The following is a 72,089-nucleotide window of genomic DNA, read 5'->3' as shown; positions in this document are numbered from 1 at the left end:
AGTTCTAACTGTTGCTTCCTGACCTGCATACAAATTTCTCAAGAGGCAGGTCAGGTGGTCTGGTCTTCCCATCTCTTTCAGAATTTTCCACAGTTTATTTTGATCCACACAGTCAAAGGCTTTGGCATAGTCAATGAAGCAGAAATAGATGTTTTTCTGGAACTCTCTTGCTTTTTTGATGATCCAGTGGATGTTGGCAATTTGATCTCTGGTTCTTCTGCCTTTTCTAAAACCAGCTTGAACATGTGGAAGTTCACGGTTCATGTATTGCTAACGCCTGGCTTGGAGAATTTTGAGCATTACTTGACTAGCATGTGAGATGAGTGCAATTGTGTGGTAATTTGAGCATTCTTTGGCATTGCCTTTCTTTGGGATTGGAATGAAAACTGACCTTTTCCAGTCCTGTGGCCACTGCTGAGTTTTCCAAATTTGCTGACATATTGGGTACAGCACTTTCATAGCATCATCTTTCAGGATGTGAAATAGCTCAACTGGAATTCCATCACCTCCACTAGCTTTGTTCGTAGTGATACTTCTTAAGGCCCACTTGACTTCACATTCCAGGATGTCTGGCTCTAGGTGAGTGATGACAGCATCGTGATTATCTTGGTCGTGAAGCTCTTTTTTTGTACAGTTCTTCTGTGTATTCTTGCCACCTCTTCTTAATATCTTCTGCTTTTACACTTTAGTGTTATTTAATATCCAAAGTGAACTTCATGGAGGTCAATAGGCTTCCTAGCCCTGAAATCTATCATAACACTTCCTAGATAGTCTCGGGGAAGAACAAATAGATTAATGGAGGAAGACTGAACACATTCTGAAGTCTCCACTGAAAGGTACAATGATTCAAAGAATAAATAAAAATTGGGGTTTTTTTCTCCCTCCAGTTTGTGGATTTTGCTTTTCAGACCAAGCCATGGTGACATTTTTGAGCATTACTTTGTTGATGCCTCATTGCTACTATTTGAATTTATATTGGGCAGAAATGTCAAGATAAAATCAGGCAGGAAAAGAAAAACAAGAGTAGAGAACAAACAGTTGGCAATAGGTATCTGATTTAAAGATTTGAAGGTGACCTCCAATCTGCCTTTTATGTAATTAGGACTTATTTCTGCTCTTATGTGGCCTGTCATCTTAAGTTTCTTGCTTTGGCAGAGTCTAATAGGCAAGAGGACAAAGGATTGTCTTCTGGGTATCCAGTTAGGTTACATTGTCAAGATGCTACTGTTATCTTTTATCTGAAGTAAATATGAAAGCTAATTTAAGGAAATAAACACATAGATTTTTCATTTGGAAATATTTCTAATTTCAAATATTTTAGGAAACGTATTTTTAAAAAAGGAAACCAAGGTGTTGTTAATAATGAAAGTTAACCCCTGAACTCTATACCTGGTTGTTGAGATAATAGATGCTTCATAAGGGTTTTCTACCTGGTCTGATCTTGTAAACAATTCACTGAAATATTAATAGATATTAAGGACAGGAAAGAAGGGGGAAAGAAAAGAAGTTTCCAAGTGCCCTCTGGCAAATGAGAATGGCTCGCTTGTACTTTGATGAGAAATAAGTCCAGCACCTATCAGGGAAAGGGTCACTTCAGAGACACAGAGAGTATGCAGCTGGTAAGATAGACTGATGGATGGGCAGAAAAAAAGTAATTCTTGTTTAGTTATTAAGTCATGTCTGACTCTTGTGGCCTCATGGACTGTAGCCCACCAGGCTCCTCTGTCCATGGGACTCTCCAGGCAAGAATACTGGAGTATGTTGCCATTTCTTTTTCAGAGGATCTTCCCGACCTAAGGATTGAACCCATGTCTTCTGCATTGGCAGGTGGATTTTTAAACGCTGAGCACCAGGGAATCCCAGAGAAAAGGTAGACAAGTCAGAAATATAATCCTTCAAGGAACCATCATCACCTGCTCCATAAAAAGCTGGGATTGAAACAGAGGATTGTTCTCTGGCAGGATCTCCCCTCCAGAATTAGAAATGAGCAGATGGTGAATGCTGGAGTCCCCTTTGGAGACAAGAACTTGAAACATAAATTGAGGGATGAGGAAGCTGGCAATTCCTGTCATGGGTAGTGAAAGGGGAATAAAAGTTTAACATAGATAACATGATATTTTTTACTGGATACTCCCATACTTTAAAGCTGCATTTTTTGACATTGTCTTGGCTGGGAAATTTATGAAGAAAAATAAAATCAGATCAGATCAGTCGCTCAGTCATGTCCGACTCTTTGCGACCCCATGAATCGCAGCACGCCAGGCCTCCCTGTCCATCACCAAGTCCCGGAGTTCACTCAGACTCACTGTCCATCGAGTCAGTGATGGCATCCAGCCATCTCATCCTCTGTCGTCCCCTTCTCCTCTTGCCCCCAATCTCTCCCAGCATCAGAGTCTTTTCCAATGAGTCAACTCTTCGCATGAGGTGGCCAAAGTACTGGAGTTTCAACTTTAGCATCATTCCTTCCAAAGAAATCCCAGGGCTGATCTCCTTCAGAATGGACTGGTTGGATCTCCTTGCAGTCCAAGGGACTCTTAAGAGTCTTCTCCAGTTCTATTTCCAGTTTTTTAAGGAATCTCCACACTGTTCTCCATAGTGGCTGTATTAGTTTGCATTCCTACCAACAGTGTAAGAGGGTTCCCTTTTCTCTACATCCTCTTCAGCATTTATTGTTTGTAGACTTTTGGATCGCAGCCATTCTGACTGGCCTGAAATGGTACCTCATAGTGGTTTTGATTTGCATTTCTCTGATAATGAGTGATGTTGAGCATCTTTTCATGTGTTTGTTAGCCATCTGTATGTCTTCTTTGGAGAAATGTCTATTTAGTCTTTTGGACTCTGTGGGAGAGGGAGAGGGTGGGATGATTTGGGAGAATGGCATTGAAATATGTATAATATCATATATGAAACGAGTCGCCAGTCCAGGTTCCATGCACGATACTGGATGCTTGGGGCTGGTGCACTGGGACGACCCAGAGGGATGGTATGGGGTGGGGGAGGAGGGAGGAGGGTTCAGGATGGGGAACACATATATACCTGTGGCAGATTCATTTTGATATATGGCAAAACCAATACAATAATGTAAAGTTAAATAAAATTAAATTAAAAAAAAAAAAGAGTCTTCTCCAACACCACAGTTCAAAAGCATCAATTCTTCGGTGCTCAGCCTTCTTCACAGTCCAACTCTCACATCTATACATGACTACAGGAAAAACCATAGCCTTGACTAGACAAACCTTTGTTGGCAAATAAAATAGTTTTGCCTATTTTTCTGAGAAATATTTGGCATTCTCAGAAGATTACTGTAATTTGAAGAGCTTATGCCTTATCTAAAAGCATTCCTAACAATAAGCATAGACATCACTTTGTTGACAAAGATCTGTCTAATCAAAGCTATGGTTTTTCCAGTATGTATGAATATGAGGGTTGGACCATAATGAAAGCTGAGTGCTGAAGAATAGATGTTTTCAAACTGTGGTGCTGGAGAAGACTCTTGAGAGTCCCTTGGACAGCAAGGAGATCAAACTAGTCAATACTAAAGGAAATCAACCCTGAATATTCATTGGAAGGACTGATGCTAAAGCTGAAGCTGCAATACTTTGGCCACTTGATGCAAAGAGCAGACTCATTAGAAAAGACCCTGATACTGGGAAAGATTGAAGGCAGGAGGAGAAGGGGATGACAGAGGATGAGATGGTTGTGTGGCGTCCCCAACTCAATGGACATGAGTTTAAGCAAACTTTGGGAGATGGTGAAGGACAGGGGAGCCTGGCCTGCTGCTGTCCATGGGGTCACAGAGAGTCAGACATGGCTGAGTGACTGAACCACAACAGCAAAGAACAAGGCTTGCCGCTCCTTTTTCCATTTTCCATTTTCCTTTGTCTTAGCAGTCATGAAAGAGAAAAGAGTCCCCTAGATTTTCATCTCTACTCTCCCCTCACCAAGTTCTCCTGATAGAGAATTTGTTAGTGGATGGAAGGGACCAGGTGGTCATGGCCAGAATGGGGTGGTCTGAGAGCCGTGGCCAGTTTACCTGGGACTTAGTGAGGATGGTGGGAAATACTTGGTCCCTGGGGCCCACCTGCTCTCAGTTTCTTTTGGACTCAGAGTGAGCTCTTGCAAAAAAAAATGGTGATGTAGAGACAGATTCAGTATGACTGGACTGGAGCACTAGCAGGTGGTGGACTTTGGAAAATTTGACAAGGAAAACAGAAGCATGGAATCTATATGTCCAACCCCAGTCTTGCTTCCTGGGGCCTGATTTGTCCCAGCTCGCCAAGGCTCTTGATCTTGCTCCTCCTCCTCCCCTTCCACCTTACCTACCCCTGAGATCTCCACCTGACTTGACACCTGCTGCCAAATTTAAGGCAGGAAGAATTTTGCAGTGTAAGCCCCCCTCTGTTTGGAGTAAGTATTCATCCAGGAGATGCTTCAGTATGGAACCACTCTCTCAAATCACTTGACTCCAGCACAGTGTTCCAAGTTAAATCTTTTCTCCCCTCTGATGCTCAAAGTCATTGATTCACATCCTTTTCCACTCAATTTGCTTAGATTCTAAATACCATTGTTTAAATTATCTGGTGTTTCAGTTCAGTTCAGTTCAGTCACTCAGTCGTGTCCGACTCTTTGCGACTCCATGAGTCGCAGCACGCCAGGCCTCCCTGTCCATCACCAACTTCCGGAGTTCACTCAGACTAACGTCCATCAAGTCAGTGATGCCATCCAGCCATCTCATTCTCTGTCGTCCCTTCTCCTCTTGCCCCCAATCCCTCCCAGCATCAGAGTCTTTTCCAATGAGTCAACTCTTCGCATGAGGTAGCCAAAGTACTGGAGCTTCAGCTTTAGCATCATTCCTTCCAAAGAAATCCCAGGACTGATCTCCTTCAGAATGGACTGGTTGGATCTCCTTGCAGTCCAAGGGACTCTCAAGAGTCTTCTCCAACACCATAGTTGAAGTCAGCACTCAGCTTTCTTCACAGTCCAACTCTCACATCCATACGTGACTACTGGAAAAACCATAGCCTTGACTAGATGGACCTTTGTTGGCAAAGTAATGTCGCTGCTTTTCAATATGCTATCTAGGTTGGTCATAACTTTCCTTCCAAGGAGGAAACGTCTTTTAATTTCATGGCCGCAGTCACCATCTGCAGTGATTTTGGAGCCCAAAAAAATAAAGTCTGACACTGTTTCCACTGTTTCCCCATCTATTTCCCATGAAGTGATGGGACCAGATGCCATGATCTTCGTTTTCTGAATGATGAGCTTTAAGCCAACTTTTTCACTCTCCTCTTTTACTTTCATCAAGAGGCTTTTTAGTTCCTCTTCACTTTCTGCCATAGGTGTGGTGTCATCTGCATATCTGAGGTTATGGATATTTCTCCTGGCAATCTTGATTCCAGCTTGTGCTTCTTCCAGCCCAGCGTTTCTCATGATGGACTCTGCATATAAGTTAAATAAGCAGGGTGACAATATACAGCTGTGACGTACTCCTTTTCCTATTTGGAACCAGTCTGTTGTTCCATGTCCAGTTCTAACTGTTGCTTCCAGACCTGCATACAGGTTTCTCAAGAGGCAGGTCAGGTGGTCTGGTATTCTCATCTCTTTCAGAGTTTTCCACAGTTTATTGTGATCCACACAGTCAAAGGCTATGGCATAGTCAATAAAGCAGAAATAGATGTTTTTCTGGAACTCTCTTGCTTTTTTCCATGATCCAGTGGATGTTGGCAATTTGATCTCTGGTTCCTCTGCCTTTTCTAAAACCAGCTTGAACATCTGGAAGTTCACTGTTCATGTATTGCTGAAGCCTGGCTTGGAGAATTTTGAGCATTACTTTACTGTGTGTGAGATGAGTGCAATTGTGTGGTAGTTTGAGCCTTCTTTGGCATTGCCTTTCTTTGGGATCGGAATGAAAACTGACCTTTTCCAGTCCTGTGGCCACTGCTGAGTTTTCCAAATTTGCTGGCATATTGAGTGCAGCACTTTCACAGCATTATCTAGTTTTCATCAAAAAAAAAAAAAAGAAAAACAATTAAGAGAATAATTTCATAAGGAAAACAATGTGAGAGACAGTCACCCTCTTCCCTAGACACTCAAAGCTCTGTCAGTGGAGTAAGTTCAGTCCTGGGCAGGCTATCCACTTAAACCTAATTCCTACACTCTTTCACATGAATACCTTCCCTAAGAATCATTATAACACTTCAATCTTGTCTTTATTTATGCCCTACTTATCCCTAAAAATAATGAATTTGTTCACACAAAAAATGACAAATAGAAAAAATTAACAAAATGGAAATGAAAATAAAGAACCCATGGATTACAAGCAACTGGGCAGATTTTTAAAACCCCTACCATCACTGAAAAGGAATATAATACCTAGCTTGAAATTTCCTGGCAGTCAAGACAAAGGAAGAAATATCTGGAAGGAAGAATACCAATTAATCGTGCGATAACACTTAGCTTTCTATCAAACTGAAAGAAACTTTTTATGTGGGCATTGTCCAAGAGGCAGAGCATGTTTCAGTGGATAATGTTCAGCACTAGAGTTTTAGAGACAGCGAAGAATAGGTTCTCACAAAGCCATTTCTGTAGTAACCTTTGGTAAAAGTACTACAGGGGGCACAGAGAAAAGAGCAGTTGTTTTGCCAGGGGTGGAAGCAGAGGAACTTTTGCCAAGGAGAATGCAACATTGGCATTGAGGGTGATGTTACCAGGTAGAAACAAAAGAATGGGGATTTTCTGAAAGCAAAGGCATACAGTCTATAAAGTTCTGAAAATCATTTGTATGTTCCATGAAGCATCAAAAGCCTAGTAGTGTTGGGACACATAAGGAACCTAAAGATATAGGGAAATATAGGATCAGGACACATATCTTGGGTCACCTGCCTTTGGTGGATATGGTATGTTTGCATGGACAATGCGCCAGTGGTGTCTGGATCTTCCAGCTCAATAAATGATTCCTTTATTGTTCCTAAGCCTTTGCTCAAGTCATAAGTCAGACCTGCAATGCTGCCCATGGAGAGCAGAAGATGTGGGTGAGTTTCTGTACACAGGTTCAGTGTAGCTGGTGGGAGGCAGAGGCTTTTTTGTTTGTATACCACAGCCTTTCAAACAAACTCCAGGTTTTCTTGGGTCTATCAAAAGGCTGATGGGGAGGGGGAGGGGGTCATCTGTTAATGAAACAAGGTTTCCTGTGGCCACAGGTAGTTAAAGGGAGTCAATCCTCAGTGGACCATAGAGATACCCAGGGACAGCATGACTCAAGGTACAATTTGTCTCAAAGTCATGTGCCTCTTAAGAGTCTGGAGACCAAGGATAAGAAGTTGGGGAGCACTTGGTTTGAAAGTCAGGCGATTGTGTTCCATGCGGAACATAGTTAGACCACCTTGAGTTAACGACTCCATGAGACTTACTAACAGGATGGAGACACAGCTCTATGTCTCCATCAGTGGGAAAGGGTCTACATTTATCTGGATCTGGATCTAGATCTCCTATGTCGTTCTGGATTTGCACAGAAATTATTAAGCATTTGAAAATCACATAGTAGACGAAACAGCAGATAGTTATTAAGCCTTCAAAATAGCACTTGCATCTAATTTTCCAGAAGCAAGGAATGGTGCAAGCTTGTGAGCCTAGTCAGGAGCGTGCCTGTGTGTGTCACCTCAGTCGTGTCGGACTCTTTGTGACCCCACAGACTGTAGCCCGATGGGCTCCCCATCCATGGGATTCTCCAGGCAAGAATACTGGAGGGGGTTGCCATGCCCTTCTCCAGGGGATCTTCCTGACCCAGGGATCCAACCTGCATCTCTTATGTCTCCTGCATTGGCAGGCAGGTTCTTTACCACTAGTGCCGCCTGGGAAGTCTAGCCACAAAGAAGGCAAACACATCACTCCCACGAAAATATTCTTGTGTTATGCTGAGCTTTAATCCTACTTTCCTTTTGAGGTTTTTCATTTTCAATGGGAAAATCTGGGGCTGGGTTTGAAAATTCTCTAACAGCATACAATCATCATCTAAAAAGGCTTGGCATTGTGACTTGTGAGTGACAGTTCTGACTATTTCTCCAAGGTAAAATTCCCACAAATCACTTATTGATGAATCCATTGCCCTGGATGGCAGTTACCATTATAAGATGTTACCAAGAGATATGCTAATTCCTCTCCAGATCATTACTGCTTTATGTACATTGCTAATCATGAGAGGGAGAGCTGTGTTCATTTCTAAGGTAAAAATAATCCGAAAGCTAGACGTATAATAATCCTTGCCCTGTAAATTCCATTCTAAGAGTCACTTGTGCTCAGGATAATACAGTTTGAAGATATATTCTAACCTGTCAAAGAAAGTCCCAAACCGCATGCATAAATATGAACTAGATATGATGAGCTGTTTCCTAAATATAAGTCAGGCATCTTTTGAAGCAGAGTGAACACCTTTGGTTCCCTGATGTTTGAATACATTGCAGCCTTAATTTAATGACTAGCATTTGAATAACCTGAAGAAATGACTGTAACCTCCAAGTTTATCTAAAGGATTGAGCAAAGCTTTGCAATAGGAAAACTCAGTCTGGTTGAAAATATCTGTCATTATAAAGAGTAACTCATACTTACTGCTATTTCTATTTGCTAAAATGAATGCAAATGTCTTTGTCTGTCTTTCAGCATACCTGGACTGAGGAAGTGGCTCTCTGCATCTTATTACTCAAGATGGTTTTCTTCAAAATTCTTCTTCATTATTCAGCATTGCTAAGAACTAAAACATGGCAACCAAGAAGCTCATTTCACAAAAAAATAAAAAAAGACTTACTTAGGATGGGAACTGTGAACCATTAACATATTAACATAATTTAGTTGGCAGTAGATTAGTGATTATTTTCACCAGTGGATTCTCAATCATTTTATGGTTTTTACTACCTTCTAAAGAGTTTTTTTCTCTGTGAAGGTGTCTTCAGAGAAGGGGTGCTTCTCAAAGACAGAGAAATTCCTTAGTCATCTGTATGTATTCTTGTCTCTACTTTCTCTGAACGACTTAATGTCTGGCAATGTAACAAGCAAATAATGCTCAATAGATGGTTATTGAACAAAATAATTAATAATTAAATATAAAATAGAGCTAGTTGATTCCAAAATTCAGGGGTGGAACTACAAGAGGGCTTTTTTCTTTTCATCATGGAAAAAAAATCACCTTTATTTTACATTCTTTTCATTGAAGCAAAATTATCCCCAGTATAAGGTTAGCAGTCATGAAAAGGAATGGATTATGATAAAGACCCCGTTTCAGCCATAGGTGGTCCATTCTATCACTCTCCAACTCTTCTGTGGTTCCTAAATATCTCTATTGCACACCATCACTTCCTTTGAAGATTTCCAAGAGAGCAAGAACTCTATTCAGTAGGTTGCTTTGTACTTTAATCTGTAAGCTTTGCCTCTGGAAGTTTTACTTTTCTTACACAGAAAATCACAGCCATTTTAAAAATCACAGAGACACAGCCAACAAGGGCTTTGATCATGATTACTTTTCCTACGATTGTTACAATGAAAGGAAATACAAAAATTTCACTGGGGCATTTCAGTGCGCATCCCATAGTCCAAGGTATCCAAGGTGAGCTTGGCATTGGCTGCCTTGTTGGTACCTGAACTATTTTGGCACATTTTTCAGTGAACTTCCTCTGCTGTTAAAACACCAGTCACACATTGCTTGCCCAACTGTGGTAGAACAAGACACATTTGTAGGTAGGATGGTTTCAATCTGGAAGTGCCAAAAAACTCAACATGTTTAAACAATGAGGAAATATGTTGGCACTGGCTGGAATACAGAAGTCCACAGATAGGGTAACTTGAGAAATAGTATAATTTAGTGGATCCAATTTCTTTGGCCTTAGGGTTTTGTCTCTGAATATTCTGTATGTTGTTAAATGCCCCATCCTTGAGATGAAATCAAAGTGGCTGCATCACTTCTGGACCTTAAATCTATGCAGGGTAATTTGTTGTTGTTCAGTCTCTCAGTCATGTCTGACTCTTTGTGACTCCATGGACTGCAGCACACTTGGTTTCCCTGTCCTTCACCATCTCCCGGAGCTTGCTCAAACTCATGTCCATTGAGTCAGTGATGCCATTCAACCATTGTGTCCTCTGTCACTCTCTTCTCCTCCTGCTCTCAATCTTTCCCAGCATCAGGGTCTTTTCCAGTGAATCAGCTCTTCACATCAAGTGACCAAATTATTGGAGCTTCAGCTTCAGCATCAGTCCTTCCAATGAATATTCAAGGTTGATTTCCTTTAAGATTGATTAGGGTTGATCTCCTTGCAGTCCAAGGGACTCTCAAGAGTCTTCTCCAACACCACAGTTCAAAAGCATCAATTCTCCAGCTCTCAGACTTCTTTATAGTCCAACTTTCACATCCATACATGACTACTGGAAAAACCATAGCTTTGACTAGAGGGACCTTTGTTGGCAAAGTGATGTGTCTGCTTTTTAATATCTGTCTAGGTTTGCCATAACTTTTCTTCCAAGGAGCAAGCATCTTTTAATTTCATGGCTTCATTCACTGTCTGCAGTGATTTTGGGGCCCAAGAAAATAGTCTGTCGTTGTTTCCATTATTCCCCATCTATTTGCCATGAAGTGATGGGGACTGCTCTATTACCACTTTGCCAACAGTATGAAAAGGCAGAGTAGTAATAGAGGAACAAAAATCTGTCTTTCCTGTGTTCTCTCTTAAGATAGAAAAGATATTTTCCAGAAGCTTTGCAAACATCATCTCACTGTCACATGTCCAATCTTGAACCAATCTCTTACTCAGGAATTATGCCATCACACTCTGAAACTGACATCATCCCCTGAGTCACATGACTTCTATACAAAGTAGGGGCATGAAACAGGCATCAAGGAGAAAACTATCATTGTCAACCACATCATCATTGTGCCAGGACTATATATAACAACTGTTAAGATAACTCTGAAGCTTTTAGCTAAAGATGACATTTCTTTCTTTAGAAACTTTTCCAAAATAACAAAAAGGATATGAGTATGGGGGCAACAATCCCATATCACATACTATGAAATATCTTCAAAATATTATAAAATCAGGATCAAAATAAATAAGGAGCTTGAGAGATAACACAGACTTTCTCAGGTCACTGGCAAAATACATATGAACTAAAAATGTGTCACTTTGGAAAGCCTCATCCAAGGATTTTGTAATCACAAGAGCAAGATTTGGAAGCTAGGGATTGACTACCAAAAAAGCAGGTAATATGATTGACAGAGATCAAGAGATGTAAGAGCCAAAGTGCCCAGGTGAGGGGATCCAATATACACATGAAACAGAACATATAACACAGGCAAAAGCACTCAAGTACAATAGAAGAAAATTCTTCTGGAGAAATTGACAGAATTGAATCTACAGGTTGAAAGAAAAACCTCAACCCAGAAAAAATAATACAGAATAATCAATACCAAGTTGTACCCTGATAAGATTACTAATTTTCATGAATAACAACATATGTATACCTATGGCTGATTCATGTTGATATATGGCAGAAACCAACACAACATTGTAAAGCAATTATCTTAAAATAAAATAAATTATCCTCCAATTAAAAATAAATAAATTTTTAAAATTACAAAAAGAACAACAAAACTAATGTTAAATTTATCCCAAGTAGAAAAATAAGTTTCCAGAAGCAGCAATAATCCAGTTGATGGAAATTACCTGGTGGTCTAGTGGTAAAGACTCCTTGATTTCACTGCAGGGGACATGGTTTCGATCCAGGTTGGGGAATAAAGATTCTGCATGATGTGCAGCATGGTCAAAAATAAATAAATATTTAAATCATCATCTGATCTGTAAAAATCCTCTAAATAATTAAGAAATAATCCACTTGACCCCAGAGGCTTATCTTCAGTAACAATGTGTCATAAATAGCAAACCAGCATCTGCAAACTTCAAAGGGAGATAAAGGATATTTAAGAATTGAAGGAGGTTAAGAGGAAATGGGGATTTTCTTTGGATTGAATGTGGTCAGGAAGCAGGAAGTAGGAGTAATTTGAGAACTGGGTACCTAATAATTGTTAAAAGTGAGAAAAAATGAAGCAAAGCTAACATCGTGATTGGTTACGTGTTGACAATCACTCATGCTTTACAGAATAAGGGGATGTTTGATCATTTTTGTGATTTGGACAATGTTCATGTTTTTGTCTGAAGATGGTTTTCTATGAAGTTGTTTATACTGAATGCCATAGCCTAGTTGTAAATATCAGGCCAGCTCCTGGGGTTTGGGAGCTGCCACCTCCCACTCTATTGTCTGTAGTTGAAAGTTGTGTTGTGAATATGAATATTGTATAATGTCTTGGAAATTCTGGTATTCCTTAGAAACTTGTAAGTAAAATCACTAACTTACAAATCTGACTCTAAGATTTTATTATGCTGTATGTCTGCTGTTCTAACTTGGTGAGTGTGGGATTTGTGCTGCCCTAGTTACAAAAATTGTAATAGTAGTAATAATGACAGCTACCATTTATTGTGTCTAATATGTGCCAGACAGCATATTAAGTGATCTATACTTGAGTCTCTTTTACTTCTCTTAAAACCCAGTGAGTTAGGTCTAATTATAGATAATTATAAGCTTGGAAAGTGTACGTAACTTCCCCAAGGTCACACAAAAAATAAGTGGCAGAAACACAATACCTTTCCATGTCTCTCTAACCTCAAATCCCATGTCATTTCTGTTGATAAATGTTAATAAGGTTTCAGAAGCCTGCTATTTTCTATTATCAAAACAGAACAGGAAATGCTAAAGGCAACAGCAGCAGCAGTGGAAATAATAATATAGGAAGTAAATTTTTGTAAAACACTTTGAGACAGCCTCCTTCCCCAAGATAAATTTTTTAAATCTCAAATTTATTGGAATACCTGATATTTCCATAATGACTTTCTTTCATTATCTTTTTCTTTCAGCTGATCCCAAATAATTGCTTTAGAATAACTTCTTTTCTAGATTTCTTGTCCCACTGGTGGGTAAAATTTAGGAAATAAATTTCTCCCAAGCACAGTGAGGAACCCATCCACAGATGATCACAAAGAAGATCCTGACCTCCATAACTCAGACAGCCTTCCTCTGCCAGACCCTTTTGGTAATGGACGGAGAAACTGGGATATCAAGACAAAATAATGTGATGTTTTTGGCTGACAATTCTTTTAGAAGATTTTTCTTTTTTGAGTTGTCCTTAAACTAGAGCATTGCATGAAAGATGCCATCAGCTCAGTAACATTTCCCAAGAATTAGGTCACCAAGAAGTTTTATCTTTTATAAAAGTTTACCCACATGCCCTTGAAGGGTCATGACTGCTAAGTGATGGATTCGTGGTTAAAACTGCCACAATTTCTCATACTATCTCCCCTGCATTATATGTCTCTTTCTCACACTACTTTCCCGGGTTGATCATGTCTGATTGTCCTCTAGGATGTTGACAAAACGGCAAAGGATAGAAAGGGGTTTAGGAGTTACAATAAAAGGAGAAGGGCTTCCCAGGTGGCTCAGTTGTAAAGAATCTGCTTGCCTATGCAAGAGACACAGGAGAGGTGAGTTCAATCCCTGGGTCAGGAAGCTCCCCTTGAGGAGAGCATGGCAACACACTCCAGTATTCTTGCCTGGAGAATCCCACAGGCAGAGGAGCCTGACCGGCTACAGTCCATGCAGTCTCAAATAGTCGGACATGACTGAGCATGCATGTACCCTGCACTATAAACAGGGAACATGGTTTTGGAGACCCCAGCCTTGCTGGTGTCTGTTTTGACCTCAGGGAAACCCATCATTTCCAGGAGAAGGTGCTCTAGCCTGCAGAAAAGGAGATGATTGACTCCAGACAATGCCTGACTGAGCATTTTGGTTTGAACAAAGCAGAATAAAGAAAAAGAATGGGAAATGAGCTGCTCAAGGCACTGGGTGACCCAATCAATGGGAACAAATAATTATTTTAATTTATTTAATTGATGAATAGAATTAATATTTATGTGTAAAATTATTACAGAGGGGAAAGTTTTGGGGCTTTTTTATTTTTTTGGTCAAATGTTTAATGCAGCTGTCTCCTATCCCTCTGAGTGCCCACGATGGCATTCCTTTCTGGGGCTTGGACAGCCATAGCTCCATTCCCAATCCACTGGACAGCAGAAGTCCAGCCCTTTACAAGGCTTCCCTGACTGATTATTTCTAGAACCTACAAGGAATGCTTGCAAGTTCTACACATCTGTCCTGGCTATATCTTACCACAGATCTATCCCTCAATTCTCCACAGCATGATTTCAACCAGACAATCATGTTTAAGCCCAATCTTAATGCTGATAAAGAGCTTCCCAGGTGGTACTAGTGGTAAAGAAACTGCCTGCCAGTGCAAGAGACATGAGAGACTTTGGTTCGATCCCTGGGTCAGGAAGATCTCCTGGAGTAGGAAATGGCAACCCACTCCAGTAGTCTTGCCTGGGAAATTCCACAGACAGAGGAGCCTGATGGGCTATGATCTGTGGGGTTGCAGAGTCAGACATGACTGAGCACACACACATACCCTCCAGGGGTCTATATTATGACCCTCTAGGAATCTTTGTTGGTGTCTCTCTCCTTAGGCCATGATCTCTCTCCAAGTGTCAATGCCAACCTGATCCTTTTTCACCCAATCCAGAGGCTTCCTCTCACTCCCAGGCTCAGAGCAGTGTCTGCTGGGATATAACTCCTCTTCTAAAGAGAGACTTATCACTGGGGTATGCAACTCAGCTCCCTGATTTTTACCACTCAAAAAAAATTTTTTTTTGCTCATCTATTTTGCTCATAGAGCTAAAATAGATATTTTCTAATACAAAAAAAGGACAATTTTCTCTTAAAGTTGAACTCATATCTCTGTCTCTAGTAGAAGTTTCAGACTTTTATCCCCATTCCTGTCAAAGAATATCCAATCTCAGGTATAGCAAGCACCCTGTAAAATGAGGCACAGGAAATATATTGTCAACATTACCATAAAGGTTATCATCTCCATTGTTAAGACAAAAGTCAGCTGATATTATCAAATTTTCTAAAAAGCAAAAATTAAATGTTGATGGCTGTATTTTCCCTAGTATTTTCCTTTCTGGAAAGAAATCTTTGTGAAAGATCATTTGGACCAGAATAATATAGTATTCCTGACATAGAATGGAATTATATCAATAAGTTAATAAATAACTTAATAACATGAGGATGCTTTTTTTTTTCCTAGTGAAAAAAAATTGAAGCACACTTTCAGCCATCTTTAATCACATAGTGGAAGGCTCTTGTGTGCTCCCATGCGCGCTGCAGGAGAACTGGGACCCGGTCGTGTCTTCTCGGTGAAGTCAGCACCACCCAAAGCCATGGTCCTGTGTTTAAAATTCTTACTCAAAATCTTCTTTCATTACCCAGCCTCTTCTGACCCCTCCATTTTCCAGAAGCCTTTACATTATTAGGGCTTCCCAGGTGATTCAGGGGTAAAGAATCCTTCTGCCAATGCCCAGGAGACATGGGCTTGATCCCTGGGTTGGGCTGATCCCCTGGAGGAGGGCACGGCAACCCACTCCAGTATTCTTGTCTGGAAAATCCCATGGACAGAGGAGCCTGGCAGGCTACATCCACGGGATTGCTAAGTCAGTCACAACTGAGCACACATGCATGCACTTTACATTATTCAATGATTATCTCTGTACCTCATGTTTCTTTTACTTCTTTATGGAACGAGGTTGGAATTCGGTTTTGCCAATTTCATTCGGTGTGGTGTGCTTGTAATTGATGTCAGTGGCTTCTTGACCATCTTCTTGGCCATTCTCCTAAGTTCTATTTCCCTTGTTGAGAGGGTCACTTCTTTTGAGTCATGTGACTCCTTTCACACACTCTGTCCTTTCACTGCGGGGTTTTGCATCCTGACCTAGTCCCTGGCCAACAAGATGACAGCCTCCTGACTATTCACATGTAATTCCTTTCCTCTTTTTTCTGAAATCCTCCTGCCTTCATCCCACTCCCATGGCCACTTTAACTTCCTGGTCTTACATTTTATGATAGCTAAAAGAGTCAATGTATCTGTCTGAAATTTGTCTCTAACAATTTATCATCTGGAGTCATGACCTTTAGCCTTTTGAAGTGATGGAAAACTCCATTTGTGTTAAAATACTACAGCACGGCTTCTGTGAGGTCTCACCCAATTTCTAACCTAAAGGTACATTGGCTGCATAATCTCATTGGTTTTCATGGGTTTGCCTATTAAATTTTGTCTTCCTTTTTTGAAACATCACCCTGATTCATGTCCAGATTGTCTGCTTATCTTATTGCCATCTTTAATGTAGCATTCCCATAAAGTAGTAGGAAGGGAGCTGGGCTTGAGATCAGCAAAACCAGAGTGAAAAATATATTCCTTAACACTCACATAGTATTAGGTAAGTTCTTTAACCTCCTCTAAGCCTTAGCTTTCTCATCTTTAAAAGCAAACTAATACCAACCTCACCTAGTACTTGTAAGAATTGGATGAGATCATGAGTCTGGGTGTAAACTCCTCAGGTCTGTTGATTAGCACTCTACTCACATGAAAAGAGCAAGGTTAGCTAAATGATGCTGAAGCACTTTTAGGTAAAACTTGAATACAATCAGATATTTGCTGTCCCATTATCCTCCCATCCATTGTTTGGAAAGCCTCTAATACCTTGCTTATTTGAGTGTAATAGCTCTAGAGTTTCTGTGAAAGCAGAAATTAGGGGCAGCATACTAGTATGAGGGGGCAGATAAGGGGAGCTACATTTGCATATCTCAGAAGTCTTCTACTATTCATAGCGCAGAACTGATGACACTGTGAGGTTTACGAGAACCTAAAAGTTCCACTGGCTCCCCCACCTCCAACCTATACCAAGTCTTGCCCTGGTTCTGCCACTGGTTGGGTAGAAAAGAGAGAAGGAGCCATCTCTACTTTGTAAAGACAGTCATTAAACAGACCATCCCATGGAGCCTTTGGATATGGCAGCCAAAAGAATGCATTATGTTTGCTCTTGCTGAGTGTGTAGGAAAGCTTCCCCTGTGAATACAGGGAAATTGATAAGCACACAAAGAATTTTGAGTAAGACCATTTCCCATTTTAAGCCTCATTATGAGAATATTCCACTCTAGAGAGTAGCAGTACACTCAGTCTTTCAGTTCTTTTGGAGTTTGTAATGCTCTTCCTACCAAAAAGTGTTAATATACCATTCAGAATAAATTCTCCTCTCTCAGCTTGCGTCATAAATTCCAATCATGGTGAGATCTGAAAGACCTCATCGTCCCTGTAATTTTTGAGAATGATCGTTTTTACATACTCACTGTGTACCAAGTACTAGCTAGGTTAGGTACATAGCCACAAAGATTATATAATGCAGCTGGAGTCATCAAAAGCTTATACTTTAGGTGGACTGCTAAGAAAAACGTAAAAGAAGAAATAAAGAGCATAAATTCAATGTAAGCAGATCAGTACAGAGGATTAGAGGCAGTAGAGTTCCTTGTGGGGTTGGTGGTTGCAGCACAGCACGCTAATTCTTCCTCCCATCCCCCTAACACTCTTGGCACCTCCCACAGTATTTGAGAGGCCTTCTTCCATTAAAAATGCAATTCTCAACTTTAGCTGGGATCAGACTCCCAGCCTCGCTTGCAGCTAAGTGCAGTCATGTGACTAAGGGCATCCAATAAGATGTGAGTGGTAAATGGTGTGTGCAACTTCCAAGTCACACTCTTCAAAAGAAGCTGCTTTATCCCCAGTTTTCTCTTTTGCCTTAACTGTGGTCTGAAATTGTGCCTTTTGCTCCTACTGAAGCTCTCACCATGTAAATGAATAAAGCAACAGGATGGATGATCTCTGAATCACCTCATAAACAAGACTCACCAAGTCATCCCAGACTGCCTGCCAGCCTCCAGATTATTATATAGGAGAGGAAAATAAATCTCTTATTTGAGTTGTTAAATGCTTTAGTCCCTTTATAATGGTAGCTTAACCTGTACTGAGTAAAAGAGAAGCTTCATGATGGAATGGTTTGAAGGGTGGCTTAGATCTAGATTAAAGGAAAGTGAAAATGAGAGATGCGAGGAAGAAAGAAAATGAGAATTCCCCCTTGAAGCAGAAAAATAAGAACAAAGAGGTGGATATTGACATGCTTGGAGAGGGGTTGATGGATTGATCTTGTTGAAGCTAAAGATGCACATAAAGGAGGAATAAAAGACAGAGTTTAAATTTAGTTTTGAGTCCGACTGTGTAAGCACTTGAATAAGTGAAGTAAAATTCTTCACATGGAAAAAGGGATCAATGTGTTATTAGAAAATCTGTCTGAAGGGTACTGAATGGCCAGAGGCAGCTGGGAGAGATATTCACCTAGGGGAGTCAAGGAAAGATGGATCTGAACTTGGATGAAAAGGAAGAACTGAATCTAGGGAGACATTTGCTGGCCTTGGAGATTATTTGGAGAGGTAGAGGTGAGGTTTTGAGGCTGCATGACTGGAAGACAGCGATATCACACAGGAGGTACTTCAAAAATATGCATATAAAGAAAGCTTCAGTTTCTGAAGATAATAGCAGTGCATCCATGAAGAAATATCCAAACATATCAGCGGAAATACAGAATTAAAGCTTTGGGGAACGTTCAGGTTCAGTTCAGTTCAGTTCAGTTGCTCAGTCGTGTCCAACTTTTTGCGACCCCATGAATCAGAGCACTCCAGGCCTCCCTGTCCATCACCAACTTCCAGAGTTTACCCAAACTCATGTGCATCGAGTCAAGGATGCCATCCAGCCATCTCATCCTCTGTCGTCCCCTTCTCCTCCTGCCCCCAATCCCTCCCAGCATCAGAGTCTTGTCCAATGAGTCAACTCTTCACATGAGGTGGCCAAAGTATTGGAGTTTCAGCTTTAGCATCATTCCTTCCAAAGAAATCCCTGGGCTGATCTCCTTCAGAATAGACTGGTTGGATCTCCTTGCAGTCCAAGGGACTCTCAAGAGTCTTCTCCAACACCACAGTTCAAAAGCATCAATTCTTTGGCGTTCAGCTTTCTTCACAGTCCAACTCGCACATCCATACTTGACCACTGTAAAAACCATAGCCTTGACTAGACGGACCTTTGTTGGCAAAGTAATGTCTCTGCTTTTCAATATGCTATCTAGGTTAGTCGTAACTTTTCTTCCAAGGAGTAAGTGTCTTTTAATTTCATGGCTGCAGTCACCATCTGCAGTGATTTTGGAGCCCCAAAAAATAAAGTCTGACACTATTTCCACGGTTTCCCCATCTATTTCCCATGAAGTGATGGGACCAGATGCCATGATCTTCATTTTCTGAATGTCGAGTTTTAAGCCAACTTTTTCACTCTCCTCTTTCACTTTCATCAAGAGGCTTTTTAGTTCCTCTTCACTTTCTGCCATAAGGGTGGTGTCATCTGCATATCTGAGGTTATTGATATTTCTCCTGGCAATCTTGATTCCAGCTTGTGTTTCTTCCAGCCCAGCATTCCTCATGATGTACTCTGCATAGAAGTTAAATAAGCAGGGTGACAATATACAGCCTTGTCATACTCCTTTTCCTATTTGGAACCAGTCTGTTGTTCTGCTTCCTGACCTGCATATAGGTTTCTCAAGAGGCAGGTCAGGTGGTCTGGTATTCCCATCTCTTTCAGAATTTTCCACAGTTTATTGTGATCCACACAGTCAAAGGCTTTGGCATAGTCAATGAAGCAGAAATAGATGTTTTTCTTAAACTCTCTTGCTTTTTCCATGATCCAGTGGATGTTGGCAATTTGATCTCTGGTTCCTCTGCCTTTTCTAAAGCCAGCTTGAGCATCTGGAAGTTCACGGTTCACGTATTGCTGAAGCCTGGCTTGGAGAATTTGAAGCATTACTTTACTAGTGTGTGAGATAAGTGCAATTGTGCAGTAGTTTGAGCATTCTTTGGCATTGCCATTCTTTGGGATTGGAGTGAAAAGTGACCTTTTCCAGTCCTGTGGCCACTGCTGAGTTTTCCAAATTTGCTGGCATATTGAGTACAGCACTTTCACAGCATCAACTTTCAGGATTTGAAATAGCTCAACTGGAATTCCATCACCTCCCCTAGCTTTGTTCGTAGTGATGCTTTCTAAGGCCCACTTGACTTCACATTCCAGGATGTCTGGCTCTAGGTCAGTGATCACACCATCGTTATTATCTGGGTTGTAAAGATCTTTTTTGTACAGTTCTTCTGTGTATTCTTGCCACCTCTTCTTAATAACTTCTGCTTCTGTTAGGTCCATACCACTTCTGTCCTTTATCGAGCCCATCTTTGCATGAAATGTTCCCTTGGTATCTCTAATTTTCTTGAAGAGATCTCTAGTCTTTCCCATTCTGTTGTTTTCCTCTATTTCTTTGCATTGATCGCTGAGGAAGGCTTTCTTATCTCTTCTTGCTATTCTTTGGAACTCTGCATTCAGATGCTTATATCTTTCCTTTTCTCCTTTGCTTTTAGCTTCTCTTCTTTTCACAGCTATTTGTAAGGCCTCACCAGACAGCCATTTTGCTTTTTTGCATTTCTTTTCCATGGGGATGGTCTTGATCCCTGTCTCCTGTACAGTGTCATGAACCTCAGTCCATAGTTCATCAGGCACTGTATCTATCAGATCTAGTCCCTTAAATCTATTTCTCACTTCCACTGTATAATCATAAGGGATTTTATTTAGGTCATACCTGAATGGTCTAGTGGCTTTCCCTACTTTGTTCAATTTCAGTCTGAATTTGGCAATAAGGAGTTCATGAGTTGAGCTACAGTCAGTCCCTGGTCTTGTTTTTGTTGACTGTATAGAGCTTCTCCATCTTTGGCTGCAAAGAATATAATCAATCTGATTTTGGTGTTGACCATCTGGTGATGTCCATGTGTAGAGTCTTGTCTTGTGCTGTTGGAAGAGGGTGTTTGCTATGACCAGTGCATTTTCTTGGCAAAACTCCATTAGTCTTTGCCCTGCTTCATTCCGTATTCCAAGGCCAAATTTGCCTGTTACTCCAGGTGTTTCTTGACTTCCTACTTTTGCATTCCAGTCCCCTATAATGAAAAGGACATCTTTTTTAGATATATAATTAGAGGAATCCAAAAGAGAGATGAGGAAGACTAAGGGATTAAGCCCTAAGAAGGAGGATGACAGGGAGGTACATGGAAAGCAGAGTTACTGAAGTCAAAGGAGATTTTCGATGAAAAAAGAGGGAGGGGGCTAATTGAAAAAGGAGTAGGTGACAGGGAAGGTAACGATACAAATTAAACTTGGATTCTGTATTCACATTCTCTTTTCCTGTATATCCTCATATCTAGCTTTACTTAAAATCTTTTTTCCCCCTAAAGTCTGTTCTTTTTCATTTTTCTCTGCTGCCAAGACACTCATCACGTCCTGCCTTGATTTACACAAACTCCTTCTCATTGGCCTCTTTCTCATCAGTTCCCTACTCCAGTCTTTGCCAACTGTGACTGCCAAGTCCATTTTCCTTTCCTGCTGTTCAGACTCTGTTTCTCCCACTCTTCTTTGGCGTCTCTTCACCTTCCAGCCTCCCCACAACTCTGCACCTGCTTACAACTCTTTCTCATCCTTCCTGCAGCCCCCTGCCCGCAACCCCCCCCCCTCCACAACTCCTTCCTCTGGCCCTGCCAACTCCTCTGGCATCTTGAGACAGCAGATTCAGGGACTGGTAACTTCAGGCCAACACCCTACGTCATCCTCCCACACAGAGCTCCCTACTTGTGCACATCGATGCAGCTCCTATTCCTGCTGCAAAGAAACCCAGCACATCCACTCCCTTTCTGAAGCTTGCTCGCTCTAATAACTGTATGCTGCATGCTGCTTTCCCCTAGAGTATACAAAAGACTATTGCTTGTATTGTACTGTTTTCTGTCCCTATTACCTCTAGGGTCATATATTGTTTGTTCTGGAAGAACATGATTTCATTACTGTCAGATGATTTCTTTTCCTTGTAAAGCACTTTATTGGTGTTACCTGGGGGTACTGCATAAATAATACAAATCTCACAATGCCCAACTGGTTGGTCCAAAATCACCTTGAGTTTTATCTCAGGAATACCTAAAACCCTATCTGTCAGAAAAGGGAGAAGATTAATATACAGAAAGGAAGCTGTGATGTTCCTATTGTCCTCGACAAATAATGCATGCCAAAAAAAAAAGTATCCAAGTGAAAAAGAAGTTGAGTGGGCATTGTTGGTAGCTCAGCATAATTCCTCTAAGTGATGGAAACAGTCCTCCAGGACATATCTACTGTCATCATATAAAGAGAACATTTGTATTACTACCTTTGGGCTTTTACTCATGCAAGTTTCACTTAGCAGAGATAGAAATGTCCTTTGTTTTTGCTGAAAATATTCACTACAGAGCCTAGGGACTCTTATTATTTCAAATAAGATCTATATTTATAAATACATGGACAGGTACAAAAAAATAATAAACTAGTACACATATCTCTAAGAACACGATTGAAATAATTGTTGCTTAGTCCTAAACTTTCTTTCTAACAAGAAAAAAACTTGAATACCTACCATTTATTCAAATGCATGGGGTATTTTCACAAAATGTAGAAGTTGAATATCAAAGAAAGATGTGTTCCTTTTTGCAATTTATTTCCTTTAAATTGTAAAGTAAAAACCTTAATATTCAACATCCTAGTTCCCTTTTCAACAAGAATCAGAAAGCTGTCAAAGGCAAACTGTTTTCCATCACACAAATGACTTGATCACAGATAATAAAACTGCACAAAACTCCAAGTCTAAATAACCATGTAAATGGGTTCTATGTTTTTTTGAGACAGATGGTGGATCACAACAGTGATGGGTTATGAATTCCAAAAAGATTGTCTTCCAGAATATAACCAAAAATGACTGGAGAAGATTTAAAATATAAAGTGGAACAACAACAACAACAAAAAAAAGCACATCAGTTTTCAAGAGATCAAGAAGACAGAAACAGAGAATATATGGATTATATTAGAGTCACTCTGGGAAGAAACCCATTTTGAGTTGAAACATTATGCCTATGTTAACTGAATAAAATTGAAATGCATTTAAACAGGATGAGTAATTCCATGACATATTCAAGACTGTAGAAAACTGCAACCTACTCTGTCTATCAACCACCTTATCATTTGCTGCTGGCCCCAAAGTATGCCCAACAGCCCCTGTCATTGTTGTGAACTCAATCTTCAGAAGCTCTTAGCTGCATAATATGAGAGTGAATTAGGAACTATTATGGACAAGAATTAAGGCCTGATTAATGAGATCTTGCATTTCAGTAGGACTCAAAAGAATGCAGATTAATGATTAAACTACCCTATCTAGGAAAGCATCAAAGTCATTGTCAAAAGGCCAATAATAAATGAATTCCAGGAAGGCATGGGCAAATGTGATAAAGCAGAAAAAAAAAATCAGGAGTGCCAATTTCAACATGGACTCCCTGGATATGTATACTTAGGCCACTGAGCTACATTTTTTCATATGTACTGTATACACACAATCACCTGTTCCTGCATACATCTCCAGTCTCATCTCCCACTACTCGTTTTCTCTTTCTATACCCTTCAGCTCAGTTAACCCTTCTTCAAGATGTGTCATGTTACTTTCTGACTCAGAGGCTTCACAAATACTGTTTCCTCTGCATAGGCTCCCTTCCGCCTTAAACAGGGCAACTCCTATGGAGGCTTTACGTCTCCTTTAAATGTCATTTCTCTTACTACAGCTTCACAGAAATTTGCAGGTTTCTTTCAATATATTCATCTCAGTTGTAGTTAGTTTGTAGTTAGTTTTAATGGCTGTCTTAACTCAAAGAGAAGGATCTTATCTTTTGGGGGGGCACAGTCTGTATTCCTAGTGGCTAGTACAGTATCTGGCCCATAGGAGTAGCCCAATGAATGTCCGTTAATTGACAGGACAAATGAAGGAGTCTCTTGGTGAGTAGGGTGTCATTTGAATGCTGCACAAAATCCAGCTGCTGCATATGCAGACTAATGCTTTGGGGTCCAAGAGGAAGTCCTCTTTTTGGTGTGGAATTGCTTGGCTTTTCTTTACCTCTTGGACCCTGATGCAAACTTTAAGACGTGTGTGTGTGTGTGTGTGTCATTTTGGTGACCAGAAGTAACAGATGCCTGGAATTTAGGAGTAGATGAGGACTAAAAGATGCCTCTGGCCTGGTCTACCCAGAGAGGAAAGTGACAGGTCCCATCTATAGCAGTGTTACACCCACATCTCCACTTCGGAGAGTCACAGTGTACATAAAGCACCTCGATGGGAAGTCTTGCACGGAAGTCTTCAACTCATTCAACCACGAAAACCTATTTTTCAGAAAACATGTGTCCCTCAGGATAGTCTTACTAAGGCTGCTGTATCAAACAGCCTCTAACCCTTACTGCTGCTGCTACTGCTAAGTCACTTCAGTCGTGTCTGACTCTGTGCGACCCCACAGACGGCAGCCCACCAGGCTCCCCCATCCCTGGGATTCTCCAGGCAAGAACACTGGAGTGGGTTGCCATTTCCTTCTCCAATGCATGAAAGTGAAAAGTGAAAGTGAAGTCGCTCAGTCGTATCCGACTCTTCATGACCCCACGGACTGCAGCCCACCAGGCTCCTCCATCCATGGGATTTTCCAGGCAAGAGTACTGGAGTGGGGTGCCATTGCCCTCTCCCTCTAACCCTTAGTGGCTTAAAAAGAACATGGTTTATTTCTCTTTCACACTACACATTTACTGTTCATTGACTGGAGATCCTGCACTGCATGGTCTTCACTCTGGGATCCAAGGTGTTAGAGCAGCCACCTTATAAGCATTTCTGGTTGTTCTAGCAGAGAAAAGTGAGCTCTGGATGTTTCCGCAGTGATATGGTCTAGACTGAGAATGACATTCGGAATTTGGGCTCATAACTCATGGACCAGGACTAGTCACGTGACCCCACCCAGTCACAAGGGTCTGAGGAAGTACTGCCCTCGCATATGGCTGGAAACCAGGTAGTCAGAAATATTCGCTAAATAGCACTGACAACTAAACCTCCTAACCTGACTGAACACTAATAGTCATTGAAGTATAGTTGGAAATGACTGCTGTTCATGGTTTTGAAAATAAGAATTGATAGTAATTACTACTGAAGAATGTTTAGCATCTGTGCTAAAGTTACATGACCATACTTAGTCAGGAATAAGAAATAGGAAGGCTTATTTTTTTTCATACATATCTGGGGGAAAGAGGAATATCTCTCTCACATACCACACACACAAAACAATTCTTTTGGAAGATTTTATGAAAACAATTTCTTTTCACTTAGTCTCTAGTGGAATTCCTACAACAGATAACAAAATCATTTCCCAGCCAATTCGTCATTGCTTCTCTCAAACACGAATGCGTTATAATAGAAAGCATGGAAAATTCCACAACACACCTACGTCTAAGCTCCCTGAGGGAGGTATACCATAAATGTCCATTCACAGCATCTTCACAGATGTGCAGAGTTAAGAAATCCCATAATTCCAGTAAAGTTGGTATACAATTCACCTAGACAAAAAATTAAATATATTTTGTGCTTACTATCATAGCCTCTGAAAATTAATTTCTGATGAAGTCTACCAAATCAAATTATCTAATGTCTTAGTATCTTGGTTGGTAGTTGATCACAACTGTGTCAGCTGATGACGCAGCAGTGGTTAGCAACCAGAAGGCAGTGATGGCACTGGGATCAGTTTTGAGACGTTGCCACCTGCATGCCGAACACAATGAAGGCATGCTATCAGTAGCCATGCAAAACTCCTTAATTCACTGCTTCTGTAAATTACAGGGCATGGTAAATTCTTGTCATTTACTCAGCCATTCCCAAGTTCCTTCCCAGTTCTTCATTATATAATCTTTCTATATGCAATCATAATTAAATGGCTTAATACATGTAAAATGCTTTGAGCAACGCTTGGCACATAGCAGCTACTAAGTGTCAGTTGTTTTCATTATTATTATTATTATTTTATGTCTTAAAAGTGATGCTTTGCATGTCTCCTGCCCTTCAGGGATGTGAAAATTTGGTTTGCTTTAAGCAAGTTCAATCCAGTGCTCCCAGTGAGGAGGTCTAACATGCAAGATATCTTCCATATGGTTTTTTTTTTTTCTTGTTGAGGACCAAACAGGCAAATCACCTTAGAAGTGATAAAAGTGATTTAAAATGTATTTAAAAGATTTTGTATATGTACCTCTAGATAAAGTGAGTATCTGAAATGGTAAATGTTGAGAACAAATTTTAAAATTTTTGATAATTGCACCACCAAGATACACTGATTAAAAAAGCCCCTTCTTATACTGCATTACCTCAGACTATAATAAATCACTTACAATACTGTTAAAGTATTTAACTATATATTTTATTTTTATAATAATGAATCTGATATGCTCTAATCTCCTTTGGTTTGTTATACATCATCCATACATCATTCATTCCATTCACTTAAAGCATCATCTTCATGTCCAGGTATATCTGTTGGTGACTGGTCAAGAGAAGTTGAATCTTTGTATCTCATTGAACTCAGCTCAGACTGTATCTCAGTTGTCGAGGCCTTTGCCCCCCAGAAATCTTTGACTGCCGTCCTGGAAGAAAAAAGTTTTTAAATATTTTTTGAAATGAAAACTAAAACTTTAGTTTTCTATATATAGAAGAGCCTCCTTGTTGCTGTTCAGTCGCTAAGTCGTGTCTGACTCCACAACCCCATGGACTGTGGCCACTAGGCTCCTCTGTCCATGGGATAACCCTGGTAAGAATACTGGAATGGCATGTCATTTCCTTCTCTGAGGGATCTTCCCCATCCAGGCATTGAACCCAGGTCTCCTGCATTGGCAGATGGATTCTTTACTGCTAAGCCACCAGGGAAACCCATAGAAGTGCCTCCTTAGTCAGGATTTATTTTTATTTTGCAACCCATCAGCTGCACTGTGATAGTAGATGAGCCTTCAGATGTACCAGGGGGTGATACTCATGTAGGTATTAGAAATACTCTCAAATGATGAACTAGTTGCTTATAATAACTACATTTTAAAGTTGTGATTATTTTCAACTAGTATGCAGGGCAGGAAGCAACAGTTAGAACTGGACATGGAACAACAGACTGGTTCCAAATAGGAAAAGGAGTACGTCAAGGCTGTATATTGTCACCCTGCTTATTTAACTTCTATGCAGAGTACATCATGAGAAACGCTGGGCTGGAAGAAACACAAGCTGGAATCAAGATTGCCAGAAGAAATATCAATAACCTCAGATATGCAGATGACACCACCCTTATGGCAGAAAGTGAAAAACTAAAGAGTCCCTTGATGAAAGTGAGAGAGGAGAGTGAAAAAGTTGGCTTACAGCTCAACATTCAGAAAACTAAGATCATGGTATCTGGTCCCATCACTTCATGGCAAATAGATGGGGAAACAGTGGCTGACTTTGTTTTTCTGGACTCCAAAATCATTGCAGATGGTGATTGCAGCCATGGAATTAAAAGACGCTTACACCTTGGAAGGAAAGTTATGACCAACCTAGATAGCATATTCAAAAGCAGAGATACTGTTTTGCCAACAAAGGTCAAGGCTATGGTTTTTCCAGTGGTCATGTATAGATGTGAGAGTTGGACTGTAAAGAAAGCTGAGTGCTGAAGAACTGATGCTTTTGAACTGTGGTGTTGAAGAAAACTCTTGAGAGTCCCTTGGACTGCAAGGAGGTCCAACCAGTCCATCCTACAGGAGATCAGTCCTGGGTGTTCATTGGAAGAACTGATGTTGAAGCTGAAACTCCAATACTTTGGCCACCTGATGTGAAGAGCTGACTCATTTGAAAAGACTCTGATGCTGGGAAAGATTGAGGGCAGGAGGAGAAGGGGACGACAGAGGATGGGATGCTTGGACGGCATCACCGACTCAATGGACATGGGTTTGGGTGGACCGGGAGTTGGTGATGGACAGGGAGGCCAGGCGTGCTGTGGTTCATGGGGTTGCAAAGAGTCGGACACTACTGAGTGACTGGACTGAACTGATTTTCAACTAGACAACACAAATATTAATTCAATAAACTTTTTGCTTTAACAACTACTGTATAAAATTGTGAAAACTGCATTTAAAAGTTTTCTCATGGCTGGGGATCAAGTCATGAGATCAGGTAGTTTGAACCAGGATTGTCTCAGGAGGGATGAAGAGAGTTGGACAGTCTTAAAACCTGCATAAGAAGCATAATGGACAGGGCCTTAGATTCACTGGACAGGGAGGGGCAGACAAGCAGATTTATTATCAAGGGTGATAGTTTAGTTGCAGTTCTTCACCTACCAATTTATAATTATGAAGATCAGTACAAAGATCACAAATATGCAGATAATAACTCCTATGGTCAGCACAAAAACTAGGACTGCATCAGTGTCTGGTCGGCTTGCTCTTTTCATCTGTAATTCTAGAGAAAAAAACCACATAGTGATGTGTTACTACTGGAAAAAAAAAAAAAAAAAGGAATGAACATCTAAATGTGAACTTTGTATCTGGAAAAGAGCTCTAGAAATATACAGCAAGAATTAGTGGAACGTGTTAATGAACTTTATCTACATGTTAGCAATGTTCTTTGCAAACATGCAGAAAGGTTCAAAGAATCTGACAATAAACATCCTGCATTTCCACCACCTAGACACTACCATCAAATTTTAACTATCCTTCTGTTCATGCTTCTATCAATCCACTGATCCACCTTATTTTTTTTTTGATGCATTTCAAGATAATTTGCTAATGTCTGCACACTTCTTACAGAATTCAAGAGAATATAATTAACTAGAGTGCAATATTTGTTTATATTTTTTCTTTTGAGGTAAAATGTACGGACCCTGAATTGAACAACAATCTTAAATATGTTATTTATTTAGTTATGGCAAATGCAAACACATATATGTAATTCAAATCCCTAAAAACACACAGAATATTACTCTACCCCAGAAAGTTTCCTTGAGCCCCTCCCAGTTAATCCCTGCCCAAACCTTCAGGCACAACTACAGTCCTGATTTTCTTTTCCACATAGATTGGTTCTGCCTGATCTAGAATTTCATAGGAATGGAAACATTCATTATACTTTCTTTTGTGTAAGGCTTTTTAACTCAGTATAATGTTTTAGAGATTCAACCATAATTGTTGCATATATCAACAGTTTTTTCTTTTTTATTACTGGATAATATGCCTCAATTATTCAGTCTCTTGATGGACACCCACACTGTTTCAGTTTGGGGTTATTATAAATAAACTGCTATGAATATTCTTATACAAGTCATTCTGTGAACACACACTCCCACTTCTTTTGGATAAATACCTATGAGTGGAACTGCTGGGTCATAGGGTAGAGGTATGCTTAGTTTTCTAAGAAATTACAGGATCTTTCCCCAAACTGATCATACTTGTTATACATGGTTTATTAAATTTTTTCCCTGGATTTTATCTTTTCATTTTTCTAGTGATTCCTTTTAAAGAGCTAAAGTTTTAAATATTTTAATGTAAGTTTCAGGTGTACAGTATTATGATTTGATATCTGTACATGGAGACTCCACCACAAGTCTAGTTACCATCCACCACCATAAAGTTGCCTCTCCCCCATCATCCATTTCACCTACCCTAAACCCGCTTCCTCTCCGGCAACCAATAATCTGGTTCTCTGTATCCATGAGTGTGTTTCTGTTTATTTTTTTAAATTCAACATATGAGTGAAATCTTTATATCTGTCTTTCTCCATCTGACTTTACTTAACTTAGCAATAACACCTTTAAGGTCCATCCATGTTGTTGCAAATGTCAGGATTTCATTCATTTTCTGGCTGAGCAGTATTTTGTGTGTGTGTGTGTGTGTGTGTGTGTGTGTGTATGTGAACCGTGAACTTCCTGATGTTCAAGCTGGTTTTAGAAAAGGCAGAGGAACCAGAGATCAAATTGCCAACATCCACTGGATCATGGAAAAAGCAAAAGAGTTCCAGAAAAACATCTATTTCTGCTTTATTGACTATGCCAAAGCCTTTGACTGTGTGGATCACAATAAACTGTGGAAAATTCTTCAAGAGATGGGAATACCAGACCACCTGACCTGCCTCTTGAGAAATTTGTATGCAGGTCAGGAAGCAACAGTTAGAACTGGACATGGAACAACAGACTGGTTCCAAACAGGAAAAGGAGTACGTCACAGCTGTATATTGTCACCCTGCTTATTTAACTTCTATGCAGAGTACATCATGAGAAACGCTGGGCTGGAAGAAGCACAAGCTGGAATCAAGATTGCCGGGAGAAATATCAATAACCTCAGATATGCAAATGACACCAGCCTTATGGCAGAAAGTGAAGAGGAACTCAAAAGCCTACTGATGAAAGTGAAAGTAGAGAGTGAAAAAGTTGGCTTAAAGCTCAACATTCAGAAAACGAAGATCATGGCATCCGGTCCCATCACTTCATGGGAAATAGATGGGGAAACAGTGGAAACAGTGTCAGACTTTATTTTTTTGGGCTCCAAAATCACTGCAGATGGTGATGCAGCCATGAAATTAAAAGACGCTTACTCCTTGGAAGGAATTTATGACCAACCTAGATAGCATATTCAAAAGCAGAGACATTACTTTGCCAACAAAGGTTCGTCTAGTAAAGGCTATGGTTTTTCCTGTGGTCATGTATGGATGTGAGAGTTGGACTATGAAGAAGGCTGAGCGCCAAAGAATTGATGCTTTTGAACTGTGGTGTTGGAGAAGACTCTTGAGAGTCCGTTGGACTGCAAGGAGATCCAACCAGTCCATTCTGAAGGAGATCAGCCCTGGGATTTCTTTGGAAGGAATGATGCTAAAGCTGAAACTCCAGTACTTTGGCCACCTCATGCGAAGAGTTGACTCATTGGAAAAGACTCTGATGCTGGGAGGGAATGGGGGCAGGAGGAGAAGGGGACGCCAGAGGATGAGATGGCTGGATGGCATCACTGACTCAATGGACGTGAGTCTCAGTGAACTCTGGGAGTTGGTGATGGACAGGGAGGCCTGGCATGCTGCGATTCATGGGGTCACAAAAAGTCGGACACGACTGAGCGACTGATCTGTTTTATATATATATATAGCACCTTCTTTATCCATTTGTCCATCAATGGACAGTTAGGTGGCTTCTATATCTTGGCTATTATAAATAATGCTCCAGAGAACATAGAGGTGCATATGTCTTTTTGAATTAGTATTATGTTCTCTGGATAAATATACAGAAGTGGAAAAGCTGTGTCTTATGGTAGTATTATTCTTAATTTTTTGAAGACTCTATGCTGCTTTTCATAGTGGCTGCACCAACAGTGTACAAGGGTTCCCTTTTCTCCACATCCTCTCCAACATTTGTTATTTTTTGTCTTTTTTGATAACAACCATTCTAATAGGTATAAGGTAGTACCTGTGGTTTTGATTTGCATTTCCCTAACTAGTGATGTTGAGCATATTTTTATGCATCTGCTGACCATCTGTATGTCTTCTTTGGAAAAAATGTCTATTCAGATCCTCTGCCTGATTTTTATCAGGTTTTATTTATTTATTTTTTAATGTTGATTACTGTGAGTTCCTTATGCATTCTGGCCTATTAACCCCTCATCAGAGATACCATGTACAAATGTCTCCTCCCATTCTGTAAGCTGTTTTTTTGTTTTGATGATGGTTTCCTTTGCTGTGCAGAAGCTTTTTAGTTTGAAGTAGTCCCACTGTTTATTTTTGCTTTTGTTTCCCTTGTCTCTGCAGTTAAACCTACAAAAACATCGCTAAGACCTATATCAATAAGGTTCAGAAGTCAGTTCAGTCGCTCAGTCGTGTCCGATACTTTGCATCCCCATGAACTGCAGCATGCCAGGCCTCCCTGTCCATCACCAACTCCCGGAGTTCACTCAAACCCACGTCCATCAAGTCAGTGATGCCATACAGCCATCTCATCCTCTGTCATCCCCTTCTCCTCCTGCCCCCAATCCCTCCCAGCATCAGAGTCATTTACAATGAGTCAACTCTTTGCATCAGGTGGCCAAAAGTACTGGAGTTTCAGCTTAGCATCATTCCCTCCAAAGAATACCCAGGACCGATCTCCCTTAGAATGGACTGGTTGGATCTCCTTGCAGTCCAAGGGACTCTCAAGAGTCTTCTCCAACACCACCGTTCAAAAGCATCAATTCTTCGGTGCTCAGCTTCCTTTATAGTCCAACTCTCATATCCATACATGATCAATGGAAAAAGCATAGCCTTTACCAGACGGACCTTTGTTGGCAAAGTAATGTCTCTGCTTTTCAATATGCTATCTAGGTTGGTCATAACCTTCCTTCCAAGGAGGAAGCGTCTTTTAATTTCATGGCTGCAATCACCATCTGCAGTGATTCTGGAGCCCAAAAAAATAAAGTCTGACACTGTTTCCACTGTTTCCCCTGTTTCCCCATCTATTTCCCATGAAGTGATGGGATCAGATGCCATGATCTTAGTTTTCTGAATGATGAGTTTTAAGCCAACTTTTTCACTCTCTTTTCACTCCCATCAAAAGGCTTTTTAGTTCCTCTTCACTTTCCGCCATAAGGGTGGTGTCATCTGCATATCTGAGGTTATTGATATTTCTCCCTGAAATCTTGATTCCAGCTTGTGCTTCCTCCAGCCCAGCATTTCTCATGATGTACTCTGCATAGAAGTTAAATAAGCAGGATGACAATATACAGCCTTGACATACTCCTTTTCCTATTTGGAACCTGTCTGTTGTTCCATGTCCAGTTCGAACTGTTGCTTCCTGACCTGCATACAAATTTCTCAAGAGGGAGGTCAGGTGGTCTGGTATTCCCATCTCTTGAAGAATTTTCCACAGTTTATTGTGATCCACACAGTCAAAAGCTTCGGCATAGTCAATAAAGCAGAAATAGATATTTTTCTGGAACTCTCTTGCTTTTTCCATGATCCAGCAGATGTTGGCAATTTGATCTCTGGTTCCTCTGCCTTTTCTAAAACCAGCTTGAACATCTGGAAGTTCACAGTTCACGTTTTACTGCCTATGTTTTTTTCCTAGGAATTTTATGATTTGAGGTCTTACGTTCAACTCTTCAATCCATTTTGAGTTTATTTCTGTGTACGGTGTAAGATAGTGACCTTCTTTCATTCTTTTGCATGTGGCTGTCAAATTTTCCCAATACCATTTTTGGAATATGAAGTTTAAAATTTTTTGAAGCCTAATTTATCAATATTTCCTTTTATGGTGACTGGTTTTTGTTCTATCTAAAAGGGAAGCCTTGCCTACTCCTGAATCATACAGATACTCTTATATGTTTTCTTTTTTAAGCTTGATGATTTTAGCTTTTATTAATACATTTAAGACTATAACACATCTCTAATTTTTGTATATGTTTTAATATCCAAACACCACTTTTAAATCAGCATTCTCTCCCATATCTGTCTGCTCTTCCTTATTAAGGAGACAAAATGAGTCTACCACATGTATTATAACACTGCTACATTGTAAGCTGATAAAAATGCAATTTATAGCAAATATTACTAACTTTTGAATTATATACCTTTCTTATGGCTCTTCCTGGTCCCTAAATCATAGACTCATAAAAGATTCATGTGGGAAAGGTCCAGAAAGATCATCTGATACAGCTTTTATACAGATAAGTAAACCAACATCCAGGGAGATTTAATGATTTGTGAAAGCTATGTTTTATGTATTTTAATATTTTCATTTTGATAAGTACCATTCTAACAGGGGCTTCCCAGGTGGTACTAGTGGTAAAGAATCTGCCTGCCTATGTAGGAGATGCAAGATTCACAAGTTTGATCCCTGGGTCAAGAAAATCCCCTGGAGAAGGAAATGGCAGCCCACTCCAGTATTCTTGCCTGGAGAATTCCATGGACAGAGAAGCCCAGTGGGCTACTGTACATGGAGTCGTGAAGAGTTGGACATGGCTGACTGCACACACACAACACTCTAACAGACTTGGTCTCCTATTCAGGCAATCTCAACTGCTTATTCATCTTGATTTTCTTTCTATTCTTTAAACACTATGAAATATAATTTTCCATTTTTCTTAGTAGTTCAAGAGCTATAAACTCAATTTAGTAATCTCATTAAATACTTCCAAGTACGATAAACAATTTTAAAAAGTTAAAGTTAGTCACTCAGTCGTGTCTGACTCTTTGTGACCCCATGGACTGTAGCCCACCAGGCTCCTCTGTCCATGGAATTCTCCAGGCAAGAATACTGGAATGCATTGCCATTCCCTTCTCCAGGGGATCTTCTCAACCCAGGGATCGAACCCAGGTCTCCTGCATTGCAGGCAGACTCTACTTAATGAGCCACCAGGGAAGCCAATTTATATCATATTTATATTCTAACATTGTTAAATTTAAAAAGTTTTTAACTTTTGATAATTTTAGACTTATAAAAGCAGTGGAATTTTTAAGCTCAAACAAACAAAAAAAAACTTTTAGGATTAAAACTTGAGGGGAAGAAATGCAAAATTTCTTTCCATTTATCTACTACCCTGAAATACTAGTCAAGAGAGGTGGAAAATGAGAGGTATCAAGATTCCAGTTCATTTTAATGGTAGTCTTCTTGCAAGGGTCCCTTAGAGTACTTTTATGTCTAATAAAAAATAGTTTCCATTTCTGTTGAAATTTTCTAATGAAAAACAGACTGAATTTTGATACTCTTACATTTTAGAAAAACTAAGCTTATGTTTGTATTAGTTTTTGAAGGCCACCATAACAAAGTACCACTAACTAGGGGACTTAAAAACAACAGAAATATTTGTTATCTCACAGTTTTGGAGGATAAATGTTTGAATAGCAGGCATTGGTAAGGCTGTGCTCTTGCCAGTGGCTCTGAGAAGGATCCTTCCTTTACTCTTCCAGGCTCTGGGAGCCCCAAATGTTCCTTAGTTTGTGACAGTGTAACTCCAGTTTCTGTGTCTGTCTTCACATGGCTGTCTTCTCCCCATGTGTCTTTGAGTCTTCACGTATTCTCCTCTCTCATGTTCTGTGTTTCTGTGTCCAGATTTCCCTCTTCTCATGAGGACACCAGTTAAACTGGATTAAAAGCCCACTCTTCTCTAGTATGTAAGATCGTGTCTTAACTGAATTAATTACACCTGCAACAACCCTATTTCCGGACACCATCACATTCTTAAGTTAGACGAGTTTGGACTTGAAAATATCTTTTTAGGGGGACATGATTCAATCAAAATAATGCCTAAATATAAAAGACAATTATCGTGGAAGTGAAAAATCTGTCATATGAGGGAATGGATGGGGCATTTTCATTAATTAAACCGTATCTACCCTGAAAATATTTCAGTCATGTATTTGTTTCGAGCCAGTACCATACTGTGAGAACATTTAAAGCCAAAACATTTGTCTGACGTCTAAAACAGCCAAAAGGGTCTGTCACAGCAGTATACCCAATTGTCCTTTTTAAAAGCAACTAATAGATATCAACATTTTCTGAAAACATTTTGTCATCTAACCAGTGCATGTGCTAAGGTGGCAGAGACACCCCCACCAGTCCTGGACAGCTACGAGAGAGAAAAGTCCACTTGTCTCACTTGCTGACCTTGGGGACTGTGCCCCAGTCCTTAGCTTACACCTGTTGCCTTTGAATCACAGGAAGAGCTAACCACTACTAAGCAGTCCTAACAAGGACCAAGCTGGGGGACACGAACTGAGAACGGCTGTCAAAACCTTTAATAGCCTGAACTGTGACTCACTGAGATCATTTTTAGTTGATGATGTTCGGTCCTTTTTTGCCTTTTATTGACATTATTCTTTTAATAACACCGAGTATATCCCAATATAGGACTACGGTTAGCTTTCACTGTAAATATTTTTTTAAAAGGACACTGAACAATACATCAAAGAAAGTTTACAGTTTATTTTTTTAAATCACCTCCAAAATACCTCAGCTTGTTTCCAGTTAAATAAAAGGCTAGAAGTGGTAGTTGCTCAGTCGTGTCCAGCTCTTTGCAACCCCATGGACTGTAGCCCACCAGACTCCTCTGTCCTCGGAATTCTTCAGGCAAGGATACTGGAGTGGGTAGCCATTTCCTTCTCCAGGGAATTTTCCCGACCCAAAGCTGGGATCAAAGCTGGGTCTTGTGCATTGCAGGCAGTCTTCATCATCTGAGCCACCAGGGAAACTCACACTACCTTGTAGAAAAGTCTTAATGGTATAAAACTAGTGCTTCCCAAAATGTGATCTCTGGACCAACAGCAACTAGGAACTTGTCAGAAATGGAAATTCTTGTGCCAGTGGATCTACAAATGCAGAAACTACAGGAGCTGGGCTAGTGGTCTGTGTCTCAACAAGATCACCATGTGATTCTGATACTCTCTGAAGTTTGAGATATAAGCAAGTCAAAATGTTGCTGGGTACTTACCAGTTGTCGTATAGATTGTGAATCTAATAGATGCTACTATTTCATTATTATCCAACGTTTCACACTCAAAAGCCTTGGGGTGAGTATCCCTGTGAACTTCCAGGATTGCTGAATCATTTGCAAGTATAATGGCTTGCTATTTTAAAAGGAAAAAAATATATCAATATTCTTCATGAAAATCTAAGATCAGAAAATAATTTATTTCTTATAACAAAATAAGAGTCACTTTCTCTCAGTCTAGGACAGTAATTAATTATGTACTTGTATTTTAAGGTCAGACAGAACAAGTACCAACTTCCTGACTGTGTAAATCAGAACGAGTTACTCTCTGCATCTCAGCTACAGTTGGTCCTCCATATCTTTGGGCTCCACATCAGTAGATTCAACAAATCATAGATCAAAAATACTCAGAAAAAAAGAATTTCCAGAAAGTTCCAAAAAGCAAAACTTGAATTGGTTGCACAGTAACTCTTTACTTGGCATTTATATTGCATTTACAAATACTTATATAGCATTTTCCAAGGCAAACCATTGGAAACCTTTGTTTGTTTCCAAGGCAAACCATTAAATATCACAGTAATCCAAGTCTATGCCATGACCAGTAATGCTGAAGAAGCTGAAGTTGAACAGTTCTATGAAGACATAAGACCTTCTAGAACTAACACCCAAAAAAGATGTCCTTTTCATTATAGGGGACTGGAATGCAACAGTAGGAAGTCAAGAAACACCTGGAGTAACAGGCAAATTTGGCCTTGGAGTATGGAATGAAGCAGGGCAAAGGCTAATAGAGTTTTGCAAGAGAACGCACTGGTCATAGCAAACACCCTCTTCCAACACCACCAGAGAAGACTCTACACATGGACATCACCAGATGGTCAACACCAAAATCAGACTGACAATATTCTTTGCAGCCAAAGATGGAGAAGCTCTATACAGTCGGCAAAAACAAGACCAGGAGCTGACTGGGGCTCGGATCATGAACTCCTTATTGCCAAATTCAGACTCAAATTGAAGAAAGTAGAGAAAACCACTAGACCATTCAGGTATGACCTAAATCAAATCCCTTATGATTATACAGTGGAAGTGAGAAATAGATTTAAGGGACTAGATCTGATAGATAGAGTGCCTGATGAACTATGGACGGATGTTCGTACATTGTACAGGAGACAGGGATCAAGACCATCCCTAAGAAAAAGAAATGCAAAAAAGCAAAATGGGAGTCTGAGGAGGCCTTACAAATAGCTGTGAAAAGAAGGGAAGCGAAAAGCAAAGGAGAAAAGGAAAGATATAAGCATCCGAATGCAGAATTCCAAAGAATAGCAAAAGAGATAAGAAAGCCTTCCTCAGCAATCAATGCAAAGAACTAGAGGGAAACAATAGAATGGGAAAGACTAGAGATCTCTTTAAGAAAATTAGAGATACCAAGGGGACATTTCATGCAAAGATGGGCTCAATAAAGGACAGAAATGGCAGGGACCTAAGAAAAGCAGAAGATATTAAGAAGAGGGGGAAGAATACACAGAAGAACTGTACAAAAAAGATCTTCACGACCCAGATAATCATGATGGTGTGATCACTGACCTAGAGCCAGACATCCTGGAATGTGAAGTCAAGTGGGCCTTAGGAAGCATCACTACGAACAAAGTTAGTGGAGGTGATGGAATTCCAGTTGAGCTGTTTCAAATCCTGAAAGATGATGCTGTGAAAGTGTTGCGCTCAGTATGCCAGCAAATTTGGAAAACTCAGCAGTGGCCACAGGACTGGAAAACGTCAGTTTGCATTCCGATCCCAAAGAAAGGCAATGCCCAAGAATACTCAAACTACCGCATACTTGCACTCATCTCACATGCTAGTAAAGTAATGCTTCAAATTCTCAAAGCCAGGCTTCAGCAATATGTGAACCGTGAACTTCCAGATGTTCAAGCTGGTTTTAGAAAAGGCAGAGGAACCAGAGATCAAATTGCCAACATCTGCTGGATCATCAAAAAAGCAAGAGAGTTCCAGAAAAACATCTATTTCTGCTTTATTGACTATGCCAAAGCCTTTGACTGTGTGGATCACAATAAACTGTGGAAAATTCTGAAAGAGATGGGAATACCAGACCACCTGACCTGCCTCTTGAGAAACCTATATGCAGGTCAGGAAGCGGAACAACAGACTGGTTCCAAATAGGAAAAGGACTACGTCAAGGCTGTATATTGTCACCCTGCTTATTTAACTTCTATGCAGAGTACATCATGAGAAATGTTGGGCTGGAGGAAGCACAAGCTGGAATCAAGATTGCTGGGAGAAATATCAATAACCTCAGATATGCAGATGACACCATCTTTATGGCAGAAAGTGAAGAAGAACTAACAAGGCTCTTGATGAAAGTCAAAATGGAGAGTAAAAAAGTTGGCTTAAAACTCAACATTCAGAAAACTAAGATCATGGTATCTGGTCCCATCACTTAATGGCAAATAGATGGGGAAACAGTGGCTGACTTTATTTTTCTGGGTTCCAAAATCATTGCAGATGGTGATTGCAGCCATGAAATTAAAAGACATTTACACCTTGGAAGGAAAGTTATGACCAACCTAGACAGCATATTAAAAAGCAGAGACATTACTTTGTCAACAAAGGTCCGTCTAGTCAAGGCTATGGTTTTTCCAGTGGTCATGTGTGGATGTGAGAGTTGGACTATAAGGAAAGCTGAGTGCCGAAGAATTGATGCTTTTGAACAGTGGTGTTGGAGAAGACTCTTGAGAGTCCCTTGGACTGCAAGGAGATTCAACCAGTCCATCCTAAAGCACATCAGTCCTGGGTGTTCACTGGAAGGACTGATGTTGAAGCTGAAACTCCAATACTTTGGCCACCTGATGCGAAGAGCTGACTCATTTGAAAGGACCCTGATGCTAGGAAAGATTGAGGGCAGGAGGAGAAGGGGACAACAGAGGATGAGATGATTGGATGGCATCACTGACTCAATGGACATGGGTTTGGGTAGACTCTGGGATTTGGTGATGGACAGGGAGGCCTGGCGTGCTGAGGTTCATGGGGTCGCAAAGAGTCGGACATGACTAAGTGACTGAACTGAACTGATATAGCACTTACATTAATATTATAAATAATCTAGAGGTGTTTTAAAGTATATGGACAGAAGTATCTGTTATATTCAAATACTATATAATTTGCCATGTTATATACTGATATAATACCATGGTATTATATACTAATACTGTGTTATATAAGAAAATTGAGCATCTCTGATTCTGATGTCTGAAGGGGTCCTGGAGTCAACTCCCTGAGGAAACGGAGCAACAATTGTACTTATCTGCAAAATGGGTATAATGATGGGATTACCTCATAGATTGTTACATGAGTAAAAGAAACTCTAGCAGTTGGTGTATATCTGGCATTTAATAAGCCCTCAACTAATGTTAGCTACTGTTATCATTATACAAGAATTATAAATACAAATGAAAACCTTGCTTCCCAAATAGAACACTTTATATAAAATAGATGCTTCTATGTTCTGATAATAGCTGGCCCTAAACATATATAAAGTTGTAGCTCTACTAAGAAATGAAAGACAATTTAAATCCCAAAAATAATAAAGTTGTATGATTTTTACTTCATTTTTGCAAACTGCTTTTGAAGAGAAAGTGCTCTGAGAGTCATCAAGCACTGGGAAACAAATCTTATTACTCCCTGGAAAGCACCAACTTATATACATTCATTACTCACCTGGTCTGGCCTTAGAAGTCTCCAAATATATTTGAAACGGTTTTCAGGAGATGTATGAACACATGCAAGCCTAACACGTTCAAGGCTTTCTGAAATTGGTCTACCCCCTGAAAAAAAATTATATACATATATACCAATGGGCTTTGTGAGCTGCTTTATACACAATACTACTTTTAAAAGTCATCCCCAATTTTAAAAGAAATTACACGCTGAAAGTTAGTAAATGTATTACTGGAAGTTTGACTGTAGAGGAGCAGAGTCGTCATGGACGCAACGATAAAGTCACGGAAGAGGCAAGTAAACACCATACCTGTCTGTTCCTTTGGCAAAATAAACTATAGAGAAGAGACAGTAAGGGCAAGCTACTTAGTGATCTATTAAACTTTGAGATATACTTACTAGTGGCTGCCAATTTTCTGGTTAGGAACAACCCCTCCTCTGTCCACCTCTTTCTGGCTTAGAGATAATGAAACCTCAGACGAGTGAAATTTGATATAGAAAGGCTCTCAAAGTTCCCAATGTGGAGTTTACCAATCTACTGATAGACTGACACAACCACAAGGTCAAAAGCATTTCTCTGGAGGATAGCTTCAACCAAAACCTGAGTGCAGTAAGGTTCCAGTGTACTAGAGAGAATGTTTGTTAAATTTAGACACAACTGAAAAAATGTAAAGAAAAGTAGAAAGACCTATAACTGTCTGGAGAAGTGGAATTTTAAGTTTTCTTATGATTTCCATTCAGTATATCAGTAGATCATTTTGATCATCTCCCTCCACTCAAGGCAAACTGAGGTTAAGGATATCTCCCCAGAGTAAACATGGCCCCTCTGTCTCCCTCCAGTATAAAGTCCAACTCACAGCCACAATCTACTGGTCCACGACATTCTTCCACTCGTACGATACACTTGGATTCACCACCAGGGCATCCACTTGTCAATATAACTTCTCTAATACCGATACCTTTGATAAAAGAAATTGGCAGATGTTAAAAAAAAAAAAAAAGAATTCCAGGGTTATTTTATTTTTCCACCTAGGTCAATTTTGAAACTTTTCTCGTAATTTCAGAAATTAAATTCCTAAATTCAGGGTAATAACATTTAGAGATAGCTCAGCAGGTAAAGAATCAACCTGCAATGCAGGAGACCTGGGTTCAATCCCTGAGTCAGAAAGATCCCCTGGAGAAGGGAATGGTTACCCACTCCAGTATTCTTGCCTGGAGAGGAGCCTGGTGGGCTACAATCCATGAGTTCAAAAAGAGTAGGATACAACTGAAGTGACTGAGCACGAGCACAAGCACTTTGAATTATTTCATAAAACAACATTTCCAAAATGAGTCACATGAAACACTAGTTCCTCTGGTTGATAACATAAGAAAAAAGATTCCATGATTCTCTACATTTGGAAAGTATACATTAAATTAAAATGAAATGAATCTCCTCAGAATTTTAGAGGACCTTTTAATATGCTAGTAAATGAATGTGCCATTATGTGTAAACTTTCATTGATCAAAGATGCAAAAGTTTTACATTCTAACATTTTTGAGATCAGAATGCATTTTAGAATTGACAGCATGTCAAGAATGACAATATTTTTCCTTTTTAGAGATGTATAAAATGTGCTTATTACAGCTAATAAAGCCTACTACTGAAACAGTAGAAAGCAGTAACACACAGGGTCTTCCAAATTTATTTGACCATGGAACTTTGGAATGGGGGGAGTTGTAGCTTGCAGAGGAAATTACAAAAATTACACTGTAACATAAATGATGCTTTTTAACACCTAGACTGGTAAACATCTCTGTATTAAATTTATCAAGATAGACTTAATGACCAGACCTCCATTTCCAAAGTGATAACTCTTGTTAGAATTGCCACACATTTCATAAGAAATCAAGTCTTTACTGACCCATCTCAGATCTCCACTGAGTTTGCCCTACCAACATCAGAAGTGAGAGAGATGATAAAAGCTGGTTAAAAGCTGGTTCAGTGACATGCCGAACATGTCCTGTGATAAGACTGTGCTGTCACAGGCTAAGGAGTAGTCTGTCTTGATATTCTTCCTACCAAGTTCCTTCTTTCAGTCCCTGTAAGATGTTAACCATACAACCCGTTCTCAAAACAAGGGTAAGCTGAAGTCTAGAGATGGCTTCAGTTCAGTTCAGTCACTCAGTCATTTCTGACTCTTTGAGACCCCATGGACTGCAGGATGCCAGGCTTCCCTTCCCATCACCAACTCCCAGAGCTTGCTCAAACTCATGTCCATTGAGTCGGTGATGCTATCCAACCATCTCATCCTCTGTCATCCCCTTCTCCTCCCACCTTCAATCTTTCCCAGCATCAGGGTCTTTTCTAATGAGTCAGTTCTTCACATCAGGTGGCCAAAGTATCGGAGCTTCAGCTTCAGCATCGGTCCTTCCAATGAATATTCAGGACTGATTTCCTTTAGGATGGACTGGTTTGACCTCCTTGCAGTCCAAGGGACTCTCAAGAGTCTTCTCCAACACCACAGTTCAAAAGCATCAATTCTTCAGCACTCAGCTTTCTTTATAGTCCAACTCTCACATCCATACATGACTACTGGAAAACCATAGCTTTGACTAGACACATTTGTCAGCAAAGTCATGTCTCTGCTTTTCAATATTCTGTCTAGGTTGGTCATAGTTGGGGTTCCCTTGTGGCTCAGCTGGTAAAGAATCTGCCTGCAAGGTGGAAGACCTGGGTTTGATCCATGGGTTGGGAAGATACCCTCAAGAAGGAAAAGGTTACCCACTTCAGTATTCTGGCCTGGATAATTCCATGGACTGCATAGTCCATGGGATTGCAAAGAGTCAGACATGACTGAGCAACTTTCACTTTCACTCTCTAGGTTGGTCATAGCTTTTCTTCCAAGGAGCAAGTGTCTTTTAATTTCATGGCTGCACTCATGTGTAGTAATTTTGGAGCCCAAGAAAATAAAGTCTGTCACTCTTTCCATTGTTTCCCCATATATTTGCCATGAAGTGATGGGACCCTATGCCATGATCTTAGTTTTTCAAATGTTGAGTTTTAAGCCAGCTTTTTTACTCTCCTCTTTCACTTCCATTAAGAAGCAAGTCTTTATTTTCTTGCTTTTGGCCATAACCATGGTGTCATCTGCATATCTGAAGTTATTGCTACTTGTCTCTGCAATTCTGGTTCCAGCTTATGCTTCATCCAGCCCAGCATTTTGCATGATAGATTCTGCTTATAAGTCAAATAAGCAAGGTGACAATATACAGCCTTGACGTACTGCTTTCCCAATTTGGAACCAGTCCTTTGTTTAATGTCCAGGTCTAACTGTTGCTTTTGACCTGCAAACAGGTTTCGCAGCGAGCAAGTAAGGTGATCTGGTATTCCCATCTCTTTTAAGAATTTTCCAACACAGTCAAAGCCTTTGGTATAGTCAATGAAGCAGATGTAGATGTTTTTCTGGAATTCTTTTGCTTTTTCTATGATCCAACAGATGTCGGCAATTTGATCTCTGGTTCCTTTGCCTTTTCTAAATCCAACTTGAACATCTGGAAGTTCTCGGTTCATGTACTGCTGAAGCCTAGCTTAGAGAATTTTGAGCGTTTCTTTGCTAGCATGTGAGAGAAGCACAATTGTGCAGTAGTTTGAATGTTCTTTGGCATTGCGTTTCTTTGGCATTGGAATGAAAACTGACCTTTTCCAGTCCTATGGCCACTGCTGAGTTTTCCAAATTTGCTGGCATATTGAGTACAGCACTTTCACAGCATCAGCTTTTAGGATTTGAAGTAGGATTTGATGGAATTTCATCACCTCCACTAGTTTTGTTCATAGTGATACTTCCTAAGGTTCATTTGTCTTTGCACTCCAGGATGTCTGGCTCTAGGTGAGTGATCACACCATTGTGGTTATCTGGGTCATTAAGATCTTTTTTTTATAATTCTTCTGTGTATTCTTTATACCTCTTCTTAATATCTTCTGCTTCTGTTAGGTACATATCATTTCTGTCCTTTATTGTGCCCATCTTTGCATGAAATGTTCCCTTGGTATCTCTAATTCTCCTGAAGAGATCGCTAGTCTTTCCTGTTCTGTCATTTTCTTCTATTTCTTTGCATTGATCACTGAGGAAGGCTTTCTTATCTCTTCTTGCTATTCTTTGGAACTCTGCATTCAGATGGGTATATCTTCCCTTTTTTCCTTTGCCTTTTGCTTCTCTTCTCCCAGCTATTTTTAAGGCCTCCTCAGACAACCATTTTACCTTTTTGTGTTTCTTTTTCTTGGGGATGGCTCTGATCAGTCTCCTGGACAATGTCATAAACCTCCATCCACAGTTCTTAAGGCACTCTATCAGATCTAGTCCCTTAAATCTATTTCTCACTTCCACTGTATAGTCATAAGGGATTTGATTTAGGTCATACCTGAATGATCTAGTGGTTTCCCCTACTTTCTTCAACTTAAGTCTGAATTTTGCAATAAAGAGTTCATGATGTGAGCCATAGTCAGCTCCCGGTCTTGTTTTGGCTGACCGTATAGAACTTGGCTTATAATACAAGAGATGGCTTATAATCTGTTGGTTTATCATATAAGAGATGGCTTATAAGAGCATGTTTCAATCTTCAGAGTGCATGCAAAACACCTGAGACATACTAATGTGCAAATTATGATGCAGTAAGTAGGTCTGCAGTAGGTCCTGAGGTTCTGAATTTTTCACAAGCTCTCAGGCTATGCTGATGTAGCTAGCCTGTGGACCAAACTTTGAGAAGCAAACAAGAGAGTTCTCCATATGAGATAAGGAGAGGGAAGGTTGGATGAGGAAAGGTCTCTTTTGATTAAACGAGATTCTTAAGAATGGCTGCAGAATGGCTCCACTTAAATTTATGAATAGTACTTCTCTAGGGGGATAGTCTTATTCTGAAATGCATAAATATTTTCCAAGCAGGAATTTTATGTATTTATTTATTTAGCCAAATAGATTTCATTGCAATGATGTGTGTAGATGTGACATGTAAGTCAAAACTTAAAAACATGCTTGTATGTTCCAAGAAAACAAAACTTTTTGAATGCTAAAATATTGTTTTGGGCATTCAACAGAATTTTCACTAAAGCATTTTTTTCTTTTAAATAATTTTTACAGGTTGAAAATATTTTTAGTAGTTAAAATATTATAGATGTGAAATATTGCCTTTTATGGTTTATTTTTAGAACTTACCACCATCTGACATATTACGTTTTACATTATGTATCTTTTTGACCCTACTAAAAAATATACTCCTTAAAGGCAGAGAGTTCTCACTGCTTTGTTCACTGCTGTATTCTAACACCTATAATAATACCTGGCACATAGTAGGCAAAAACTTAAAAAGCAGAAAACAAAAACTAACTTGTTGAATGTGTGTTAGACACTCAGTTGTGTCTGACTCTTTGCAATCCCAGGGACTGCAGCCCACCAGGCTCCTCTGTCCATGGGATTCTCCGGGCAAGAATACTGGAGTGGGTTGCCATGGCCTCCTCCAAGGGATCTTCCTAACCTAGAGATCCAACCTGGGTCTCCCACACTGCAGACAGATCCTTTATCATCTGAGCCACTAGGGAAGCCCAAATTTATTGAATAAAGATATATAATTTCTGAAGTACATCTTTAAAGAGTAGGACATACCAATTATTAGAATTGTCATAAAAATCATTCTCTGTGAGATTTCACAAGCAAGCAGCAGAATAAAAATATAAATTGCAAATGAATAAATACAAAATTATTACATAGATTCCTCTCATCTCTGACTCTAACTGACCAAGAAATTAAGGTAAAAAACAGGTTTAAAACTATCTCAAGAGACAGAAAGTAGAATAATTGTTGCAAGGGATTGGGGTAAGTGGGAAATTAGTGTTTAACTGGTACAGAGGTTTCAGTTTGGGGATGATGAAAAATTTGGGAGTGGATTGCAATAATGACTGCATGACAATATGAATGTGCTTAGTGTCATTAAAACGTACATTTAAAAAATGGTTAAAAGCGTAAATTTTGTTAAGTTTATTTTAGCATCATTTTTTAAACCTTATCTCAAATAAAAACAATTTAGCTATAATTTTTGACCAAAAAAATAAAAAAAACCATACATAATGTTTTGATCTGTATCTGCATGGACTTTGATTTCTTTCCCTCTGGTTTTTGTTCTTCCCTTCTGTCACTATCTTTTTCGAAGGCAGACTCTATTTAGAATAAACTTAATTACATTGTGAATTATCTACTGTCTTCTTAGTATATTAGTCTATAGTGGTTCTCAAAAGATGGTCTTTGAAAAAGCAGCATCAGCTTCATTTGTGAACTTACTTTAGAAATATAAATTCTTAGACCTCATTGAAGGCCTAAGTGAGTCAGAAATTTTGAAGTAGGACTCACAATCCATGTTTTAACAAGCCCTTCAGGCACTTATGGTGAACACTTTTAAGTCTGAGGTGGTGCAATGGTAAAGAATTCACCAGCCAATGCAGGAGATGTAGGAGATGCAGGTTCGATCCCTGGTTTGGGAAGATCCCCTAGAGAAGGAAATGGCAACCCACTCCAGTATTCTTGCCTCAGAAATCCTATGGACAGAGGAGCCTGGTGGGCTATAGTGCATGGGATCACAAGAGTCTGACACAACTAAGCACTCACTATCTTATTACAGCACGTGTAGTCTTAATTCAATACTTATCTAAGAGATTTTACGTCCAATTTCTATCCAAGGAATGATCAAAATAAATCAGTCTTTGAATATTATTTTCCCCACAAAGCCAATACCTCTTTTTTCTAAGACACGACATATAAAATGGAAAACTGTAGAATTTAGAATAGACTATTTAAAAAAGCAAATCTGTTGATAGATTTGCCAACACAGTATGTGGAAGACATCTGTGAGATGCATCAGAAGACCTTTAATCTTCCAAACCTCTGAGATAAAGTTTTACTCTTGTGAAAGCAGTTTATGTGCCCCCCCACACAAAATAATAATATGTATATATATTAAAGAGTGGGCTTAAAATAAGACTTAGAGGTTATGAACTGAAAATATACTCCCTTAGAAAGCAATCAGTTTGAGTTTTGTGTGTAAATCACAATTACAAACAGAGATCAGAAAGACGCATGATAGTACACTTTGTCCGCCCATCCCCACTACAATATTACTTATCTGCTCTATGTTACTTACCACATGTAACGGTGCACATCCCAAATTCTACTTCTTTGACTATCGTCTTATTTGAAACTAAAAATAAATGCAAAAATACATTATTTAATCATAGGGAAACTTTTCTAAGTGAAAAACTCTTACTTGGAGATGGAGGATATAAGCACTGATCATATAGGAAGCAGACATTTAAAAAATTATATTAAATCAGAAAAGCAATGCCATTACTAGTATATCTTCTATTACTGTTTAAATGAAAAGACAGCTAAACCTTTAAAGAATTAAATTAGGAAATAACTTACAAAGATTTATATTTAAACCTGTACATAATTTTTAAAATAATGCTTTTCATCAGTTTAATACATGGTGAGTTAAAAGTTATATGGAATGTCAGAAAAATTACAAAAAAAAAAAAAAAAAGCCTGCCAATTATAGGGCCCAATTTTTTCTATTTTCTACTTTCCAAAAAATTTTGAGTGTATTATTTCTATCCAAAAAGAAACCTTCATGCTAAGTATTCATTAAAATTATGTTATAAATTGGTTCTACTCATTCTCAGGTTAAGATGGTAAATTAGTCCTAAGAATTTATTTCAACATTTTATTTAGCAGGGTGATCAAGGAATATACAAGTATTTGAGTAGTTAAAAATTACTGGTTTTAAATCTCATGTTTCTCTTTTTCTAATTGTTCCACAATTTGACATGAATTCTACTAGCTGTATTTAATCAATTCTTGCTAACTCAGATTAGGACTAAAATCTCAATAAAAATAAATATTAAATGAGGTGCTAGAAGGTAATTTTTAAAAGGCATGATGTAGTGAGGTAACATTTATAATGTAGGAAAATGCATCAAAATTGGAGTCCAAATTGCTACTTCTACCACGAATTAGCTATTCTGAGTTTGGACAAATTCCTTAAACTGAGTCAGGCCTAATTAACCCATGTAAAATTTGGAAAGGAGAACCTATATCACTGATATTATTGTAAGAATTAAATGTGATAACGTATATGCAAGCATTCTGTATATCGTTTAGCCTTCTAAACATGCCTAAGATATAACCTCACTCACACTTCATTCATTCATTTTGTAATTACTAATTTTATGTAAGTATAGGATTTTTTTCCATTTTGATTATTATAATTTTTCATAAACACTTCTATACTTACAAGCACCAAATACAGTGCCTTGAATATACAGTAAACTAATTTATACTTGATGAATATACAAGTAAATTAATATTGACTTTGTGAAATTGGACTATCACGATGATCGATTCTGCATTGACATTTTTGCTTGAAATGCTTGGATACGTTCCGCTGGTACATTCAGTTCAGTTCAGTTGCTCAGTCGTGACCAACTCTTTGCATCCCCATGAATGGCAGCACGCCAGGCCTCCCTGTCCATCACCATCTCCTGGAGTTCACTCAGACTCACGTCCATCGAGTCAGTGATGCCATCCAGCCATCTCATCCTCTGTCGTCCCCTTCTCCTCTTGCCCCCAATCCCTCCCAGCATCAGAGTCTTTTCCAATGAGTCAACTCTTCACATGAGGTGGCCAAAGTACTGGAGTTTCAGCTTTAGCATCATTCCCTCCAAAGAAATCCCAGGGCTGATCTCCTTCAGAATGGACTGGTTGGATCTCCCTGAAGTCCTAGGGACTCTCAAGAGTCTTCTCCAACACCACAGTTCAAAAGCATCAATTCTTTGGTGCTCAGCCTTCTTCACAGTCCAACTCTCACACCCATACATGACCACAGGAAAAACCATAGCCTTGACTAGACAGACCTTTGTTGGCAAAGTAATGTCTCTGCTTTTGAATATGCTATCTAGGTTGGTCATAACTTTCCTTCCAAGGAGTAAGTGTCTTTTAATTTCATGGCTGCAGTCACCATCTGCAGTGATTTTGGAGCCCCCAAAAATAAAGTCTGACACTGTTTCCCCATCTATTTCCCATGAAGTGCTGGTACATTAGGAAATACAAATTAAAAGCCAAATCTTAAAAACAGAAAATAAGAGTATGCAAATGAGTACTAGACTACCTTAAATATAACCTCTTTCCAAAAAAAACAATTAATCAGCTCTGCTATGCTATTTTAGGAAAGTTGCTAATACTTAAGTACTTCTAACTTTAGAAAAAAATGAGATTCAGTCTAATAGTCTAAAGTTCCTTTTGCCTTTGTTTATTGAATGTCCAGTAGGGCATTCAATGACTTTCTTTTTTGGTGGAAATCCTATAGCAGTGGGTCTGGGAAATTTTATGTATCCTGACTTGCGTGGTATTTGTCAAAATTTCCCATTATATACCTGTGAATAAAAAGTATGGTCAGTTAAGTTTCCCGTGTAACTTGTTAAACAGTAAGATCCACTGAAGCTAACTGATTGGTTGGTGTCATGTGTTATCAGTGATCTGTCACAGAACTCTGTCCTGTTCAACATTTTTATGAATGATTTGGAAAATACTGATACCATGCTGACTGAATCTGGGGATCATGCAAAACTAGAAAGGACAAAAACAAAAAATTTGAAGATAAATCTGGATTTAAAACTGACAGGGTGGAATAATGGGCAAATCTAACAAAAGAAAACGTCAGAGGATTAAAAACTTTTGCACATACAGCTGAAAAGTCAACTGTTCCAAAATACTATACAGGCTATCTTAATTGATAGAACAGGTGAAAATGAGTGAAGAGTTCACCAGGTGTCAAGAGAGTGATAAAGCTTTCCTAAAAATCTACTGAGTCTTTGACCATGCAGATAAAAGCTTGACATTCACAATGATGTAGATAATGATCCTGATCTTTTTTGTTCTGGCCAGATCCTAAAATGTTCTCTTCAATTCTGGACAGCACACTTTAACTGTTTGTATATACCATCAAAAATCAATTTTAATTTTTGAGGCAACTTTCTCATAGTCTGTTTTTAGTTTTTCTATATTTTGAAACATTTTGTTATTTTATCATCCATAATGATAGACTTCATTATTGTTCATCAATTATTCCCAACTGTATTTAAAAAGAAAAGACTAAATAAAATGGAAGAATGGTGGGGCTGTCTGGGAAAGATGACATAACTGTGAAATAAATCACAGCTATTACATCATCCTTTGTTTTCTTGCTACTTTGTCCAGTGTATTGTATAATCTCTCAGGAAGATATAAAAGAAGTCTAAAGGCACCTTTCTCGTAGTCTATTTTCAGCTTTCATTGGACAGAGTTGAGATTTTTGAATTTTTCTTGTTTTTCTATAATGGCAGAGAAGAAAAGTGACAGAGAAATACCATTCACAGTTATTGGGTGAATTAGAAGATAAATGGAAAGGGATAGCAACACTTTAGATGCTAATAGTGAAGCTGACTCCATAAGCAAAATGAGAGATGGTATCTTAAGTAAATATTCTAGATGAATTTTCTCTTCACTCAAGAATCAGTGAATGAATATTATATTTTGAAGGATGAGAAGGATATATGCTATTCTCATCTAGTTGGTCTTTCAACAGGAAGAACTTGATTCTAAAATGTTTTGGGAAAATAAGCCAGACCATATTATTTTGCTAAAAAGGATATGGAGAGTATTCTTTTTAGATTTATAAATGCCAATTAGAATGATTAGTCCAATGAATTTTATTCATTTCTACATAATCTGTTTTCTTTTATCACCTTTATATACACACCTGCCATCATGATTTGTTCATTTACAAGTCTTATCAAGTAAATGCTGGGAAAGAATACTTTCCATATCCTTGAAACTATGGAACAAACAAGATGGCAGCCTTCTTTTGAACAAAATATGTGCCTTCATAGATTTCAAAAGTACTGTGTTTTGGCAATGCAAGTGCAAAAAGAAACCAAAGTAATGATAAAACTAGAATCTGTTAGGGATGTACTTGAAATCTGGAATCAGTCTTTACAAAATGGATACATTCCAGATTCATGCATAACAGCTGATGAGCATTCAGCTGCATTCAGAGTACTTTGCCCAAGTAAGGTATGTATTTCTTCAAAACCAAGAAATGTAGAATCAAAATTTGGAGCTTTCCAGGTTTAAATTCTTATTATTACAAACAACTTATAATCTCAAATAAGTTGTTTTCACTATCCCTTTACTCTTACGTTTGCAAGTTATTTGTAAATACCTTAAGCTTTATATGTATACATAAATAATGATCATTGCTTTTACTGGTCTGCTGAGGGTTAAAAGGGACTTTGCCAAATTTTAATTAATGATTCTGGAAATTTTTAGATCTCAGATATCTTGGATTAAGTTCTGGATTCTCATTCTCCCCAGAAAAAAAATAGCTGCACATAGAATTGTATATATTAAATGGTACGAGGGCACCCTGAAGTTCAGAGGATGAAACGGAGAAACTGAGAGAATAACTTGCCTACATTTGAAGTGAAATCTAAGGTATTATAACTTCATCACCTGCCTACACTCTAGCATTTTACAACTATCCCTTAACCAGTTTAATATTGTTAACTCAATTACTTTCAAAACAAAAGCAACTATGCTTCAGAACATTCTTTTCTACCCTAGTCCTCTTTTCACATTTCCAAAGTAGAGGACCTCTCCAAGCTCTCTTCAGTTCAGTTCAGTTCAGTTGCTCAGTCGTGACCAACTCTTTGCATCCCCATGAATGGCAGCACGCCAGGCCTCCCTGTCCATCACCATCTCCTGGAGTTCACTCAGACTCACGTCCATCGAGTCAGTGATGCCATCCAGCCATCTCATCCTCTGTCGTCCCCTTCTCCTCCTGCCCCCAATCCCTCCCAGCATCAGAGTCTTTTCCAATGAGTCAACTCTTCACATGAGGTGGCCAAAGTACTGGAGTTTCAGCTTTAGCATCATTCCCTCCAAAGAAATCCCAGGGCTGATCTCCTTCAGAATGGACTGGTTGGATCTCCTTGCAGTCCAAGGGACTCTCAAGAGTCTTCTCCAACACCACCGTTCAAAAGCATCAATTCTTCGTCGCTCAGCTTCTTCACAGTCCAACTCTCACATCCATACATGACCACAGGAAAAACCATAGCCTTGACTAGACGGACCTTTGTTGGCAAAGTAATGTCTCTGCTCTTGAATATGCTATCTAGGTTGGTCATAAATTCCTTCCAAGGAGTAAGCTTCTTTTAATTTCATGGCTGCAGTCACCATCTGCAGTGATTTTGGAGCCCAGAAAAATAAAGTCTGACACTGTTTCCACTGTTTCCCCATCTATTTCCCATGAAGTGATGGGACCGGATGCCATGATCTTTGTTTTCTGAATGTTGAACTTTAAGCCAACTTTTTCACTCTCCACTTTCACTTTCATCAAGAGGCTTTTTAGTTCCTCTTCACTTTCTGCCATAAGGGTGGTGTCATCTGCATATCTGAGGTTATTGATATTTCTCCCGGCAATCCTGTTCCACCTTGTGTTTCTTCCAGTCCAGCATTTCTCATGATGTACTCTGCATAGAAGTTAAATAAGCAGGGTGACAATATACAGCCTTGTCATACTCCTTTTCCTATTTGGAACCAGTCTGTTGTTCCATGTCCAGTTCTAACTGTTGCTTCCTGACCTGCATACAGATTTCTCAAGAGGCAGGTCAGGTGGTCTGGTATTCCCATCTCTTTCAGAATTTTCCACAGTTTATTGTGATCCACACAGTCAAAGGCTTTGGCATAGTCAATAAAGCAGAAATAGATGTTTTTCTGGAACTCTCTTGCTTTTTCGATGATCCAGCAGATGTTGGCAATTTGATCTCTGGTTCCTCTGCCTTTTCTAAAACCAGCTTGAACATCAGGAAGTTCATGGTTCATGTACTGTTGAAGCCTGGCTTGGAGAATTTTGAGCATTACTTGACTAGCATGTGAGATGAGTGCAATTGTGTGGTAGTTTGAGCATTCTTTGGCATTGCCTTTCTTTGGGATTGGAATGAAAACTGACCTTTTCCAGTCCTGTGGCCACTGCTGAGTTTTCCAAATTTGCTGGCATATTGAGTGCAACACTTTCACAGCATCATCTTTCAGGACTTGAAACAGCTCAACTGGAATTCCATCACCTCCCCTAGCTTTGTTCGTAGTGATGCTTTCTAAGGCCCACTTGACTTCACATTCCAGGATGTCTGGCTCTAGGTCAGTGATCACACCATCATGATTATCTGGGTCGTGAAGATCTTTTTTGTATAGTTCTTCTGTGTATTCTTGCCACCTCATCTTAATATCTTCTGCTTTTGTTAGGTCCCTGCCATTTCTGTTCTTTATTGAGCCCATCTTTGCATGAAATGTTCCCTTGGTATCTCTAATTTTCTTGAAGAGATCTCTAGTCTTTCCCATTCTGTTGTTTTCCTCTATTTCTTTGCATTGATCACTGAGGAAGGCTTTCTTATCTCTTCTTGCTCTCTTACATGTAATGTTATCAAGGTAGTGAAAGAAAGTGAAGTCACTCAGTCATGTCTGACTCTTTGCGACCCCGTGGACTGTAGCCCGCCAGGCTCCTCCATCCATGGGATTCTCCAGGCAAGAGTACTGGAGTGGGTTGCCATTTCCTTCTCCAGGGGATCTTCCTGACCCAGGGATTGAACCCGGGTCTCCCGCATTGTAGGTAGACACTACATGTAACGTTATCAAGGTCTGACTCTTTGAGACCCCATGGACATGAGGGTCCTCCATCCATGGCATTTTCTAGGCAAGAGTACTGGAGTGGGTTGCCTTTTCCTTCTCCAGGGAACTTCCCAACCCAGGGATTGAACCCAGGTCTCCCGCATTGTAGACAGACGCTTTACCATCTGAGCCACTAGGGAAGTCTCCAGTTCAAACCTCAATTACACCATTAACCTCAGATAGTCAATTTCTTTATGTCACTGAGGGTCACTGTCATAAGGATATAAAAGAATGACTGATAAATACATCATCTACTTGATATGTATAGGAGATAGGAGACTGCCAAGGATATTAAAAAGAATCTCAACTGGGTCATTTATAGAGGGAAGAGAATCATTCTCCTGTAGATGACTGCAAACCTGCAACTGACCTTTTACCTACCAGCATGTGAGCTAACTAATCACTATCCCAGCTTATCAAGTTTTATTGTCTAATGAGCCAGGAGAACAAGGCAAATTTATGTATCAAATATAGGCTAGTCTTCTTTTGTTAAAATGTATATCACTTAACAAAGCCTCTAGTTGGATCCCTTGATAGGTGTTTTCTACTGCCACCCTTGCTTTGTGATTGGAAGTTGAATTTAAAACACCATCACACTGCAGAGGGGCTGCATGAAACTAACAGAGGTTTTCTGGGCTATTCTGTCAGCACCTTGATCTATCTAGATGTGTCACAGTTAAGGGAATTTGGAATTCCCTTGAGTTCCAATCCAAAGGGCAAATGTGAAAAGGAAGACTTCAGGCAATCTGCACTTAAAAAACAAACAAACAAACAAAAAAATCTACAGAGGGAAAGTCCCTGGTGACTCAAATGGTAAAGACTCCGCCTGTAATGCAGGAGAGGAGACCTGAGTTCCATCCCTAGAGCAAGAAGATGCCCTGGAGAGGGAAATGACAACCTACCCCAGTATTCTTGCCTGGAGAATTCCATGGACAGAGGAGTCTGGTGGGCTACAGTTTATGGAGTCGCAAAGAGTTGGACACGACTGAGCAACACACACACACACACACACACACACACACACGGGAAAGAAAATCATAACTGCAAGTGGGTGGAAGGTCACTTTGTGACTCCTACCCTTAGAAAATTAAGCATCTATTCCCTTGTCCAGAGCAATATTTAGCAATATTTCTGTAGCAATTTCTATACATATGCTTGTTTATATTGCTGAGGTTTTGGAGAATTAGCACATCCTTTTTTGCAGGGCCATTAAGTTTGCAATAATGTATACATTCAGGGCTTCTTTCGAGAAAGCTTTCAAGAGTTAACAGATGTTAACTTGGGTAATTCACATCTTCCTCAAAAAGCAGGGAAGGCTTTGCCTTCAACAGGTGCCTCTGGGTCCCTGCCAAAGAACCTCTCACCCTCACTATCATCCTCGGCCTCAGCCTGGGGCTCATTCTCCGTCTCGCTGTCATTCTCGGGCTCCTCATCGCCCTCAGGTTCGCCCTCGCCTTCGCGGGCCAAGCTGGGATCTTGGATCGCAGTGACGTTGATCCCGCACGTTGACTGGAGGCCCGCCAGGAGCAGCCAGCCGACTGTCAGCAGCAGCCTAGCAGAGCAGCCCGCGCCCCTGGATCTCATGGTTCTAGGCCTGGACGGCTGCCCAAGGCGCAGTCGCAGCCGCCCGCTCCTGACGAGAGGTACGTAAAAGAGAGGAGCCGCCAGATTCCGAACGTCTGCACCCTGCCCCGGCAACCATTGGGGCGTCACGGGTCGTCACCATCTCACGCAGCCCATAGAACACGTGCAAGGCCTCCAGCATGGCGCCCCGTGGGCCACTTCCGATGGCACTCGGGCCACGCCCCACCCCTTCCGGCGTTCCAGGATGTGCTGCCTCACTGGGCGGAGCCACGCCCTCACTCTTCCTCCGTTAGTAAGCTTCGCCAAGTGCCCTGGGTGACTTTTCTTACTCACTGTGTGTAGATTTGAAAGGTGATGTCTCCTCTCTAAACCAGACTCACTAGAACCCTCGAGTATGCTCCCTGTGACTTGGCTTCAGATTCCTTATGCACAGTATCCAATTCAATGTGTATCAAGAATGATTCATCTTGTTATGCCTTGTCAAGTAGGTTGCCCCAAACCTCATCCCTATCAGCAGGCGAGGCTTGATTTGTAGAGGATGTAGGGGCTACACTTTCACACTCTGATCCGAACACTGTTGTTAATGCACCTCAAGCATGTACTCACGTTTTAAGATTTTGTGCTGTGCTGTCAGCTCCACATGGGACTTCACTGAGCTAGAATGCCAGGAAAGGAGGGGAGGGGAGGATGCAAGTATTGTCAAACTAGTTTTGTCCATCCTGTATTTGGAGAGCTGATGTTTTGGGAGCCAAATATCAGACTTAACCTTTGTTGCTTGTGAATGTCTGTCTTTGTGCCTTTGGCCTATTTTTAAAATCTCGTTGAGATTATTTTAGGGGCTGATTTTGTTACCTTAATGTATTTATCCCAAGTTTGATTTGGAAAATGTTTCCTTCAGATCAGTAACGAAAATGTTTAAAAGAGCAACAGGCTAATAATAGAGCACTATATTGAAAAGCAGAGACATTACTTTTTCAACAAAGGTCTGTCTAGTCAAGGCTATGGTTTTTCCAGTGGTCATGTATGGATGTGAGAGTTGGACTATAAAGAAAGCTGAGCGCTGAAGAATTGATGCTTTTGAACGGTGGTGTTGGAGAAGACTCTTGAGAGTCCCTTGGACTGCAAGGAGATCCAACCAGTTCATCCTAAAGGAAATCAGTCCTGAATATTCATTGGAGGGACTGACGCTAAAGCTAAAACTCCAATGAGAAGAGCTGACTCATTTGAAAAGACCCTGATGCTGGGAAATATTGAGAGCAGGAGGAGAAGGGGCTGACAGAGGATGAGATGGTTGAATGGCATCACCGAATCAATGGACATGGGTTTGGGTGGACTCCGGCAGTTGGTGATGGACAGGGAGGCCTGGTGTGCTGCAGTTTATGGGGTCGAAAAGAGTCGGACAGGACTGAGCAACTGAACTGAACTGAACTGAAGTAAGTCTCTGACAGTGATCCACTAATCCACATGTTGATTTAACCCAAGGAGTCGTGTCTTTTACTAAGAGTGAATCAGACTGGAAGCAAGAATACCTTGGCATTCCCACTTGAATCAGTAGAAAACATTAGAGGTGTAACTTCCCCACTACCCTCCTGATGGTATTTAGTATCATTGTGTCCAGTTTTGTCATAGAAAGAAATGAAATCCATTAGGTTCCTTCAGTTGATGATTTAATTTCAAGAAATCAGCTCTAATTAAGACTTCTTTAAGAGATTCAGTGACTTTTTTGAGTCCAAAAGAAGCTTAGAAAGAATCTAACAGTCCAAGTTCCACATTTTTAGGTGAAGAGATTAAATGACTTACCCAAGATCATCCAGAAAATTATTTGCAATGCAGAGCTTCATACTACATTTCCTGAATGCTCATTCAATGCTTAGTGATTTCATATAATTTAAAATTAACAATAAAGAAAGAGTCAGTGGAGTAGTCCAAGAGTTCAAGCACTGAAAACAAATAAGGGTTAAAATTTTTTTTAATTTTGTTAAATTCATTATTCCACATTTGGTTTGATCTAGTGGCTACAATGTTGTATTAAGAAGTATTGATGAATAGATAGTTTGATGGATTTCTATCTGGGATTTGAAACAAAGCTCTTTTTGTTATGTTTCTATGTGATGTTATCTCCTACCTTGAGATTTAATCTCTAAATTGCTGTGACACATGGGCTGAAGAGTAATCTACTACATCTATTACAGAGTTAACTTAAGACATAAACTGACTTTTAGAACATATATACATCCAGATGTACGGATATGAGAGTTGAACCATAAAGAAGGCTGAGTGCTGAAGAGTTGATGCTTTCGAACTGTGGTGCTGGAGAAGACTCTTCAGATTCCCTTGGACAGCAAGAAGATTGAACCAATAAATGCTAAAGGAAATCAGTCCTGAATATTCATTGGAAGGACTGATGCTGAAGCTCCAATACTTTGGCCACTTGATGTGAGGAGCCGACTCATTGGAAAAGACCCTGATGCTGAGAAGGACTGGGGACAGGAGGAGAAGGGGACAACAGAGGATGAGATGGTTGAAAGGCATCATCAACTCAATGGACATGAGTTTGAACAAATTCCAAGAGGTAGTGAAGGACAGGGAAGCCGGTGTGCTGCAGCCCGTGAGGTCTCAAAGAGTCAGACACAACTGAGCAACTGACAACAATAATACATCCAGCCTCAGAGAACTAACAGCTAAGCAAGTAACTGAGAAACCTAGTAGGAGGATCTTCAGCCCCACTTATTTGTACCAAAAGTAAATTACTTGAAACAAAAATGAAATTTTTATTTGAATTTTTCTTTAAAAAATGCTTCTAGTTTTGAAAATAGACAAGAACTGCTAAGAATGGTTAGTATTAAAGTTCAAATTGATATTAGTAAGGAGTCCATGATAATGTTTTGTATAATTTAAAATACCATAAAATATTATAGCACCTCACAAGATTATGAGGGAAGTTAGAAATGAGAAGACATGATCTTGAGACACAAAGATGTTTCATGGGCAAATGAGTAACTATACTATTTTACATTCCTACCAGCAATGTGTGAGTGATTCAGTTTTTCTGCATCCTCACCAGCATTAGCGAAGTGAAGTGAAGTTTCTCAGTCGTGTCCGACTCTTAGCAACCCCATAGACTATAGCCTGCTATGCTCCTCCGTCCATGGGATTTTCCAGGCAAGAGTACTGGAGTAGGTTGCCATTTCCTTCTCCAGAGGATCTTCCTGACCCAGGGATCAAACCCAGGTCTCCTGCACTGTAGGCAGACGCTTTACCATCTGAGCCACCAGGGAAGTCCACCAGCATTGGGTTTGTCAATTAAAAAAATATTTTTACCTATTTTGATAAGTGTATTATGTGTTCTCGCTACTAGTCCTCTGTTGGATATGTGGTATGAAAGTTTTCTCTGAATATGTAGTTGTCTTTTCAGCCTCTTCATGGAGTCTTACACAGGGTGAAAGCTTTAACTTTAAGGAAGACCAGTTAAACAGTTTTCCATTGATTGATCTGGCTATTGCTGTCAAGTCTAGGAACTCTTTGCCTAGCCCTGTCCTGAAGATTTTCTCCTATTTTTTTTTACAGTTTATGTCTAAGTCTATGACCTATTTTGAGTCAATTTTTGTATAAGTACTGAGACTTAGATTTCTTGTTTGTTTGTTTTGGTTTGGTATTGGAAGGGGCGGGGTTTGCCTTTGGATATCCAGTTATTCCAGGTTAGTCTGTTAAAAAAGGCTGTTCTTCCTCCTCTGAATAGCATTGGCTCCTCTGTCAAAGATTGATTGGCCATATTTGCAGGTCTGTTTCTGAGTTCTTTGTTCTGTTCCACTGATCTATGTGTCTCCCTCTGTCAACAATACAGAGTCCTGATACTGTAGCTATGTAATACATCTTGAAGTGGGGTAGATTGTCCTCCACCACTCCTTTTCTTTTCCAATTAAAAAAAAATGTTTTTTAGCTTTTATAATTCTTTTACCTTTTCGTATAAATTCTAAAATAATTTATCTCTATCTACAAAAAAATGTTGATGATTTTGATAGGAATTATGTTAAACTTGTTTATCAGTTTGAGAACTGACATTTTCACTATGTGAATCTGCCAATCATGTTCATGATTTTTTTCCAGTTATTATTTATTTATGTGGTAGTTTTTACCATGTGTGTTTTACACATTTTGTTAGATTTATACCTTAGCATTTTTCTATTTTGGGGTGATTTTAAATGGTATTGTATTTTAAATTAAGTATGTAGAAATACAATTGACTTTTGTATGTTTATCTTGTATCCAGTGAGCTTTCTAAATTCACTTATTAGTTCTAGATTTTGTGCAGCTTTTTTTTTTAATTTTCCACACAATCATGTCATATGTAAATAAGAGGACAGTTTTATTTCTTCCTTTCCAATATGAATGCCTTTTATTTCCTTTCATTGTCTTCCTACACTGCTCAGAACTTCCATCAAAAGGTTGAATAAAAGTGATGAGAACAGACCTCTTTGCCTTTTTTCTAGCTTTGGAAGGAAAGTGCGTAATTAGCTATTGGTTTTTGCAGATGTTCTTTAACAAGTTGAGGAAGTCATCCTTATTCCTATTTTTCTGTGAGTTATATCATGAACAGATGTTGAATTTTCTTAAATGCTTTTTCTGCATCAATTGATATGATCATGTGATTTTTCTTCTTTTTAGCTTGTTTATATGATGGATTGGGCTTCCCAGCATCTGCCTGCAATGCGGGAGACCTGGGTTGGATTCCTGGGTGGGGAAGTTCCCCTGGAGAAGAAATGGCAATCCACTCCAGCACTCTTGCCTGGAAAATCCCATGGACGGAGGAGCCTGATAGGCTACAGTCCATGGGGTTGCAAAGAGTCGGACACGACTGAGCAACTTCACTTTCACTTTCACTATATGATGGATTACGTTGATTGATCTTTGAATTTTGACCCAGCTTTGCATCCCTGGAATAAATCTACTGGATCATAATGTATAATTCTTTTTTATATAATGCTAAATCCTATTTGCTAGTATTTTGTTAAATATTTTAAAGTTGAATTCTTTTGGGATGTTAGTCTCTAGTTTTCTTTTTCTGTACTAGTTTTTGTTTTGGGGAGGATATCAGGGTAAAACTGGTTTCACCAAGTGAATTGCAAAGTATTCCCTTTCTATTTTCTGGAAGAGATTCTGTAGAATTTCTATTAATTCTTTAAACACATGGAAGAATTCTCCAGTGAACCCATTTGGGCCTCTAATTTCTTTTGAGAGAATTTTTTAATTATAAAATCAATTTTCTTAATAATTGTAAGGCTATTCATATGATCTGTTCCATGTTGAGTGAGTTTTAGCAGTTTGTGCTTTTTGAGGAATTGGTCCATTTTGTCTAAGTTGTCAGATTTAGAGGTGTAGAGTTCTTTGTAGTACTCCCTTATCTTTTTGGTGCCTGAAGTGTCTGTAATGACACCCCTTGTTTTATTCCTGATATTGATAATATGTGTCTTCTCTTTTTTTCTTTGTCAGCCTTGCTAGAGGTTTGTCAATTTTATTGATCTTTTCAAAGAAAGAGCTTTTTGTTTCATTAATTTTCCCTATTTTCTATCTTTAATTTCATTGAGTTTTATTCATATGTTATTTCTTTTCTTCTGCTTGCTTTTGGTTTATTTTTCACTTCTTTTTCTAGTTTTGTTTTTTTTTTTTTAATTGAAGGATACTTTCTCTACAGTATTGCATTGGTTTCTACCAAACATCAAAATGAGTCAGTCATCAGTTCAGTCGCTCAGTCATGTCCGACTCTTTGGGACCCCTGAACCGCAGCACGCCAGGCCTCCCTGTCCATCACCAAGTCCAGGAGTTTACTCAAACTCATGCCCATTGAGTCGGTGATGCCATCCAACCATCTCATCCTCTGTCGGCCCCTTCTCCTCCTGCCTTCAATCTTTCCTAGCATCAGGGTCTTTTCAAATGAGTCAATTCTTCACATCAGGTGGCCAAAGTATTGGAGTTTCAGCTTCAACATCAGTCCTTCTAAAGAACACCAAGGACTGATCTGCTTTAGGATGGACTGGTTGGATCTCTTTGCCGTCCAAGGGACTCTCAAGAGTCTTCTCCAACATCACAGTTCAAAAGCATCAATTCTTTGGTGCTCAGCTTTCTTTACAGTCCAACTCTCACATCCATTCATGACTACTGGAAAAACCATAGCCTTGAGTAGATGGACCTTTGTGGACAAAGTAATGTCTCTGCTTTTTAATATGCTATCTAGGTTGGTCATAACTTTCCTTCCAAGGAGTAAGCGTCTATTAATCTCATGGCTGGAATCACCATCTGCAATGATTTTGGAGCCCAGAAAAATAAAGTCAGCCATTCATTTTGATATTTGGCAAAACTAATACAGTTATGTAAAGTTTAAAAATAAAATAAAATTAAAAAAAAAAAATAAAGTCAGCCACTGTTTCCACTGTTTACCAATCTATTTCCTATGAAGTTATAGGACCAGATGCCATGATCTTAGTTTTCTGAATGTTGAGCTTTAAGCCAACTTTTCATTTTCCTCTTTCACTTTCATCAAGAGGCTCTTTAGTTCCTCTTCACTTTCTGCCATAAGGGTGGTGCCATCTGCATCTGAGGTTATTGATATTTCTTCTGGCAATCTTGATTTCAGCTTGTGCTTCCTCCAGCCCAGTATTTCTCATGATGTACTCTGCATATAAGTTAAATAAGCAGGGTGACAATATACAGCCTTGACATACTCCTTTTCCTATTTGGAACCAGTCTGTCATAGGTTTACCTATGTCCCCTCCCACTTGAACATCCCCCCCACTCCCTCCCCAGCCCACTACTCTAGGGAACTCAAACCAGGTCTTGATAAGACTTCTTTTTCTAGGTTCTTGAGGTGTACAAGCTTAAGTTATTTATTTGAGAATTTTCCTCTTATCTATTGTAAGCATTTAGTGCTATAAATATTCATCTCAGCTTTAGGTGTGTCCCAGAAATTTTGATATATTGTATTTTTATTTAATTTAAATTATTTTTTACTTCCCTTAAGATTTTTCTCTTTGACTCATGGGTTATTTAATAGCCTAATGTTTAGTTTCCATGTGTTTGAACATTTTCCTGTAATCTCTGTGTTACTGAGTCCTAATTCCATTGTGGTCAGAGAATACACTGTGTATGATTTCACTTCTTTTAAATTTGTTGAGGTTTGTTCTGTGGCCCAGGATATGGTTTATTTTAATATGTACCATTGACACTTGGTAATAATCTGTATTAAAGGAAAGAATGATATGGACCTAACAGAAGCAGAAGATATTAATAAGAGGTGGCAAGAATACACAGAAGAACTATACAAAAAGATCTTCACGACCCAGATAATCACGAAGGTGTGATCACTCACCTAGAGCCAGACATCCTGGAATGCAAAGTCAAGTGGGCCTTAGGAAGCATCACATGAACAAGCTAGTGGAGGTGATGGAATTCCATTGAGCCATTTCAAATCCTAAAAGCTGATGCTGTGAAAGTGCTGCACTCAATATGTCAGCAAATTTGGAAAACTCAACAGTGGCCACAGGACTGGAAAAGGTCAGTTTTCATTCCAATCCCAAAGAAATGCAATGCCAAAGAATGCTCAAACTATCACACAATTGCGCTCATCTCACACACTAGCAAAGTAATGCTCAAAATTCTATAAGCTAGGCTTCAGCAATACGTGAACTGTGAACTTCCAGATATTCAAGCTGAATTTAGAAAAGGCAGAGGAACCAGAGATCAAATTGCCAACATCTGCCGGATCATGGAAAAAGCAAGAGAGTTCCAGAAAAACATCTACTTCTGCTTTATTGACTATGCCAAAGCCAGTGACTGTGTGGATCACAGCAAACTGTGGAAGATTCTTAGAGATGGGAATACCAGACCACCTGACCTGCCTCCTGAGAAATCTATATGCAGGTCAGGAAGCAACGTTAGAACTGGGCATGGAACAACAGACTGGTTCCAAATAGGAAAAGGAGTACATCCAGGCTGTATATTGTTACCCTGCTTATTTAACTTCTATGCAGAGTACATCATGAGAAATGCTGGGCTGGAGGAAGCACAGGCTGGAATCAAGATTGCAGGGAGAAATATCCATAACCTCAGATATGCAGATAACACCACCCTTATGGCAGAAAGTGAAGAAGAACTAAAGAGCCTCTTGATGAAAGTGAAAGAGGAGAGAAAAAAAGTTGGCTTAAAACTCAACATTCAGAAAACTAAGGTCATGGCATCCCATCCCATCACTCATGGCAAATAGATGGGGAAATGGTGGAAACAGTGACATACTTTATATTTTGGGGCTCCAAAATCACTGCAGATGGTGACTGCAGCCATGAAATCAAAAGATGCTTGCTCCTTGGAAAAAACCTATGACCAACTTAGACAGCATATTAAAAAGCAGAAACATTACTTTGTCAACAAAGGTTCATCTAGTCAAAGCTATTTTTTTCCCAGTAGTCAAGTATGGATGTGAGAGTTGGACTGTAAAGAAAGCTGAGCACCAAAGAATTGATGCTTTTGAACTGTGGTGTTGGAGAAGACTCTTGAGAGTCCCTTGGACTGCAAGGAGATCCAACCAGTCCATTCTGAAGGAAATCAGTCCTGAATATTCACTGGAAGGACTGATGTTGAAGCTGAAACTCCAATACTTTGGCCACCTGATGTGAAGAATTGACTCATTTGAAAAGACCCTGATGCTAGGAAAGATTGAAGGCAGGAGGAGAAGGGGCCGACAGAGGATGAGATGGTTGGATGGCATCACCGACTCAATGGGCATGAGTTTGAGTAAACTCCTGGACTTGGTGATGGACAGGGAGGCCTGGCATGCTGCAGTCTTAAGGGTTGCTAAGAGTTGGACACGACTGAGCGACTGAACTGAACTGAACTAAACACCCACTCATGATTTAAAAAACAAATAAACCCCTGAACAAACTAGGAATATAGAACTCTCAATTTGATATATAATATCTACAAACATTCTACAGCTAACACATAATTAAATGGTGAAAAAAGAGATACTTTCTCATTAAGATAAAGGAGAAGGCAAAAATTTCTGCTTTCACCACTCCTTAACAACACTGTATTGGAAGTCCTAGATCATGAAGTAAAATAAGGAATAGAATATAAAAGTATAAAGATTGGGAAAGAAGGAAAAAAAACTCATGATTTTTATAGATATATAAGATTTGTATATATATATATAAAAGACATGATTATATAGAAATGTGAAATAATAAACAACAAAAAATACTTTTGGAACTAATAAGCAATTGTAGCAAGGTGACAAGAGACAAAGTTAATATATAGAAGTCATTGCTTTCTTATATGCCAGCAATGAAAATTGGAATATGAAATAAAAACACAAATATATATAAACACCAAAGAAACCCACTTAAGTATATATCTAAGACAATATGTGATAAATTACAAAACTCAGATGGAGAAAATAATGAATATCTACATATATAGAGATATGACTGGAGAGAGACTCCATGAACACAAATAGGAAGACTCAATATCTTCAACTTGTCAGTTCTTTCTAACTTGATCTGTAAATTTAACATAATCCCAATCACAATCCTAGTGTGTGCATGTTAATAACTTAAGTCTCAAGTTTACATGGAAAGATGAAAAAATCAACACTACAGTAGCCAACACTATATTTAAAGGAGAAGAACAAAGTTGAGGACACTATCTGACTTTGAGATTTAATATAAAGCTACAGTAATCAGGACAATGTGATATTGTCCTCCTCATGCCAAAATTTAAAAAAAAAAAAGATAAGTAGTTCAATAAAACAGCAGAGAGCCGAGAAATAGACCCAAACAAATACAGTCAATGGATCGTTGAGAGCAGCCAGCAAAGGCAATCCGGTAGAGAAAGGATAACGTTTTCAACAAATGGTGCTATAATAACAGATCCCTGGATTGGGAAGATCCCCTGGAGAAGGGAAAGGCTACCAGCTCCAGTATTCTTGCCTGGAGAATTCCATGGATTGTGTAGTCCATGCAGTCACAGAGTCAGACACGACTTTCACTTTCATAACAGATGATCACATGCAAAAAATCAATTCAAATTGGACTTAGATTTAAATGTAAAATCAAACTATAAAACTACTAGAAGATAACATAGAAAATCTAGGGGATCTTGGGGTTGGCAGTCATTTCTTAGATACAATACCATTCCAAAAGCTTCATTCATGAAAGAAAAAATAGATAAGTTGACTTCATTAAAAACATATGCTTTGTGAAAGACATATTAAGAGAATGAAAAGCCCAGCCACAATCTGAGAGAAAATATTTGCAAAACACATATCTGTTAAAGGACTGGTATCTAAAACATACAAAGGATTCTTATAACTCAATAATAAGACAACCTTCTTTAAAATGGGCAAAAGATTTGAATAGGTGGCAAATAAGCATATGAAAAGCTGCTCACCAAATATCATTAGAGAATTGTGAATTAAAACAACAATGATATATCACTCAGTTCAGTTCAGTTGCTCAGTCGTGTCTGACTCTTTGCGACCCCATGAATTGCAGCACTCCAGGCCTCCCTGGCCATCACCAACTCCCAGAGTTCACTCAAACTCATGTCCATCGAGTCAGTGATGCCATCCAGCCATCTCATCCTCTGTTGGCCCCTTCTTCTCCTGCCCCCAATCCCTCCCAGCATCAGAGTCTTTTCCAATGAGTCAACTCTTCACATGAGGTGGCCAAAGTACTGGAGTTTCAGCTTTAGCATCAGTCCTTCCAAAGAAATCCTGGGGCTGATCTCCTTCAGAATGGACTGGTTGGATCTCCTTGCAGTCCAAGGGACTCTCGAGAGTCTTCTCCAACACCACAGTTCACAAGCATGAATTCTTCGGCGTTCAGCCTTCTTCACAGTCCAACTCTCACATCCATACATGACACATACCTAAAATTCAAAACATCAAATGCTGGTGAGGATTTGATAACTCTTGTGACATGAGCTCTCACTCATTGCTAAGGAAATTGCAAAGAAGATGGTTTGGAAGTATTTCTAAAACTAAAAATAGTTTTACCATCTTATCAAACAAGGAACACTTGAGCTCCTTGATGCTTACTCAGAATGAGTTGAAAATCTAAGACTACACAAAAACTTGCGCACATATCTATAGCAGCTTTATTCATAACTGCTAATACGTAGGAGCAACAAAGAGATGAATGGATAAATTGTGGTACACCTATACAACAAAATATTATTCAGCAATTTTAAAGAAATTCAAAATTTAAATTTTAAATTTTAAAGAGCTATCGAATCATGAAAAGACATTGAGCATCCTTAAATGCATACGGCTCAGTGAAAGAACACCCCACTCCAGTACTCTTGCCTGGAAAATCCTATGGATGGAGGAGCCTGGTGAGCTACAGTCCATGGGATTGCTAAGAGTCGGACACGACTGGGTGACTTCACTGTCACTTTTCACTTTTATGCATTGGAGAAGGAAATGGCAACCCACTCCAGTGTTCTTGCCTAGAAAACCCCAGGGATGGGGGAGCCTGGTGGGCTGCCATCTATGGGGTCGCACAGAGTCGGACACGACTGAAGTGACTTAGCAGCAGCAGCAGTGAAAGAAGCCAATCTGAAAAGGCTACATACTGTATGATTCCAACTACCTGGAAAAGGCAAAACTATGTAGATAGTAAAAAAGTGAATGGTGCTGGAGGTTAAGGGTAGGGAGAGATGAATAGGTGGAGTACAGGTGATTTTTAGGGCAGGCAAGGTGTTCTATATGGTATTATAATAGTAGATATTGTCATTATTTGTCAAAACCCACAGAATATACAATACAAAGAGTGAATCCTAATATAAACTATGGACTTTGGTTCATAATAATGTATCAACACTGGCTCATCAGTTATTTTAACAAATGTACCACACTAATGCAAGTTGTTAGTAATGGGGAAACTGGGGACAGGGGAAAGAGCAGAGGTTTCCATTTACCATACAGGAACCACCTCCTTTCTGCTCAGTTTTTCTGTAAACCTAAAACAGCTCTAAAAATAAAACATATTAATTGTTTTAATTTAAAAAAGGAGCAAGAAAGAGAGCTGAAGCGGGGAAAATGGTGCGCATAAGGCTATACTGCCCAAGCTTTTTTCAACCTATTCATGGTGGGGAGTAACCATCCAGGCTTTAGCTATCTCCCCCCTACTCACATCACAGAGCACAATGAATCAACACATCTGCAGCCCATTTATGGCTTAGGCTACAGAACACCTATTGGGAAATTTTGCTCTAAGAAACCAAGAGAGAAAAAGTGAATTTTAATGGTAGTTTTAATTATATTCTTTGTGAAAAATCATGAGCTGTATACTGATTAATTAGCAAGTTGGAAATACTTATTTCTATTGCTGCCATAATATGGTGAAATTGAAATGCTCTAACAATGCAGGTTTCAAAATAAATTGATTTAGACCTTCCCCAAAACAGCATAGCTGTAAGTTTTCAAAACCCTATAATATTACATATACTTGAATCCAGTAATTTATTATTGGTAATTTATGCTATGGAAATGAATTTAATGAATTAAATTATTGTACAAAGTTATTTATTATTATGTTATTTATAATAACAAAACACGAAAACCAAAAACTATCTGAATATCCATATAATAGGAGAATGATTGAATAATCTTTGTTTATCAGCTCAATGGGATATGATGCAGCCATTACAAATCATGTTTAGGAAGTTTCATTATCGTTTAAATTGCTGTTAATAATCATACTTACAATTAGCTCATCATAACACTAAAAATAAATGAATACAAAAGCCTCAAATATTACATTCTTTCCTTTTAACCTCCACAAGTTTTTCCATGCTTGTTCCTTGGACAAACTTGGAATAAATGAATCAGTGTACAAATACAATTATGTAAACATCATATGAGAATATACAGATTCTGGCAAGGCACTGAAATTAAAAAGCCATATGGTGAGATTTAGCATTTCCTTTTTAAATTTTTCGATTCCTACCATTGTTTGTATAATAAATAATTTATCCTTCAATGATGAGCAGTGCTATGCTTCTTTTAATATAGTAGGAATTTAAATAAGAGACCTGAATGATCACTCTTGAATAGTCATCATGGCAGTATCTACACTGGCAGAAAAATTTGAGAATTTAGGTACTTATCTAGATAATTTAACATTCTGAACTTCCCCCTCTCTAGCTCACCCCATCTCACCCCCCAGATAATCACTTTTTGAAAAATCACAAAAAAATTGAAACATTTTTTTCCTTTGATAAAACTGTCAACTCATAACTCACTTTGCTGGTTACAGTCTGTTACAGCAGTGCTTCTCAAAATTTAATTGTATATAAATCACCTGGGGATGTTGTTACAAGGCAGATTTTGATTTGGCAGATATAGGGCGGGGCCTGAGGGTTTTCATTTCTAGCTCCCAGGTGATGCCTGTACTGCTGGTCCAAGGACCATACTTCAGTAACAAGTCATGTAGCACTTGAGTAATTTGCTTATTTAGTGAATCCCAGTAATTTATGTGAGAGAAGGCAATGGCACCCCACTCCAGTACTCTTGCCTGGAAAATCCCATAGATGGAGGACCCTGGTGGGCTGCAGTCCATGGGGTTGCTAAGAGTCAGACACGACTGAGCGACTTCACTTTCACTTTTCACTTTTATGCACTGGGGAAGGAAATGGCAACCCACTCCAGTGTTCTTGCTTGGAGAATCCCAGGGACAGGGGAGCCTGGTGGGCTGCCGTCTATGGGGTCGCACAGAGTCAGACACGACTGAAGCGACTTAGCAGCAGCAGCAGTAATTTATGTACTTATTTATATATGTGTATATGTGTGTGTGTATGTGTGTGCCCAGTTGCCCTGTCAAGTCTCTTTGTGACCCCATGGACTAGGGCCCACCAGGCTCCTCTGTCCACGGAATTTTCCAGGCAAGAATATTGGATAGAGTGGGTTTCCATTTCCTACTCCAGGGGATCTTCCCAACCCAGGGATCAAACTAGAATCTTTTGCATTTACTGCATTGACAGGCAGATTCTTTATGCTGTGCCACCTGTAAGCCCAGGATGCATATGCATATAAATGTGCACATATGCATACCTATGGATGGATATGCATACCTATGGATGGATATGCATATAAATTTGCACATATATGCGGGTGCATATGGATGCACATGCATATAAATGTGCACATATGCACACATACCTACACATATTCAAAGTGTTCAGTCAGGTTTGGCCATCACCATCAAGCAAATTTTAGAAACACCCAATTTATACTGTAATTTATGCTCTATAGACAGCCTAGTAGCCTTAGTTTTCTCACTTTCGAAACAAAGATAATAAACAGTGGGATACCTACTGTTTCTAGATTCTGTGGAAAAATAAAAGAAATGTTATAGAGTTAGATCATTCTTGGCAGAGGCTTGACTCGTTTGGTGATATACCTGTGGCGGATTCATTTTGATATTTGGCAAATCTAATACAGTTATGTAAAGTTTAAAAATAAAATAAAATTTAAAAAAAAAAAAATAAATAAAAGCAAAATCTGGTTGTAAATATTCAAAAAGCATCAGCAGACTCTTGTAACTCTTGCTAATGAAATTGACATCTAACACTCTTCTTTCTCATAAACTATGCTCAATAAATAGTTGTCCAGTGAAGCCACATGAACAAATACATGAACACCTACAGCTGTATCTTTGTGAGGCATCCCATGCAGCAGTTTTCAGATACTGGCCAAAAACTTTATCTCTCTTTTTTTTATTATGTTCTCACATGATAACCTGATCGGTTTCAACTAGGATGAACATATTCAGTTTGTGGAAAATGTTAAATCAGTGAGATGCTGTTTCCTTTGACATAGTGCTTGAATTGATAATATCTTCCAGAGTCCATGAGTAACTCTCAACAAATTATATTTTCCAGACACTGTTCTCAGCAAAAATAATGCTGAGAGGTCAGGGGCCCTCGGTAGGGTGGAAAGAGGGGACGTCTAAAATACACTTCTCACTTTTTCCTTTGCATTGCATTCTCCTACCGAATAGGAAATGTTGCCATAGTAATGTTTTAAAAACACTCCTCCTAGATCAATATTAGAACTGCAGAAAGTATCTCAGACATGCTATGCAGTTTGTGAGTCTAAAGCTATGCTCTCACTCATTTATCTGCTCAACTGCAGAATAAAGATTTGAGCCACTCCTCATGACTGGTCAGTTCTGTGATGTGAAGAATGTCAGTTGACCAACAGGGTGTCATGTGAATGTTTTCCAAGCAGAGGACTATGCCAGGTGCTAAAACACACACACACACACACACACACACAACAAAGTCAAGTGCAGAAGCTATGGTTCTCTGATCTAGAAAAATGCAGTGCCAAATGTACAAGGGGATCCCAACTGTCCCCAAAAATGCACACTCTGATATCTGCCATATTATATTTTAGAGTTCACCTAAAACAATTAAATGTCTTTTTTTTTCATTGTCTTCTTCACCTTCAGCTTCCCATCACCATTGCCAATCTGTCCACATAAATGTCACATAAGTACACACACCCCTTGCACAAAGTATGAGAAATGAGTTTCAATTCTTTATGTTACAGAATGTTTAAAAACATTCAGATGGTTTAGAATCAAAAGCTAGAAGATAAAAAAAAATACACCAATTACGTGTCTGCTTCCTTTTGTAACAAAGCTATACTTACACAGGCAGTGCTTATTATGCCAAGATGTAGACATGTATTCCAAAAGGGCCCATTATCTTCAAGTACTGTTGCACAAAGCTCCTCATGTTATCCCAATAATGAATGTGCTTCTGAGGAGCTGGAGAAGAAGAGATCCAGGTTCCAGCTACAGCCCTGCTTCCAGCCATGTGACCCTGAGCAAGTCATTTCACCTTTCCTGAGCCTGGCTAACTTCCCATGGGTCAAAAAGATGGAAGTTGCATTTCACAATCTTTGAGTCCTCCTCTAACGGTAAAACTGGGGCTCCATGAAGCACAGTAAAATATGGAATGCCCTCATCGTCTTTTGGTTTGCTGCTCCATTTTTGTAGTTCCTGCTGACATAGTGCAGTACTAAGTATCTGTTCTTACAGAGACTTGGCAGTAAACACAACCTGTCTGTCAAAAAGATTTAATTCAGTGTTTCCCCAGTCATGCATATTACAGGAATAAATTCAGGGATTCACTTTGGAAGCTACCAACTTCAGAGATGACACTTATTATTTCACATGTTAAATGTATTTATACATATTTGTATATATACATATATGTTATATATAAAACATTATCAAGTGAGCATTGTGAAGTAATTGATCAAGTTGCTTTAATTTTCTATAGCTCTAAATGTAGAAATAAAAATCAAGTCCCACTACATATGGCTTTTAGCCATCAGTCCTATATTATTCCCCCATTGTGGACTTGATTAAATTGCATGTAGTTTACTGACCTGTAAAATAAGATTCAGCCTTTAAAATGCAAGCTATTTTCAATACAAATCATTCTTTGTTTGACTAGTTGTGACAGGCACTTTAGTTACATGAAAAGTGCTCAAAGTGTGGGCTTGGAATGCTAAATTA

At 39.3% G+C, this 72,089-nt stretch overlaps 1 protein-coding gene across 1 annotated transcript; it reads right to left on the bottom strand.

Moving 5' to 3' along the window:
* Nucleotides 1–26,397: 26,397 nt before the first annotated feature.
* On the bottom strand, nucleotides 26,398–55,647 carry SPACA1 (sperm acrosome associated 1). Its single transcript, XM_025294586.2, has 7 exons — nucleotides 55,290–55,647; nucleotides 47,309–47,365; nucleotides 40,999–41,100; nucleotides 40,142–40,248; nucleotides 36,416–36,551; nucleotides 28,322–28,442; nucleotides 26,398–26,611 (listed from the first exon to the last, which is right to left on the bottom strand). Exons 1-7 carry the CDS (start codon nucleotides 55,507–55,509, stop codon nucleotides 26,455–26,457), a joined length of 900 nt encoding a protein of 299 aa, XP_025150371.1. The 5' UTR covers nucleotides 55,510–55,647; the 3' UTR covers nucleotides 26,398–26,454.
* Nucleotides 55,648–72,089: the final 16,442 nt, after the last annotated feature.

The sequence above is a fragment of the Bubalus bubalis genome, chromosome 10, assembly GCF_019923935.1.
Source record: "Bubalus bubalis isolate 160015118507 breed Murrah chromosome 10, NDDB_SH_1, whole genome shotgun sequence".
NCBI classification, from domain to species: domain Eukaryota; kingdom Metazoa; phylum Chordata; class Mammalia; order Artiodactyla; family Bovidae; genus Bubalus; species Bubalus bubalis.
This window is presented reverse-complemented; position numbering and strand designations above follow the sequence as displayed.

Coding starts and splice junctions, on each gene's coding strand:
- SPACA1 (XM_025294586.2), bottom strand. CDS start 55,509: ATGAGATCCAGGGGCGCGGGCTGCTCTGCTAGGCTGCTGCTGACAGTC. Junction 28,443..36,415: donor CACAATCTATACGACAACTG/GTAAGTACCCAG, acceptor TTTTTTCTCTAG/AATTACAGATGAAAAGAGCA. Junction 26,612..28,321: donor ATCTTCATAATTATAAATTG/GTAGGTGAAGAA, acceptor TTTTTCTTCCAG/GACGGCAGTCAAAGATTTCT.